The sequence below is a fragment of the Eptesicus fuscus genome, chromosome 3, assembly GCF_027574615.1.
Source record: "Eptesicus fuscus isolate TK198812 chromosome 3, DD_ASM_mEF_20220401, whole genome shotgun sequence".
NCBI classification, from domain to species: Eukaryota; Metazoa; Chordata; class Mammalia; order Chiroptera; family Vespertilionidae; genus Eptesicus; species Eptesicus fuscus.
The window spans coordinates 67,445,024-67,498,181 of record NC_072475.1 but is presented as its reverse complement, the minus strand read 5'-3'; the positions used below and the strand labels follow the sequence as shown (position 1 = coordinate 67,498,181).

At 41.2% G+C, this 53,158-nt stretch overlaps 1 protein-coding gene and 1 long non-coding RNA gene across 2 annotated transcripts; one reads left to right on the top strand and one right to left on the bottom strand.

Annotated features, from left to right (window-relative positions):
* Nucleotides 1-20,910: 20,910 nt before the first annotated feature.
* Nucleotides 20,911-52,802, top strand: TMPRSS7 (transmembrane serine protease 7). The gene is made up of 16 exons (XM_028153275.2): nucleotides 20,911-21,081; nucleotides 23,834-23,901; nucleotides 24,994-25,187; nucleotides 26,081-26,119; nucleotides 26,864-27,092; nucleotides 28,623-28,753; nucleotides 30,827-30,939; nucleotides 34,678-34,784; nucleotides 38,691-38,827; nucleotides 41,174-41,281; nucleotides 44,479-44,589; nucleotides 45,618-45,734; nucleotides 46,641-46,812; nucleotides 48,594-48,862; nucleotides 50,358-50,494; nucleotides 52,554-52,802. Exons 1-16 carry the CDS (start codon nucleotides 20,911-20,913, stop codon nucleotides 52,722-52,724), a joined length of 2,274 nt encoding a protein of 757 aa, XP_028009076.2. The 3' UTR covers nucleotides 52,725-52,802.
* Nucleotides 21,062-26,510, bottom strand: LOC129147966 (uncharacterized). Its single transcript, XR_008555175.1, has 3 exons — nucleotides 26,303-26,510; nucleotides 24,907-25,304; nucleotides 21,062-21,317 (listed from the first exon to the last, which is right to left on the bottom strand). It is a non-coding gene; the product is annotated as an uncharacterized LOC129147966 (long non-coding RNA).
* Nucleotides 52,803-53,158: the final 356 nt, after the last annotated feature.

The window sequence follows — 53,158 nt, the reverse complement described above, 5'->3', positions numbered from 1 at the left end:
AGGGCAGGGCTGCTGAGGAGGCAGAATCCTGGGTCCTCAGTCCTTCTTCAATCAAGGCACTGCTGATCTTACCTATTTTATACATTAAGACTCAGCAGAAGATTTTGAAAGACTTTCTGCTAATTCTCTCTTAGTGACTTGTTCTAAGGCATTATTAACTAATGTCTTAATATAGCATTCTTTTTTTCCCAATTATTTATTCAAAACTGTCCTATCCTAGTAATCAGCAAAAGCCATCTATGTGCTGAAGATATGAAAATGAATAGAAAACCATCCCTGTCAATCAGTCAGTCAACAGAGTTTATTGAGTCCTTAATATAGGTTGTCCCAAAAAACGTATACACACTAACAGCTGGTAACTCAATTGATGTTTCTTTCTTTTCAGATTTAACCGATTGGAATTGATAATTATTCAAAATGTGTATACATTTTTTGGGACACCCTGTATATTTAGGGAACTGTATTAGGTACTAGGGGAAACAAAGAAATACTCTTTTTTTAAAAAAATATATTTTTTATTGATTTTTACAGAGAGGAAGGGAGAGGGATAGAGAGTTAGAAACATCGATGAGAGAGAAACATCAATCAGCTGCCTCCTGCACACCCCCTACTGGGGATGTGCCCGCAACCAAGGTACATGCCCTTGACCGGAATCGAACCTGGGACCCTTCAGTCTGCAGGCCAACGCTCTATCCACTTAGCCAAACCGGTTAGGGCAAGAAATATTCTTAATTGAATGAATTTGTAGTTTATTTGAGTGAACAGAATATAACCTACCATTCCTTGTATCTTTAGTTGCTTATTTAAGTGTAGGGGCCAAAAGCGAGCAGAGTTCACCTGGACCCTCTGAAGGAAGTTCTCTGGCCTGCAATGGTCAGGGAATGCTTGATGGATGAGACTGAACTTAAGAACTGCTTTGTGCCATCCTGGAAATGCATTGTGAGTTTCTACCACTCGTCCAAATAGACTGAAAACACTGAAGAAGAGGCTTGGATTTTAAGACAACTTCTTCCTGGGTGGACTTGAACAAGGGCCATAGTGATTGGATCAATAAATACCTCTGCTCCCATGCTGGGCAGTCTTATCCCATCTTGGACCGCTAAGGAGCAGGGTTAAAAGTAAGGATCTTAAGGTCATGAAATTGGTTTGTTTTCAAATTACATTTTAAAAGGCCAAATTCAATCAGCTTAGTTAGAGCTCACCTTGATGTGAAAGGTACAAATTATTCCATGGGATGGTTGCAGGTCAAGAAATCCAGATCTCAGCTTCACACATCTGTCGCCTTAACCCAAGAGCCAAGGTCAAGGCTCCTGCCGATCACAGGAACAAAAGGGTTTGCTAATGGCTAGTGCCATCTGCAGGGTTGAACCAGGTTGCACTGTGAATGCATGGGCCATTCTTTGGTTCTCAAATATGGCAAACACAGAAAGATGATTTAAAAAAATGTGACTCCAGCCCTAACTGGTTTGGCTCAGTGGATAGAGTGTCGGCCTGAGGACTGAAAGGTCCCAGGTTTGATTCCGGGCAAGGGCATGTACCTTGGTTGCAGGCACATCCCCAGTAGGAGGTGTGCAGGAAGCAGCTGATCGATGTTTCTCTCTCCTTGATGTTTCTAACTCTCTATCCCTCTCTTTTTCTCTCTGTAAAAAAATCAATAAAATATGTTTATAAATAAATAAATAAATATAAATAAATAAATAAATAAATAAATATGACTCCAGTCAGAGCAGGCCAGAGTTCTCTACTTTCCATATCACCCTTCCCCCCAAACACTGGAACTAAAGCTGGGTCTTATGTCAATGGAAACACAAAGCTCACTGTTTTAAAAGGTCTTATTTTTTTATTTCCAGGCATGCTGCCATTTTAGGCATTTACAGAAAGCCCTAATGACATCATGCATAGATGGTAGCACTATTGTTGATAGTAAATGTAATTGCCAAAACTGCTAATTTTACCAGTCATTGAAATTGATATAATCCTGTTGACTATGAATCTTTCACAGTGACGATAACCATAAAGCACAAAGGTAAAATTTTAAATTATGATAGCATTATTGGCAGAAAAGAGCACATCATTCTTGCAAGTTGTTTTGTGTTCTTTGGACATTTTGAAGGCTAAATTTCATCACTTAAATAGGCCACGGTCAGCTTCTTGAATGATGTGGATTCAAGGCCATCTTTCACACGGCCTTGGTCTTGGTAATGTCCTCAGTTGTGCAGATAATGAATAAGCTTAAGGCCACTATGTATATCCCCTGAGTAAGATAAGATTCTCTGCTCCCAAGCATTGTTTAAGAACCACTTCAGCATTGACATGGACAACAAACAGTGTGGTGATTGCTCTGGTGAGGGAGAGGGGGTGGTGGTGGAGGAAGAGGGGTTGGTGGAGGAGGAAGCGGTATGGGGGGATAAGTGGTGAAGGAAAAAAAAAAGAACTACATCACATGGTAGGTGCCAGTCCTTGATAATTTATTTACCCATTTCAGCTTCATAAAATAATCTAATGGCTTATTACATCCAGAGCAAAGTCCTTAAAATAAACACACACACACACACACACACACACACACACACACACACACACACAGCGCAACCTTTTTCTTCTCTTAAATTATAGATCTACTTAGCATGCTATGTATTCTTTTTAATTACAAGCAGAGGTGATTGAGAGAGAATGAAGGCTGCATAGTCATTATTCAAACCCTGTGTGTCAGGGACACCACTGTGCCTTTAGAACTGGCTTGGGGGCCACTCAGCAGCATTCTTCTAGGCATCTGGCACTTAGTTTTTCTCTGTGTGATATTGACATGCTGTAAATTATAGAAATGGCAATTTTCACATCAAAACAGTCCTCCTTTGCCATCATGTGCACTCAGCAAACAATAGAAAGAGAATGGAATCTTTTTTAACATTTATACTTTCTGCAATACATGATTAAGTCAAAATTGCCTTGTATTGCCAGTGACTGCTATGACATAATCCATACTAGATGAGCATCTGAAACCATGCTCCTTGGAAGCTCACAGTGACTCAGACGTTGGTTTGTAGCTATGTTATTATCTTGCTACTGCTTTGTTAATAACATGGGTTTTTATGTTTAGCATGCTTAATTTATTAACTATCACTCTAGCTTCAGGGTATTTGTGTATTGGGTGGGCTAGATAGCTTTTTCATTTTATATTTCAAAACAGATTCCCCCCACCCCCGGATAAAACTTTGTAAAATATTCAGGCAATTCATGAAACCTGAAAGACCCTTTGTAATCCCACTGCCCACAGTTTAATGCCTATGATTGTAGAATCCTACAGTGCACGTGTAAAAGTCTACATCTCTATTATCCCTTGGCAGTAACCTAGGTTCTCTTTGCTACCACCTGTCCACCACTGAAGCTTCTTAGAAAGAGGAAGAGCAGCTATCTTATCCCAGGAGGATGTGACCCACAGGGATGCCTCCACAAAGTGAAAAGAGGAAACTGGTCCTTTCTACCTGAAAAGCTCTTCTACATGAAAAAGACTGATTTCTCCCCCAGAAAATTCATTGAATGGATGTGTCACATTTCATTTAATTAATCCTTTATTGTTGAATTTTAGAGTTTTCCAAATTTCACCATTAAAATTAATGCTCCGAAACATTCTTGTACATAATATATCTTTACAACAATTTTCTTAAGATAATTTCCTAAAGGCCAAACATCCATTTTTGAATAATAGACTCATATTACCACCCACAGCACCAGTTTACAATCTTACCTGCAAAGTTGAAGTGTGACCATTTCTTTACACTCACATCAATTTAAAAATACGTTTGTGAAGATTTTGAAGGACACCATCTGTATAGTAGGGCGATGGTGGGACTTGGTGTTCTTCCTGGGCAGCTGCAGAGGAATTTTATGATTGTTGAGTTCTTGCCCAAAATCTTAGAATTTTTCATTTCTGCCAAAGAGCACACTAAATCCATGAACTGTTCATGCTTGTTAGTGACTCTGCAAAGCACACAGGATTGGTGGACAAAAGGGTCAACTGGTAAAAATCATCACAAAATATGGGACCAAAACATAAATTATTAGTTCTGGAATTTAACTTGAATCTCTTAGACAAGACAACTACAGCAAAATGTGGTTAATTGATTTGCCACTTGGCTAAATAAAAAATTTGATGTGGCTATGAGCCTATTATATATTTTCAAAATAAATATGGCCCTGCGCTAAGAATGTAAAGCTATTTTGAAGGACAAGGACAAATCTCACTATGCCTCAAATGAATTTAGGGTAACTATTACCCTACTGACCTTTATTTTAATGAAACACACATAATGGCCTTCTATTGGCTAAAGTTAAGGATCCACTCTGGTTCCACATTCTTGGGTTAATAGTTCTTTGGGAGAGCATTGCATCAGTCTTAGGATGGGATGAGCGTGGCTCACATAGATTACAAAATGAGACACTCTGCCTGAGGAGAAATCTTGCTTCAGAACAATTGAAGGGAAAAATAATGACCTAAATTTCACTTGCAAGATAAGCACCTACTAAGTATCGGGTGCTATCTACATCTCCTCTAATGCTTATAACACTCCTGTGAAGTATTTACGAAGTGTTCCAGATGAGGAAAGTGAGGATCAAAGAATTGCCCAAGCTCGCACAGTTAGTAAGAGGGGGAACTGGAGTTTGAACTCTAAACATTACGATTCCAGAATTTTATGAATTCCACTATACAACACTGCCTTCTAGATCCTAAGCTCAGTATTAGGCTCTAGTGGTCGGCAAACTCATTAGTCAACAGAGCCAAATATCAACAGTACAACGATTGAAATTTCTTTTGAGAGCCAAATTTTTTTAAACTTAAACTTCTTCTAACGCCACTTCTTCAAAATAGACTCGCCCAGGCCATGGTATTTTGTGGAAGAGCCACACTCAAGGGGCCAAAGAGCCGCATGTGGCTCGTGAGCTGCAGTTTGCGGACCACGGCTCTAGGGGCTACCCTGGGGAAGAAGGGGTCCCTGCCCTCAAGGAGCACTTAATCTTTCCCCAGCAGGAGCTCACAGGGAAGAGCTGTCTAAAATTCAGGAAAACACAGACAGGACTGATTTTGTGGACGCAGCTCAAAAGATGTGTTTCATTCCTTTCTGAGTCCAGAGCACGTGTACATAAGTAGCCAATACTGTGTACGTAAGTAGCCAATACTTAAGGTAGTTGTTTTACATATAATTCCTGACCTGACTTATTCCTGCAAAACCGTGTCAATGTTGTGTCAATCTTTCTTTTAATTTGGAATCCTTTAAGTGGGCCCAGGATCTGGATAAAATGAGGGAGGCACTCTCCCTGAGCACAAAATTTAATTTTGAGAAGCAAGCCAATCTGCAATACTCTCTTCTGTAAAAGCAATAAGGATCGATAAACTAGGTCTTTAGCAATGCTGTATTCATTAATTCATAGAAATTAGTAGATGCTATTAATTGGTACTTAATTAGTACATTATCCACGATTTACTGAGCACTTGTTATATGCCAGGCCCCCTGAGGGGTTTGGTAAGGAACAAATTCCCTCAGCTGATGTGGACTTATCATAAGGGAAGTCAGGAACCAGAGCCCCCTACCTGCGCAGTCCTGCCTCAGGGCTCCAGATTACTGTGGAGAACAATGACCCTCACAGTCTGATACTAGCCCAGTGGGCAGATTCTATCCTTTGCTCGCTTGCTAAGACACTACAGCCAGCATTTTGTCAGTGAGGCTGAAGGGCCTGAATCTTGAGAAAGGGGATTTGACAGCTGTGAGTTGGTGCTATCAAGGACTTCTTCTAGTGACATTCAACTTGTGAAAGAAGTGCAAAAGTACCATTTAAGATAAAACTATTTCCAGTCCACTGGAGCAAATTGATGCACTGAATGATCACTTAGCAGAGACATCCACTCATATATCCTTTATGCTTGACGAGACAGTGAGACGATGGCAGCAAACACCCTCAGTAACCAGCTGCACTTAGCTTAGCCTGTTGGGGAAAGGCAATAAAATTCCACTGGAGGTCCCTGCATCCTGGCACTAGGCCCATGAGCATTCCCAACCATGGTTTAGAATTCTCCAATGAGATCAATAACAACATGACAACCAGGAGACCTGGCAAACACCCATCTCAGATACCCTAAGATTTTGGGGAAGCTTTGATCAAAGAGAGGTGCTGGTGGGAGTGAATAATAAATAAATTAGTTGCTAATGCTACATAAATCACACAAACATTGTATGTATTGCCTGGAACAAAACCTGAACCTACAGTTGGTTTGGAATTGAAAACAAAACAAAACAAAACAAAACAAAGAAACACAGGAAAATTAAAACCCTGCTTCAGCGCCATATAACTTCCCTCAAGTAGGGGAGGAAATGTTGGAGATCCAAACAACTCTTGAGAGAAAGGATCTAATTTAATTCTGAGATTTCTTTTTCCTTCTGGGGTGGAGAGGCTACAGAAGGGCAGAATTTTTGCTTTTATTTGGATGTTAGCTGTGCTCCCAAATGTTTGACCTTTAACAGAAATGACCAATATTGAGGCATTTCTTTAAAAAAAATGTTTTTATCAATTTTTTAGAAAGAGAAGAAGGGAAAGAGAGGGGAGAGAGGGAGAGAGAGAGAGAGAGAGAGAGAGAGAGAGAGAGAGAGAGAGAGAGAAAGAGAGAGAGAAAGAGAAACATCAATGATGAAAGAGAATCATTGATCAGCTGCCGCTTGCATGCTTGAAACCTGGGCATGTGTCCTGACTGGGAATCAAACCAGTGACCTCTTGGTTCATGGGTCAGTGTTCAACCACTGAGTCACACCAGCTAGGCTACTGAGGCATTTCTCCTTTGCCATTTGTAAATTACATCAAGGCCACTGGGATCTCTAATTGGGGCTGAGTTGGGATAATGAGCAAATAGTTGAATGGTATTTATGTCAGATTCCAGTAGCCCATGGAAAAGTTGTACAAGGTGCTAAACTCCAAAGAAGCTTGGAGCATGGAGCAGCATGACAGATGAAATGGGTAGAGAAGCTAACTCTGCAGAGAGGGCAAGACTGGACTCTGCTAAGAAGTGAGATGCTCTCCAGGACCATTTAAGCAATGGGGTGCGCATTTAAAATGTCTTAATTGCTCCTGTCCCTTTGTTTTCTCCTCCTCTTGTTTTTATTTCTGCTTTTTCTTCATGCCTCCCTATGCCAAGTTCATTTGATTTATCTGTTTTATTTTATTCTATCATTATTATTCTCAGTCTTCATTATTCAGTCATTTCCCCAATCCTACCCTTTCCAGCTGATTGATCTGATGTTTAGTTGGTTTTTAAAAGCATTCTTTTGTTATGAAGTGACCTTCGCATAATTTCTGAAGTCAATGCTTTTTAGTTCAGCAGGTTCATTCCTTCATCAAACATAGAGCTGACTCAGCTCCAACAGTGAGCCAGATGCCTTGCAAACTCAATATGTTTTCTGTGTGAGTGCTGGGCCTCTAGGGTTTCTTTGGTTAGGGATGTATTGTAGAATGATTTCTGATCTAGTTCACCCAAGTGCCCCTTAGCTCAACCATATGTTTATATTGAATTGTGCAGTCTTTTCACCAGGCACCTAAATAGGGAAAAGAGGTCTTTTTAATGTGTTCACTGAACCAGAAAGGCAAGAGGCATAAGCAATTACCGTCTTGTTTCCACATTTACTGGTCTAGTGCAGGACAATCTCTGACCAGTCGCCCTTGGTATTGACGTGTCTGACCACGGTGATGTACTAATGTCTCCTCCTGGACCATGATTCAGTCATACTGTGCCATCCTCACCGCTCTTCTCTATGGAGGAAAAAAGAGTCAGAAGAGTATAATGGGGTTCAGGATAACATCTAGCCAATATGGTTAGAATGCCAGCTGCAGCTGCCCCAGACTGTGACCAGGCTATAGAATCTCTGCAGTGCTCTTAGAAGCAAGTCTACTCTGTTGAAAGAAACAATTCTCTAATAGTCTCTCCCACTCCTATAGACCTTGCAGGGTGCTATGGACTTCACTATGTCCTCCAAAATATATGTTGATGTCCTAACTCCCACTACCTCAGAATATGACCTTATTTGGAAATAAGATCATTGCAAATATAATTGGTTAAGATGAGGTCATACCAGAGTGGGGTGGGCCTTTAATCCAATATGGCTGGTGTCCTTATAAGGAGAGAAAAGACAGGGACACATGAGTGGAGGATCCTATGTACAACTGAAGAGAGGTAGAGACTGAAGTGTGATAGCTTAAAGCCAAGGAGCTCCAAGCAGCACCAGCTACCTACCACCAGAAGCTAAGAAGAGGCAAGGCAGCATTCTTCCCTACAGATTTCACACATGGCTTTCTAGCCTCCAGAACTGTGAGACAATCAATTTCTGTCATTTTAAACCTCACACTTTGTGGTACTTTGTTATGGCAGCCTCAGGAAATGGATGTGCTATGTATGCCAAGAATGTAATGTCCTGATGGCTATCTCTGCTATTTTTTCTGAGGATGAGTTAATATCTCAGTCAATGGGCAGGCTTATTTATAGCTTGCTATAAAAATGGTAGATTCAGCATTCCTCAGCTATGACATAAACTGCAACGATCTGAACCATATTGTGTCACCCCTGTGGGACGTAAGGGAAATAGGGAGCCAATGAAAACACGCACACTCATGCTGTTTGCTGAGCCATCAGTCGTGTCTCCTACCACCATCCGTGGACCAGGCTAACGTATTAGCTTGTAAATAAGGTGACGCCAGTCCCAGATGCAACCAGTTCCTGAAGGGATGATCACCTTCAGCCCCTCAAGGCTATTACATCCAAGAGGCTAATACTGGAGGGACCTGGTCTTCAAGGCTTTTGGAGATAGGCTATACACATGACAAAACGAAATAACCAAGACAACATGAGAGATGTCGCAAAGTGATATTTGATTAATTATTATAACATTTAATTCTCATGTGCTGGCATGCATACTAATAAAAGCTGTGGGGGTGATCAGGCCAGCAGGGGAGAGTAGTTGGGGGCAATCAGGCCAGCAGAGGAGCAGTTAGGCGCCAATCAGGCCGGCAAGTGAGCAGTTAGGGGGCAATCAGGCAGGCAGGTGAGTGGTTAGGAGCCAGAGGAGATTGGAGAGGGTGCAGGTCGGGCTGAGGAACACCCCCCTCCCGCCCCCGCCCCGTGCACGAATCTTCATGCACCAGGCCCCTAGTATACAATAAAACTTTTAAGTTAAGGAAAAGAAGAGAGTGCTGCTGGCTGGGGTGGAAGAGCTTGCAGGAGAGCTGCAGATATGGTGGTGGCAGTGTTAGGGGCACACAGTTCCGAGGAGAGGGGTGCTAATATCGACCTCTGTGATTCTGTGGCATCCTCTTGTCACCTCTTTGAGAGCACTTCTTACAAAATATTGTCATCAGTAGTTTGCATGGCTGCTTCCTAGATTGAGAGCTTTTTAAAAGGTAGTGATATATTTAACTCATTTTTAAAAAATACTTGGCATTTGTCACATAGTAGGCATGCAATAAAAGTTGAGTAAATAGATGTATGGTTGAATACATGGATGAATAAAGGTCAAAAATGCATAATTTGAAAGAGCAAATTTAGTAGATATGACAGGAAGACACAGGAAGGTAGCCTGGTGTCACACGGAGGAAGATCTTGAATGTCAGGTGAGGGGGACTGAGCAAAAGGAGATTGGACTGTTCCTGTCAACGACGGAGGTGACATTAGAGTTATTTCAGGAAGATTTGGCCAGTGATCATATGCACCTGGGAGGGATGAGCCTAGAGGAGGATATTACAATAGTCCTAATCTAAGGGTTCTCTAAGATGCCCTCCTATCACTTCATTTTTTCAAAAAGACCCATGGGATGTGACCCAGAGGATTAGAAGGATGCTCCCTGTGAGTCAGCAGGGAAAGGGAAGTCATGATCACTGCCATGTCGTTTCATTGCAGGACACTGAGGGTGAGAGTGTTAAATGGCTGGCTGGCTTCCCAGGCTCCTGGGAATCCTTGTGATTCCTCAGAATTCATTCCCCCTCTGCAGAGAGCTGGGTGGTGACTGGAGATCAGATGACACCTCCGGTGGCCATTTATCATAATAGAGAGAAGTGGGTCCTAAGTAGCAGAAACAAACTTTATCAGTTACGGGAGAGCTGGCCTCTCCTCTGGTTAGACAAGGATGGAGGTGTCACCCCCACTGCTAACAGCCTTTCTATTCCAGGGGCTCAGAACCTTGCTCAGGTTGGATTGATGTCTGGGCCTTCCCTCTGGGCCTTCAGATGAACAGGCTTGCCTTTGGGACAGAAGGTTGAAATATTTAGAGTGTTTATGTGTTGAATTGATTTCTCGGATAAGTTATGCACTCCCAATGACCACTGCTGAATGCAATGGTGAAGCATTTCTCTTCCAATTCAGGTCACTGCACACTATCTGCTTGGCTGGCCAGCACGTAGACACCTGCCCTGCTTCCCTCAGCACAGGAGCCTTTGTTCCTGGAAAAGGAATAAAAACCTCTTCACTGTCTTTCAAACTGTTTATGATGGGAAGCACCGGCCCACATCTGACTGTTGTGACTATCTTTGTCATATGTTTTGGGATTGAAGGAGCTCTGTGCCAGAATGTTCATGTGAGAGAAAGCAACACATAGATGGATGCATGCTCACTTACCAAGACTTTATCTTGTACCTCAGCTTTTATTGCTGCTCAATACCAGTGGCTTATCTGGAATATTTGACTCCTGGAGGTGATAATCCCCCCAACCCTCCAGCACTTTATCAAGAAAAGTTTTGCCCTGGCCAGTGTGGCTCAGTTGATTGGAGTGTCGACCGTACACTGGAAGGTTGTGGGTTCGATTCCTAATCATGGCATATACCCAGTTGGAATACATATAGGAGACAACCAATTGATGCTTTTCTCTCACACTGATTTTTTTTCTCTCTCCCTTTCCCTTCCTCTCTTGCTCAAATCAATTAAAAAAAAAACTTAAAAAAGAAAAGTTTCAAACATATAGTTGAAAGAATTCCATAGTGTAAATGCATATACCCGCACCTAAAGTCTACTATTATTATTTACTACACATGCTTTATTATATACTAGAGGCCCAGTGCATGATTGAATTATGCACGTTTAAGGGGGGAGCTGGGTGCCTGAGCGGACAGGCACCCAGCTCCCACGCTTTTGCTTTTGATCGCTGGTGCACCAGGCCTTTCAGAAGCCTCCGGCGGGGCGGAGGCTTCTGAAAGGCCTGGTGCCTGAGGGGACAGGCACCCAGCCCCCCCTCCCCCCGCTTTTGATGGTCCGCGGTGGGACGTGAGCTTGCTGCCCCAGAGGCCCCTTCTGTGCCACAGCACAGCCATGGCGCAGACGCTGAGCTCGAGCCACCGCTGGCGATGCGAGCTCAGCGTCCTGCCAGCCCAATCAGCCACCCCGGCCACCCCTGAGTCCCGCCCCCCTGCGCCTCCTGGCCAATCGTGGACATAGCAAAGGTACGGTCAATTTGCATATTTGTCTATTATTAGGTAGGATTTGTCCATCTGGCATTAATAATTTTTTAATAACCCTTGTCTCTATACAATGAATACATTTTCAGTAATAATTATAAAATAAAATAAATTATAATAATGGCTAGAAAAACACAGTAAACAATTTACTCAACTTAGTATAACTACATTAATAAAAACAAATTAACAAAATAGATATTGCATACAAAATATTACATATAAAAATGTCACACCATACATTACAGTTCAAGCTTTGTATACATCTACATGACATTCATTACTTATTTTAAAATGCGTAATAAAGATATGCTTATTTGAAGCTTACATATATCATTAAAACTCAGTTGTAATAGCAACAATTGTTTAAAACTTATACCAGTTAGAGATTTTTTTCAGAGAGGAGTATTTTATCACTGGCATTATTTATAACTAGAGGCCTGATGCATGAAATTGGTGCAAGAGTAGGCCTTCCTTCCCCCAGCTGCTGGCACTGGCTTCCCTATGGCACCTGGGACCCAGGCTTCCCTCACAGCCCCAGCTTCATCCAGAAGGTCTGGATGAAGGATGTCCGGTCTAATTAGCATATTATGCTTTTATTATTATAGATTGCTGGAAAATAGTGCTAATAAAAAAAAGCCTGTAGCAGGTTTTATGATTGCAATTACGTATGTATTTATTTATTTATTAATCTTCACCTGAGAATATTTCTTTTTATAGAGTGTGGAAGGGAGGGGGAGAGACTGAGAGAGAGAGAGAGAAACATCACATTGATTGGTTGCCTCTTGCACATGCCAGGGACTGAGCCTGCAACCGAGGTATGTGCCCTTGGCCGGAATCGAACCCGAGACCCTTCAGTCCTCTGGCTGATGCTCTATCCACTGAGCCAAACAGGCTAAGGTTATGATTGAGTTTAAATTCTGTACGTATAGTGCAGCCTCCTAGGATTTGCTGCCCCTTCTCATTCTTGGCAATGTCAAAGAAAAACAGCAGGACACTAGCGAAAGGCAATAAAGACAGGTTTTACTCACTGCTATTGCAATACAGGAAAGAGACTTCATGATAGGACAGAGCTCAATTTCAAATACAGTTAAGATAACCTGTGATTTATAAACAGAGTGAGGGGCCAGTGGGTGGAAATTTACAAGGGGAGATCACGAGAGTAGGGGGATTCTTGATAAAAGCAGGCCAAGGATTTATACATCAACTTGGGGCATGAGGAACTTGATCAAATATCAAGATGGGAGATTCTTACTAAACTGACATCAGAATTCTTGCTACAACTGGGCTAGGCAGGTGGAGGACAAGGCCCAAGGATGAGGCCTATTCAAAAAGAGGGCTCAGAGGAGCCTGCCTAATGTTTGAACTTAAGGAGAGTCGGTGTCAGTGGCCACTGCCAGGGCCATATAGTTAACTTATATTGGTGAAATAAGCAGGTCTAGAAATAAGGAAAATATTGCAGAAAGAATGGGCAATTAAAGAGGACTTCATTTTCAAATATCCCAATCTTATAATTAGGAAGCCTAAAGCATTATTAGTCATTTCGCCAGTGCCATTAATAAACAAAAAAAAAGCCAGGAAGCGAATTTGTACAATGTGATATACTTTTTTTGCCACTCTGTTTTACTCACTAATCTTTCACCACTTGCAGCAGGCAGTTTCTCACTTGCTTTCTTAGGACCAGCCCTTTGGGTCTAGGTCAGCAGAGCAGTGTTTCCTCTTTAAAGGGCAATTGGTTAGCTCTGGCCAGTTGGTTGGAGTGTCCTCTCCTGGTCCAAAGGGACATGGATATGATTCCCAGTCAGGGTACATACCCAGGTTTCAAATTTGGTCCCACATTGATGTCTCTTCCTCTCCCTCCCTCCCCCTCTGTAAAATCAATAAAAACATATCCTTGGATAAAGATTAAAAGAAGGGGGGGGGGGCGGTGGCCAGTGTACTCAGTGATAGAACATCAACCATGAACCAAGAGGTCCCTGGTTTGATTCTCAGTCAGGTAACATGCCCAGATTTCTGGCTCAGTCCCCAGTAGGGGGCACGTAGGAGACAGCAGATCAATGATGTTTCTCTCATGGATGTTTCTATCACTCTATCCCTCTCCCTTCCTCTCTCTCTCAAATCAACAAAAACACTTTTTTTAAAAAAAGCGCAGTTGATTAGTTTTCCATTGACACCCAGTGCCCCAGGGAAGCATGTTCTTTCACAAGGACAAGATGTGTAATGCATGAGCAATCCTAGCCTTTTCCTTTCCTGCCTCCGAAGGAAAATTCTGACAATGCCCCTCACCATTTCCTTCCTCTCCTCAGCTTGAACCTAATTCAGGTTGACTTGGGGAAGAATGGGAGAGATGGGAACAGGAGACTTTTATCAGAAAGAGCCTGGGTTTACTGAGTATTGCCAGCGGAGGGGAAGAAAAAGGAAAACAAACAAACCTCTTAGATAGGTGTTTTCAGAGGGGAGCTGGAAAATTGAGAGCTAAATTGGAAAGTGAAGCTTCCAAAGCAAGAGCAATAGGATGTGGGGATTTATAAGAAGTGGAGCAGAAGGTTATAGATGAGATATTTTAATATTCTTTAGTAGAGGCTGGCAAAAATTTAAATGATTTGTAAATATTTGGGGGTTGTTGGACTGTATCCATGTGAGGCAACCTTGCCCGGAGGCTCAGTTCTGGGGGGGCTGACTCATATTAGAGTTACATGAAGAAAGCTTTAGTTTGGGGTGCAATGCTGACTGCTAGGTCCCTTTAACATTCACTATATAGCAATGAGGCAGCTTCAGTTTCTGAACTGGACCCGGTGAAGGTAAATTGATTCCTTTCCTCTGAAAGCTAGCTTGAATGCGGCGACCAGTTCTTCTCAAGAGAGAATGCAAGGGGCTGAAAACTGGCATTGAGACACCTTTGGATGTTCACATGTGGAACACTTAAAAATGGACAAAGAAAACAGCAATGTTTCATCCAAACCTGCTGATGTGAATGTAAGTACAGCGTGGGAAGCTTTCTCTGTTGCTTGAGTGCCACTTATTGTTGACCTTGTTAGTAAAATGAGACCATGCTGCTTTATAAAAATAAAGGGACTAAAAATGAAATACTTTATCCTCCTCTGGTACTTAATGGATTTTACAAATGTGGGCTTGTTTTGAAGTGCTATACTTGGCAATTGATTTGCAGCTGTTTTTCTAAAACTCCAGGGAAATTGTACTGATCTCTGCACAAATTCCATTTTAAAATTTAATCAGTGCTAACTGAGACTGCCTATAATGTGTTCCTGCACTCAAAGACCCAACCCTGGCCTTGTCAGTGCTACATGTACTAGCATTTCTGTGTGTTTTTCTTTTTCACTTCTTTGGGGGACTATTTGAAAATAGTTTGACATCATAATCAGCTCATGGAACGTTTTTCTCTTTAGAAACATCATCCTAAAGCCTGCAGGACATCACATGAAATGAGGTCTGGTCTAGTTCAATTTCACCAGCAGGAATATAAGCTACATTTCACTCCAGGGGTTGACAAGGGTGTTTGGCAAAAAAGAATGAGGGAGCCATGAATAATTCAGAATGTCCTTGGCCACATATTATCCCATGAATTGGTAGGATAAAAGACGGGAAGACAGGTGCTTTGAAGGGAAGAGTAAAGGAGTGTAACAGAATGAGAGAACTCTGAAGGGAGCCCAGAAGAGAGATTATTTCTTTGGAGTTGGTGTTCTAGATGGTTGCCTTTAAGAGAATGTGTGGTTAAAAGTCATTTCATCACTGGAGTTTAGTTACCCTGACATGTATAAATCTCTCCTTCAAAGAAGCTAAACTCTCACATACATTATTAAAGAATTCACAGGATCAAATGGCAGAGGGTAAAAGAGGAAAAAAAAAAAAAAGGAAGGGAAATAGTTAAATAATGTATTTTTTCCTCCAGCATGTAACACTTTGCACACAAATACAGTAAAACCAATAATCTTCTCTGAGTCCTCTATTTCATCTTTACTTTTAAATCGTCTGTGATTGGGAAATGGATCAGGGCAGCGGCTGGCATAAAAGTGCATATGTGTGCGACAATGGTGAAACCAGCACTTTGATCCTTTCCTACATACAGCCCTCCACAAACATCATCCTTCATGCCTTTCTCCTACCACTCAGTCCTGAAGCCACAATTAAGAAATCATTTCTCTAAGGAACTTATAGTCTTTTTTTAATCCTGTTTCAGCCCAGAAGAAACTGGTCATGGGAGAAAAGCTATATAATACAAACATTTAAACACAAACACATATCCCCACAGCTGTGTACACAGGAATTGACTCCTGACCTTTCAGTCCTCTGGTCTACACTCCATGAAATTCAGGCCTATCCTCTGCAGCATCATTATTCAAAAGGGGGAGCTGAGGAGAGGACCTGGGAACCATTTCACATAATGTCTATATTTTTCCTGATTTTAATTGTGCTATTCAAATGCAAGTCAATTTATTATGCTTATGTAAATCATTTGACTGACACACTTAAGAATTTTAGCACCAAGATTCTCTTTACTGAGTGATAGCATTTAAGCACTAGACCAAGCATGTCAAACTCAAAGGCTAACACAGGCCAAATAAACAAGATTTAACCCTTTGCACTCGCTTGCTTTTTTCTCGATTCCTTTATTCTACTCGGGATTTAATTTTTTAAATACCCCAGATTTTACAAAGCGCGGCAGTAGAATAAAAAACTGGAGTTTCTTTTCATACAAACTTATTTATTTGGATTTTTTTATATTTCAAATTATTGATACATTCAAAGAGTAATTTTAATCTCGACATCCGACTGTAAAAGGTTAAGTTTATGTGGGCTGCAAAATAACAAAAGCTTCAATTTTCATAGAAACATAGGCTTATTTCCATAGAGACATGCTGAATACAAAGGGCTGAAATAAATGAGTAATCATTAACATAAAATAATAGAACATTTTAATAAAAATTAATATTTTTTTCTTGAACATTAACTTACCAGACACTGAATAACTACACAAATTAATAAGCGTAATGCAAATAAACCTATTTTTCTTATTCTCCGAAAGCAAAATATTTCCTGTCATGCACACCAAACAAGTCAGTCCAAGACTAACGATGTGGCAATCAGCTGCTAAAATATTCGATGCTAGTATTAGTGGAGAGAAATGTTGCGCCTGTAAGGCGCATAAGACATCTAAGGAAAATGAGTGCAGCATGACTATAGTAATCAGTCATTTGCGAATGTTGTAGTTCTTTATTAATAACTAGAGGCCCGGTGCATGAAATTTGTGCATGGGTAGGGTCCCTGGCCAGAGATCAGGGCTGATCTATGAGGCGACTGGTGGGGGCCCCTGCTTGCACCCGCCTTTTGCGCAGCCTGCTTGCCGGCCCTGCCCCCCCACCCCTACCCCCAGCTGCCACTGGTCGGGGCCTGTGGGCTGGGGGCAGCTCCTGCATTGAGCGTCTGCCCCCTGGTGCACATCATAGTGACTGGTTGTTCCACTGGTTGTTCCATTGTTTGGTTGATTTGCAAATTAGGGTTTTATATAGATAGATTATGTATAACATGATATTGTAAAAATTAAGTTATGAAATTTTTATTAAAATGTTTCTTACATACCATTATATTGGCTGGGCTGCAAAAATATTCGTTGTGGGCTGCATGCAGCCTGTGGGCCACGAGTTTGACATGGTTGCTCTAGACTACTTCTAATGGATAATACATCGTTTTTTTTTAGATATCCAATATCTCAGTTCAGGTGGTCAGTGCCCCCGGGAAGCTGCCAGGGAGACCAGGGAGACCAGGGAGACCAGGGAGACGGCCACCAAGAAAACCCATCAACAAAGCCCAACTCAAGAAGCAGCCCAAGAAGAAAGCTCCCTTTTGGAATGTCCAGAATAAAATCATCCTCTTCACAGTGTTTTTATTCATCCTGGCAGTCATAGCCTGGACCCTTCTGTGGCTCTACATCAGTGAGTTACAATCTACTTGCCTTTCGAGTTAGGGCTTACCCAGTGAGCTCAGCAGGAGAAATGCAGGCCCAATCTGCCCCTGGGTGTTTCTGATAGATTTTTCTTATTTCTTAGACTAATAACCATTTCTGAAACTGTTGAGGTTTTTGGAGGAAGAAACCAGAATTGCTTTCCCCTTTCTTCTTTTCCTACTACTGCTCTCTTCCCACAGGTGAGCAAGAGGAGCAGAGATGGGGGATAGGATGAGAGCGGAGGAGGATGCTCAGGAGCGAATGTTGACTAGTTCAGAAATGTAATCCATTTAGTCCAATTTTAGCTTTAAAAATGAATGGAATGCTAAACTGTTTCATTTCCTCATTCCACCCACTGCCTGTTTCTAGGCAACCTGATATTCCAGCTCTCTGAGCTTCATTGTACTCATGCGCCTTTCTCTCCTCTGTTTTTATGTTTTTGTCGATCTGATTGATTGGGCAGGAGTCATAACTAAGTTCTTCCTTAGAGAATACTAACCTAATGCAGCGCAGCAACTGTATAGCCTTTGTTGACTTATGCTCAACTTCCCACTCTATACATCTTAATATATTTAATACAAGATATGTGTTCTATCAAGGATATTAAAATGTGGTTGGAAAGCAAGATTTGTAGGAAAAGAATTAATGAATATTATCTTGAACAGTTCAGGCCACTTATAATTTGTGTGGCATAATGCAAAACATCAGGCATGCCACGATACATCTCTACCTTCAAAAAGCTCACATATAGATTTTGTACTTTCAAAAAACAGTTCAGTGCTGAAAGGGAGGGTGAGTTTATTTTTGTTTTGTTTAATCAATCACTTTATAATCATAGAAGAGAGCCAGCCAACCTGCCCAAGGATAGAATTCAGAGAAAGCTTCAAGAACTGGTTTCTGAAAATTCATTTGACACATCTTGGAGTACCCACAATGAGCTGGGCTCTGTGATGGGCTTGGAGACAGAGTGGAAGACAGGAAGAATCTCTGTCTTTACATACTAGGGCGAGAAGTCAAGTCAATGGGCAATTAAGTCAAACACAAAAGACATACAACCCCAACCCAGAACAAACCAACTTCTTTCCCATCAGTTCTCTTCTGGCCCTCAACTGATACTTTTCATTGCTCTAGCACTTTTGTAGGAAGTTTTGGAAGATCATTGTGTAGAAGTAGTTTGTTGGCTGAGTTAAAGTCAGAGAAGATCCTTTCAGGAAGACAGACCAGTAGGAGCAAAGGGAAAATGGTATGGATAGCGAGAACTGTTCAACAAATAACAGGTTAGTTTCGATACATGAAATTTGGGTGTGGCGAATGGCCTTGAGAAATGAAGTGGACAGCTCATCAGGAGACCCACCAGGGTCTTGTGTGTTGGGCTGTGCTAAAGAATTTGGTCATTGTAATCATTTCAAGGCCTGATTGATCTCCCTTACATTGTTGTTATGCTTCCTCTTGAGTACTTACTGATGCCAGAGGATGTGTGAACTTCTAGATAGAAGTCACAGCTCTCATTCAAATTTTAAAAAGTCTGCAAGGGGGAAAAAAGTCAAAGAATCACTTACCTGATAAAATCAGCAAAAAAACCCCACACAAACCTTTGTTTTATATGAGAGGCCTAGTGAGGCAAATTGATCATTCCAAAGTCACTTAACTTGAAAGAACAAATCTAAGACAGAAGCTCAGGCCTCCTGCCGCCTACTCTGTGCCCCTCTCCCCTCCCCACTGCCTCACTACACTGTTTGGAACTAGTGGGACCCTGGGTTGGCTACTCAAGAGAGGCTGCTTCTTATCACTCAGCCAAGTTGTACCTTCTTTTTAAAAAATTAAATTTAATGGAGAAACACATGTTAATAACATTATAAGTTTCAGATGTACAATTCTATATCATCTCCATATCCCATCAAGTGTACCATCCAAGGTCTAGCCCCCTTCCATCACCATATAATTGACCCTCTTGACTCTTTTCAACCTTCTTCCACACCCTTCTCCTCTGGTAACTACCATACTGTTCTCTGTCTATGAGTTTGCTTGTCTGTTCATTTGTTGTTTTGTTTGTTTTATGTCCCACATATGAGTAAAATCATATGGTTCTTGTTCTTTTTTTCACCTAACTTATTTCAGTTCACATAATATTCATGCACCATCCTACCTAATAAAATGGTAATATGTAAATTACCATCACTCCGCTACGCCCACGATTGGGCCAGCGGGAGGCGCAGGGGACGGGACTTGGGGTGGCCGGGGTAGCCGATTGGGCCAGTGGGACGCTGAGCTCACGTCTGCGCCATGGCTGTGCTGCGGCACAGAAGGGGCCTCTGGGGCAGCGAGCTCACGTCCCGCCGCGGACCATCAAAAGCGGGGGAGCGGGGTGCCTGTCTGCTCTGGCACCAGCAGACAGGCACCCGGCTCCCCCGTGATCGAAAGTGAAAGCGTGTAGGGGACCCTACACGTGCATGATTCAATCATGCACTGGGCCTCTAGTCTTTTTAATAACTGTCAGTTATTAAGCATTTCCTTGTGCTCTTCCTCTAGCCCCCTTCTTCTTTCCCTTCCTCCCCACACATATTTATTGAGCTTCAAAGCTAAGCCAGGCACTGGCTACTCTATATTAGGGCTTGAGAAACAAAAAGAAGGTCCCGTTCCTCTAGAAGAACAGCCATCCAGACTGGAGTTATGATGCCGTGGGGCTGGTCCCACAGGAAAGAGATTACCACTGCCACGAGGGTCTGGGGGCTGGTGCCACATAGCAGGAAGTCCTTGGTAAGAACAAAAAGAAAAGGCAGAAAGAAAGCCCTCATTTCCCCCAAGCCATTCTCAAACAACAGCAGTGTCTTTCCCTGTTGTCTGAAGACAACTCAGACACAGTTGTGTCTTTGCCTGTTTCTGGGCAGGCCCGATGCCCAAAGCCATGGACCTCACAGGCAAAGCATTTGAGCAAAAGTGATCTGACACTGGGATGAGGACCACAGTGGCTTATCAGAAGGATGAGTTCTCCCTGCACCGCACAGAACTGAGGACAGGCCTGCACCCTGGGCATCAGCCAAAGTCAGACAGAGGACGAGAGGTCAGGGGCTCAGTGAAGGACCACTGGGGGGCCCTCCCCTCTTCTCCCTCTACGCTCACTGCTCCTCAAAGCTTGACTGTATACATTTCTTACCTCCTGACCTTCTACAGACTTGGGATCCATAAACATTGTACATATTCTCTTTGGCCCCTTAGTGACTCTATGACATGTAGACTGTCTAAGAGGTATATCTTTGTCTTTTTAATGTTTTCCTTAAGTACTTGTCAGAAGCTGATAGAGAGAAGAGAGTATCCTAAGGGACATGGTGATTTACTGCTGATGGAAGAGATGTTATTAACTACATTTAGAACTCCCCAAGCTGCGAACCAGTAGAATACATAGTTGCCTAAAATAAAATAATTTTAGGAACCTGGTACTGGCATAGATCAGACAATGACTCATTACCACACACATGGGAAAGCCCCCTACCTGCCTTTTCTCTTGTCTTACAGGCAAGACAGAAAGCAAAGATGCTTTTTACTTTGTTGGAATGTTTCGCATCACCAACATTGAGTTTCTTCCTGAATACCGACAGAAGGAGTCCAGGGAGTTTCTGTCAGTGACACGGACTGTACAACAAGTGGTGAGGAGGTGATGGGGTGGTGGTGAGAGGCCGGGCAGGGTGGGGTCAGGGGGTGAAAGGTGGGGTGGAACCTGGTCACAGTGTACGGGGTAGGCAGAAGTGGTCAGGAAACATGGGATTTAGCTCATGTCGGCTGTAAGATAGAATTGCTTATTTGATAGAATTGCTTCTTTCTTTCTTTCTTTCTTTCTTTCTTTCTTTCTTTCTTTCTTTCTTTCTTTCTTTCTTTCTTTCTGCTGAAAGTAAAAGAAATGGCTCTATGAGCTTCAGTTTCAGTTCTTCTCATCTGTGAAATAAAGAGATTGGACCAGGTGATCTGGTCCATGCACTGACATCTCTTCACTTAAAAAGAACATTCTCATTAAAGAACTAAGACATATTTATTATAAAAATTTAGAAATGTCTAAAACTATAAAAGAGGTATAAAGTAAGTATCTAAAAGTGTAAAGTATAACTTTAAAAAGTATAAATAAAATATGTAAAGTGTAAAACCCATAAAAGTATAAAACGAACTTTAAAATCTTATTTAACATCACCAAAGATAGAGCCCTGTTTTATTCTGGACCACACAGACATAGGAGATAGCTCAATATTGAGGTGTTAGTAGATATTCAGTCTTGTAATCTGATATTTAACTTTTACCATTAGATTGTATTTTTCTAGGCAAGTAAGTGTTCTTTAAAAAATAAGTTTCAACCCTAGCCAGTTTTGCTCAGTGGATAGAGCATCTGCCTATGGACTGAAGGGTCCTGAGTTCAATTCTTGTCAAGGGCACATGCCTGGGCAGCCGATCAATGATTCTCTCATCATTGATGTTTCTATCTCTCTCTCTCTCTCTCTCTCTCCCTTCCTCTCTGAAATCAATAAAGAGATATATTTTTTAAAAGAACAAAAAGAAACTAAGTTTTAATACTACAAAGTTAGAAAATTCCTTTTTATTGCATATTTAAGTTGTTTCCAGCTTTTGCTACTATTGATAATGTTACAATAAATTATTTTCATTACTTGTCTGTATCTCTGATTACTTCCTTGGGTGATTTTCTAAAATTATTACTGGTCAAATAGAAAAATATTGATTCATCAATCTTGGTATGTAGTATTAACTAGAAAGTTTCTGCGAAATTGTGTCTGCATATTAATGGCAAGGGTGGCCTGCACAGTGGTGACTCCACTACACTTTGGTGTAGACTGAGGAAGAGCTGCGAGAGAGAGCAAGCAAAGGCACAGTGGCTCTTATTTATTGAGGGCTTTCTATATACTGGGTATGTTGCTAAACACTTAATATATTTTTATTGATTTCAGAGAGGAATGGAGAGAGAAAGATAGAAACATCAATGATGAGAGAGAATCATTGATTGGCTGCCTCCTGCATGCCCCACACTGGGGATAGAGCGTGCAACCTGGGCATGTGCCCTTGACTAGAAATCAACCATGACCTCAGGTTCATAGGTTGACGCTCAACCATTGAGCCACACCAGCCAGGCTAACTCCTTTATTTTTAATATTTATCAATTATTCTTCAAATTATCCCAAAGAGGTAGGCATTTTGACAACCACTTTACAGATTGAAAGAGAAAAAAAGAAAGGAAGGAAAGAAGGAAGGAGAAAAGGAGAGGTGGGAGAAAAACACAATGGAGGCTCAGCAGGTATAGGTAACGTGTTCTGTGTTGCATAGTGAATTTAAACTCCACAGCTCATATTTCCCCCCACTATGCTATATTATTTCTAACGTGATTTCCCAGCCCCCTCCTCCTTCTGGGCAATTAGGTGGGTAATTGTTGCTACTTCGTAGAAAGAGGAATTCAAGAGAAGATTTGACAAATGAGTCAGTTTGGTTTTAGAAATGCTAAGTAGGGAGAAAAAAGATAAACTGATTGAAATGGCTCTCTTTTGAGATCCAGTTAATGGAGTTTTAAAAGGGCTGGGTGTTTCCCTAGACTAGAGACTGGTGAGCTGGGAAAGGGGTGGTTGTTTTGGTTGTGGGCACCACTCGCCCCCTAGTGGCTAATATAACAATGTGTCCTTAAGAATTTAATTTTTCAATGCCATTTATTAATAGAAAAGAGGTTGGGTCAAGCACTTTTAAAATGTGCTTAAAGGCATTTGCTTTATTAATTGTGGAGAAAATTAACTTTAGACTAGGCAGAACACAGAAGTTAAGATTGATTAAGGTGAATAAAGACAGAAATAAATGAAGGTAACAAATTATTATTCAGAGAAAGCAGAATGAAAGTTAAAAAAATCCAAGACGCTACAGGAAGTAAAAATGTATTTGAATTCAAGGAATAGCCCTGGCCTGTATGTTCAGTGGTTAGAGCATCAGCCTGCACACCAAAGGGTCTTGGGTTCGATTCCCAGTCAAGAGCATGTACCTGGGTTGCAGATTTTATCCCTGGCTTGGTTGGAGCACATGCCCGAGGCAACCAATCGATGTGTCTCTCTCATACCAATGTTTCTCTCCCCCCTCTCTCTCTACCTTCCCACCCTGCCTCCCTTCTACTCTCTCTAAGAAAAAATAAATGGAAAAAATCCTCTGGTGAGGATTTAACTACCCTTCTCCCCACCCCCCCCCCCCCCCCCCCCCCCCCCCAAAAAAAAAAGAAAGAAAATGAATTCAAGGAATAATGTCTGGGTTTGGAGTTAGAGGCCTTAATTTGAGTCTTGTTTATCTCCTTGATAGCTAATCAGAGCTTGGTACTGTGAGAGGAGGCCAGAGTGAAAGACTTCAGACACCTCGGTTTTTCTTTTTCAGGTAAACCTGGTTTACACAACATCTGCCTTCTCCAAATTCTACAAGCAGTCTGTCATTGCAGATGTCAGGTATTGTGTGTCCCTTGCTTTGGGATTTCTGTGTTCACTGCTATAAATTCCTCTCAAAGCCCTGAAAAGGCCAAGATATCACCATTCTCTAGCAACTTCTTAGGGGCGATTGTGGATTAATTCCCTTTTAGCACAATAGTGACCCAATTCTTTGCTATGCTCTCATGCTGTGAGTTTTTCTTTTTATCTACCAAAGCCTGCCCTCTCCCCATAGCTGGGATCCAGGACCCCTGTACTAATGCCACTGGGCAGAATGGCCATTCACATAGCTGCTAGATTGGGTCGGGGTAAAAATAAAACACAGACCAGTATTTCTCAAAGTATGTTCAGTAAAAACTGATCACTAGAGGTCTTCTGAGAAAAAAAAAAAGTATTCCATGATCAAATAATTTTTAGGAAAAATCATGTGCCCTGTACCTTAGCCCACCTTCCCCCACCCCCAATACATCTGCAGAGATTCACAATCCACTTTGGTATTAAAGTCTTAGAATAAAGCAATTTGTTTACTTTCCTTCACTTTTATTACCCAAATTATTTACTACAGAACATTATCTTGTTGGTTTTCATAAATCATGATAATATTCATGCAGTTAGCAGTGCCTGCTCCAGGGTCAGACTGAAACCAAAATGGGGTGGATTCCTGGTTGTGCTACTTACTAGCTGTGTGGTTTTGAGTTGTAGTTGGTCTTGATTTTCTCATCTGTAAAATTGGAACAGTAATCGACCTTTCTGATACAATTAAATGGGATAAAGCAGATTTAGCACTGTGTATGGACACCAGGAGGTATCAAAAATGATAACTTGCAGTGAATACTGATTGACAGCCACAGAAATAGTGTGTTCTCCATGGAGGTGCCACTATCCACTGATGGTTCTAGATCTGAACCCAACACAAGCACACACACACCCCATGATGCTTTCCCTCTCCAGTCCCTATAATAGGAGGCGATGAATCCCTAAAGGAGGAAGTTATGTTCAGTTGAAAGCTGTGCTCACAGGCCTTACCTTGAAATTGCCAGCTGGGCCACTGGCTTCCTACAAAAGTCTCCTTCCCAAGAGGTATCTCTGAACATCTTTCTCCGTTCTCTACAGCAGTAACAACAAAGGTGGCCTCCTGGTCCACTTCTGGATTGTGTTTGTCATGCCACACGCCAAGGGCCATATCTTCTGTGAGGACTGTGTGGCCGCCATCCTGAAGGACTCCATCCAGACGAGCATCATAAACCGGACCTCTGTGGGAAGCTTGCAGGGTCTGGCGGTGGACATGGACTCCGTGGTACTAAATGGTGATTGTTGGCTAATTCTCCTTTAAGCAGTCCTTCCTGCAGCGCTCCTGATGCGGTCATTATTGCAGTCACCGTTCGGCAGTCCCAGGGGAACAGGATTAGTGGAAGATAGGGGAGCTGTGTTGATAAAGGAAGATACTAAATGTTACATACATTGATTGGGCAATTGAACTGGGGACAAAATACATATGACATTGAATTTATTAAAGTGCACCCCTCCCTATATTTAGTCTGGTTTATTCAAACTAAGGCTCCAAGGCACAAAGTCCTGCAGAAGGAAAATTTTTCTGAGCTTTGTCTTGTCTCTTTCCTCCTCCAGACAGGAGTACTGCCCAGTGCTCCAAACAGCCTGCCCCATCGCCTTGTCAAATGTAAATTCCATCATTTGTCTCGACAGTATAATGGTTTAATTTTTGCATAATACAAAATTTATGCAGCGTTCTCTTTTGATTTCAATCATATGTATGCTAGGCAGATAGTAGGAAGCTGATACATATTTGTTAAATGAATGAAAATTCTGTAACACATATACTATTTCAGATATAATTAATATGACTAATTATTATCATATTTATTGTTTCCTTTTTACCTTTAAAAATCTTTAAAGCTTTTTACTATGGATAACTTCAAGCATACAGAGGGAAAGAGAATAGAAAAATTAACTCTAGTATACCCTTTACTCAGTTTCAAAAACCATCATCTGTCCTATTTGATCTCTAAATACCTAAACAATCTCCCCTCCCCTCACTGGATTATTTTAAAACAAATCCCAGATATGTTGGATTGCTTTTAAAGGACTGAAAATACTTTTTTTCTAGGCAAAATTCTAACAGGATGAAATGACGAGACTGACGGTCTTTTTTCTATGTGCGTTTGTTTGTTTTTCAATGCAGCCGGGCTTCGGTCAGATTACTCTTCCACCATAGGACCTGGTAAATTATGTCATGTGGCTTCTTCCCCTACTCTATCCTCCACCCGCCACTGCCTCCAAATCGGTATCTTTTGGGCTGTAGTTTTCCTTTTCAATTGATGGTATGTGTTAGTGCTCTCTCAGTCACAAGTGACAGAAATATACTCAAACTGGTTTAAGCGTAAAAGAAATTTGATTGACTCACACGAATGGGGCTCCCCTGGGGTGGGGGGTGGGGCTTCAGGTACAGTTGGGCGAGGTTCTAAGACAACATATCATCAGGACTCTGCATCTCTGCTTTCCTCTGTTGAGGCCCCATCAAGCGTATTTGTCCAATGTGGTGGCATACATGGCCACCTGCAGATCCGGGCTTGTAGTTGGTCAGTTTAGTAACCATGGTGGGAAATAAACCCACATAGATTTCCTGATAGTCCCTGCAGAAGTGCTGGGACTGGGTCTCAATGTCTCCGGTTGGCTGACATGCCCACTCCTGACCCCGCTTATCGGACTCTCTGATTGGCCAGTCAGAGTCACGTGCCCACCTCTGCACCTAGGGGTGAGGTTAACCCCAACCAAACCTTATAGACCTGAGGAGGAGAGTGTCTCAAAGTGAAATCCAGGTGCTGTGATCAGGAGAGAGGGGAGTGGCCTTCAGACTGGCAGAGGCAGCAGATGGCCTCCACGTGACCTCTTCTGCTCTTTACTGTTCTAACAAGATTTCTAGAAAAGTCATTCCTAAAACAAAACAAGAGCGCTGTCTCCACAGACAAAGGCTGCTCTCAGTACTTGTATGCAGATCACCTGTCTCTTCGCTACCCTCTGGAGATCTCTGCAACCTCCGGGAGGCTCATGTGCCACTTCAAGCTGGTGGCCATCGTGGGCTACCTGATTCGCCTGTCCATAGAGTCCGTCCAGATCGAAGCCGACAACTGCGTCACCGACTCCCTGACCATTTACGACTCCCTCTTGCCAATCCGGAGCACCGTCTTGTACAGGTATCAGGCAGGCCCTCTGGTTGTGGGTGAAAAGGTGTGTTTTGTGTGTGTGTGTGTGTGTGTGTGTGTGTGTTTACAATGTCTCCCTTTTGTAGCATCTGGGTTCCCCTTGGGTTTTTTGTGAGCCACTTCTGCACATACTCAGGTCAATGATTGACCCATGCTCTGTATTAGCCTACCAGATACAAGGTTTTTGTTTTTGTTTTTGTAATATAGGAGAGTTTTTTTTTTTTGTAGTATAAGAGAGTCGAAATCAGTACAGCAGGACCTTCAGCCAATATTTCTGAAATCTAACAGATTTTTTAAAAAATTTACTTTTGCCGAAACCGGTTTGGCTCAGTGGATAGAGCGTCGGCCTGCGGACTGAAAGGTCCCAGGTTCGATTCCGGTCAAGGGCATGTACCTTGGTTGCGGGCACATCCCCAGTAGGGGGTGTGCAGGAGGCAGCTGATCGATGTTTCTCTCTCATCGATGTTTCTAACTCTCTATCCCTCTCCCTTCCTCTCTGTAAAAAATCAATAAAATATATTAAAAAAAAAAAAATTTTACTTTTATTGAAATCATAGTGAAGTACACTGTTTCAATAAAGTGTGAGAATAAATATTCTGTGACGATTGTATAACATCAATAAAACAATTAACTGTTGTTCCTTATTTTAAAATAATACAATGTTCATTGTGAAAGTGAGGTCAGAGAAAACAATATCAACTATTTCACAAGCCCATTACCCAGGACAAATATCTGTTGTATTTTTGCATAAAGCGTTTCATTTACACCTATATATGTCCTAATAATTTTTTACTTTATGAGTGCTTAGTATTTTGTTAACCTAATGTCAGTTGGCCTTTAGTCAGAATTATTATTTCTGATTCACTGTGCTAAAAATGTACATGGATTATTTTACTTTTAATAGTATTAACATATCTATGCAACAGTGTTTTCTGTATGTATTTATTTATTTGTATTTCTGTGACGCATGTGTATGTCAAAAGTCCATACAGTATATAGAGATATGCAGTGAATGGTAAAATTATCGCTGGCTCTCACTCCTCAATCATAGTTGTTGAGTTTTTTTCATCCTTCCAGACATATTTAGTTAATTTCTTATTTAAGCCTCACCAAAATGTTATGAGGAGTATACTATTATTATCACTTCCCTTCGTAGTAGGGAACGTGGCATTTATGAAGACTTGGTACTTGATTGCCCAGAGTTTTTCATCCAGTGGAGTGATCGACCTGAGTTTGGAACCCAGTTTTGTTAGCCACTAAGTACCCCTTTCTACCTTGTTTGCCCCCAAGGAGGGTCCAGTGATGGCCACCCAGGGGAATTCTTTGGCAGTTTTCTGTTCCTGTATCAGCTCCTTTCCATGTGTGGTGCCCTGTAGCCACTAGTTGATGAGGACCTGGCTGGTGGAGTTTGATGAACAAGAACTGTGTGGCTGGCCCAGAAAATGTGTGGAACTAGTGTTGGATGTAGGCCCACTCCTCAATAACCTGCTGTTCATGAATTGTTTTGTTATCTGGTTTCAGAATGTGTGAACCCACAAGAACATTAATGTCATTTGTTTCTACAAATAATCTCATGTTGGTGACGTTTAAATCTCCTCAGATACGGAGGCTATCAGGAATCCGGGCATATTTCGAAGTCATTCCAGAACAAAGTAAGCTTTCCGCCCCCCCAAAAAGTCACCTGTAGAAATAATTGTTATGATACTCCTGTCTGATCTCTCCTGAGGCTGTATTATAGCACTAGTTGTGTAGGTCAGGGACCCTGACTCAGGGTCCAGTCAGAAGAGAAATAGCATATCCGTTATTCTAGTAGAGAAAATTTAATTTAAAGAACTGGTAACTCAAGAGGCAAAATGAAAACTGAGTTTTCTTTGTATCATGTAGAAAGCAACACATAAGAAGCAACTGGAGGAATAGAGCTTGGAGGAGGGATTTGTGAAATGAAACTCTGAGGAAGCTTTGCTGCTCAGCTGGTGCTGGTGTTTCTGAGTTCAGAGGCAGATACTCATGGCCCTGGAACCCAGACCTCTAAGGAGGGGTGGGGAGAGGGTGCCAGGCAGTGGAGGCTGGTATCTTTGGGGGAAATTCAATAAAGTGGACGGTGGAGAAACTACTAACAGGATTCAACTCTGTACAGGAACGAAGTGTTATCTGTGGGGGTGAAGAAGTGTCCTTGGGGTGACCCTCCCAGGAATAACAGGCAGGAAATCTGATTCTTCCTCCTCCATCCTTCTAGTTTCCAGTTGGCACCCCCATTGGCAGAGCCTATCAGGAAGCCAGGTAGTAAAGAAAGGAAATGGTTTGCAGAGTCCCAGCCTGGCACTGCAGAACAGAGAAGGGTCAGTTTGGAGCTGGTAGGCAAGTAACTAGCACACTAGTCCGTCTTTGTGATGTCTCATTTATAGTCATTCATGTGAATGCCATTCTAGAAAGTGCCTGTGAAGCAAAAACCTTGAGGATTTAATGGGTTTTACTAGGCAACAGTGAGCAAAAATGATCCCCCTCATTCTTCTCTTTTGGACTTGGGGTAATGAAGCAAAGCAAAACAAAAATAAACTCTAGTCTCTTTGTGACACGTGTGGCAACTGATCGGATCTTGCAGGTCATGTCTTGGTAACTTTTAAAAATAATTTATCTTTATTGTTCAAAGCATTACAGATGTCCCCCCTCTTCTCCTTGGTAACTTCTTTATGAGCATCAATAAAGCCAAAGGGATCAGAATGGGAGATAAGGGCGAGGAGGGAAGAGGATTTGGCTTATGTAGATAGTGATAGCTGTAGTTTCATCTACAGTTTGAGGCACTGGCTTATTTTCGTAGTTTTTCTGCTTCAAATTATTACAAAACCAAATGTAAAATGGATTTATTGGACTAGATATTTGAGATATTATCGGGTAGAAAATTATCTCTAACTTCAAAGCTTAAAAATGTGATTATCTCAGAAACATTGTAATGGACTTTGTTCACTCAACAAATAGTTATTGAGCATCTTTATATGCCAGGAATGGCTGTAGGTGTTAGGGAAATAGCAGTAAACAAAATAGAGGTAAATCAATACTCTTAAGAAGCTTACATTCTAGCAGAAGGGTTACCATATCAGCAAGAATAAACATTTAGATTGTCTTAAACAGAGCATGTTATGTAAACTGGGTATATTTCAACAACAAAGATGCACTTAGTTGAACAAAAGAAGTTCAGAAGCTTTTAAAAATTTATAGAAACTGTATGTTTTTAAAGTATATTTTTATTGATTTCAGAGAGAAAGGGGGGAGAGAGAGAGAGAGAGAGAGAGAGAGAGAGAGAGAGAGAGAGAGACATTGATTGGATGCATCCTGCATGCTCCCCACTGGGGATGGAGCCTGCAACTCTAGCATGTGCGTGGACCATGCCTGATTGGGAATCGAACCATGACCTCCTGGTTCATAGGTCGATGCTCAACCACTAAACCATGCTGGCCAGGCTAAGCTGTGTTTTTTAGAAAGTAATAGCATCCTGTAAATGTGTAACCAAAATACATTATTTGGAAACAAATATAGAATTTGAACAAATAGTTTAGCTATACCTATGTAGTGTACTATTTCTTTTGTTAAAATTTAGTTTAAATTCATATATACATGCTTATTGATTAAGAAACTGAGCATTTATAGTGAAAGAAATATATGTAGTGTCTCTCCCATAATGTCACAACTGCAAGTCATTGTGTGTTACTGGATTTTTTTTTTTTCAGAGTGTGAAAACACAGTGTTGGTCAAAGAAATCACTGGCTTTGAAGGGAAAATTTCAAGTCCATATTACCCAAGCTACTATCCTCCGAAATGCAAGTGTACCTGGAAATTTCAGGTAGCCTCGTTTTACCACTATCTTAAAAAATATTGTTATCCTACTTTTAGTAGCAATTTATCTTTGAATTAAATTACCTCTATTATAAAATTTAATTACAAAAAAGTATTAGTTAATTTTATAACATGTAAACATTTTTGAAATATATTATCTAGAACATGAAAGTTTTTGCAACCTCAACCCTCTGCCTACAAATTAACTGCCCTTTGCAGCCTGGGGATTATTTTCCCATTTATTGTTTTGTCTATTTGTATTAAAAATGCAAAGACATTATTCTGGGATCAAAGAATTTACTATTTTATTATGACAGAGCTCATTGTTAATTTTTAATTACTTCACCATCCGAATAATAATAGGAATAATAAATAAATAATAAATTGGATTAGGCAATATATATTTCAGTTGTATAAACAAACCATATAAATTTATAGAATATGTACATCTCCTATTGGTGCTAGACAGGGTGTTCCTGCCTTTTTTTTTTTTTTTTTTTTTTTAATCTTAGTCTGTAAACTATTTTTCTTTCTCCAACTGTAGTTTCATGTGGAGGGAGATAGGGCAAGATGTCATCTTTGGTCTTTCAGTATCCTAATATATAAAAAGCCAGGGGCCATCACGACTGAAACAACCAGATGGATGACTGAACACAGGCTGCATGGGGCGACAAGGCTGGCAGGAGGGTTAGTGAGGGATGACCAAACAACTGAACAGCAGGCTGAGTGGGGTGACCAGGCTGGCAGGGGGGCAACCAGCTGGCAGGGGGGCAGGCAGTAAGGGATGACCAGGCCAGTGGGAAGGGGGCAGTTAGGGGTGACCAGGCCAGTGTGGGGGGGGGGCATTTGGTGGCAGCCAGGTTGGCAGGGAGGGCAGTTAGGGGCAATCAGGCCTGCAGGCAGGTAAGCAGTTAGGAGCCAGAGGTCCGGATTGTAAGAGGGATGTCCGACTGGCAGTCAGACATTCCCTGAGGAGTCCCAGGTTGGAGAGGGTGCAGGCTGGGCTGAGGGGACCTCACCCCCCCCCCAAGTACATGAATTTCATGCACTGGACCTCTAGTATATGTATAAAATCATTATAGTGTGACATAGCAATTAGATGTAAGCAGCAAGCAATATACAGTTTGCATTCATTCAATATGTCATTACTAAATGCCAACTACATTTTAGACAGTATGCTAAACACTGGGATCTATAAAACTACACACACACACACACACACACACACACTCACAAAAACTCTGCTGTCATGGAGTTTATCATACAGTAGGGAAAATAGGCAACAAATGGGCAATTGAAATACGTATATAGTATGTTATATGGATGTACAGTGTTATGGAGAACATTAAAGCATGGAAAGGGGCTCTGTAGCTGAGAGAGTGGTTGTTAGATAGGGGAGGAAGTCAAGAATTAGTTATCTTAAGTGAGATTGTCAGGGTAAACCTCACTGACAAGGGAACATTTTCACAGAAATCAAATCTGAAAGCATGCGGGAATTAACCTCGTGTATACCTAGGCAAAGAGTGTTACAGGCAAAGGGAACAGCTGAGGCAAAGGCCCTGAGGCAGGAGCATGCTGGCTGCATATTATTTATGCAAATCAGTTAAATATTTTATACTAATATTTATTAAATTTATAATTTAATAATATTTATAAAATGTATAATTTTATCATACCTAAATCTGTACTTAGTGGTAATGCCCTGATGGCATGCATCCTTAAATTATTTTTATTGTTATCTCAAACATTTACAAAATAATTAAAACATTAAGGTGCTGGACTCTTGCTCACTGCCAGAGTCTTAAGGTCTCAGGGCTGCAGAATCTTAGAGCCTCAGATGACTATCAAGTCTGAAGGTTGGGGAGAGAGTGAGAGGAAGAGAAGATGAAAGGAGGGGATGGGAAAGGAAGAGGGAAAGACAGAGAAGGACAAATATCTTATGATCTTACTTATGTGCAGAATCTAAAAAAAAACCACACCTGAACTCACAGATATAGACAAGAGATCAGTGGTTGCTAGAGGTGGGAGTTCGGCAAAATGGGTAGAGATGGTCAAAATACACAAACTTCCAGTTATAAAATAAATAACTCATAGGCATGTAATGTATAGCATGAGTATAGGTAAAAATAATATAGTTAACTATACTGTATTGTATATTTGCAAGTTGCTAAGAGAATAGACCTTAAAAGTTCTTAATAGAATAAAATAATTTTAACTGTATGGTGATGGATTTTTGACTAGACTTACTGTGGTCAGCATTTGCAATATAAGCAAATGTCAAATCATTCTGTTGTACACCTGAAACTCATATAATGTTTATGTCAATATATCTAAATACAACAAAAAAAAGATAGCGACTAGGATTGAATCACAAAGAATTACTACTAACTTAATTGTACAATATGTTGTTTCAAAAGACAAAATGAATAAAAAGTGATTTAATAAAGCTGAAAATAAATGATGAGCAATATTATACTAGGCAAATGTAAACAGAAAGAAAGCATGGAACACAACCTTAGTGCCAGCCCATGATGATATCAGGCCAACAACCTTCAGTGAGAAAAGGAAGGCAATCTATAATTACAAAGAGGGCGGTCCACAGTGAAGATATAATTATGACAATTGTTTATACACCAAAGGACATAGCATTAATACTTATGGATCAAAACCTATAGGGCATATGAAGAGGAAGAACCAATGCTTAAATAAGAGATGTTAATTTCTTTCTCTTGGTTCATAACAGATAGTGGGAGATAATAAATTAGATTAAGAAGGGTATTATACCATAGAAATAATAAGGATATTACACACACAAACACACGTGCACAGAGAGAGAGAGAAATTACCTTCTTTTAAAAATGATCTTGGAGCATTCATAAATTTGATCACAACAATCCTTAATAAATTAAAAAGTATAGGCAATAAATAATTTTTTATCTAATTAAGATAGAATTAGAGAACCTGAAAATGGATAAACCAAAATTCTACTCCTTGCAAATGAAAGAAGTCTCTAATAATTCTTGGTTCAAATGAAAATTAAAACTAAAATTGTGGAATATCAGGCATAATGTATATGGTATGCATGTCACAAAATGCCATAAAAGGTCAGTTTTGTGTGTGTATGTGTGTGTGTGTGTGTGTGTGTGTGTGCATGCATACACACTCATATGTACTTGTACTATACAGGCAGCTCCCTCTCTTGTGTAGTCTCTTCTGTGAAGATCTAGGGGTGACGCAGTAACTGCCTTTAGGAATAATCAGGTTTCATGTGAAGAGGATGCTGACTCACTTCTCCTTTATCTAAAGAGCCTGAATAGTGTTTTACATAAACTATGTCATTTTTATCAGTGAAAGAGGACAAAGTCTACACTCATTAATAAGTGGGTGTTTTCAAGATAAGCTCCTTTAGTAGGAGGAAACTGAAACCTACACATGATCTAATGTCACTTAGCTCACTCAAGCTGGGACCTAATAGCGGCTCCCTGAGCACCGGCTGCCCACTTTCCTCTCCATCATGTTCTCTTCCTCATCTGAGTTTGCTCAGAGTTAGTGGTCTACCCCACCACAGGTCACAGGTCACAAAGAATAAAATGCCCTTAAAACAGCAAGCCGAGGAAATGGGTTCTGAGTAAGAAAATCTTAGCCTGAAATATGCCCTTTAATTGAATAATGTTTTTTTTTTTTTTTGTGTGTGTGTGTTGTGGTGTGTGTGTGTGTGTGTTTTACCTATGCTTGTTTTTCACAGACTCCCGTATCAACTCTTGGCCTAGCACTGAAATTCCATAACTATTCAATAACCAAGAAGAGTGTGAAAGGCTGTGACCACGGATGGTGGGAAATTAATGAGCACATGTAAGTGGTTTCCATGTGTGAAGAATCCGATGAAAAGCCCTGCTCAGAGGTTCAAAGCCTTGGTTTTCTTGTCCCCAAAGAGTTTACACTTTACTATTTACTGATAGGGAAACTGAGGAATACAGGAGTTCATACTTACGCAAGGCCACTCAGCTCATAAGTGATTAAGACAGGATTCAAATCCATGCTTTATGGCTCCCGAGTCCTTGCTCTATGCTGCTGGGCTGTGGATGTGCACACTACACTTTACAAAAATAGTTTGGCAGATAAAGTCTTTCAAACTATGGAGTCATGGAGAAAAATAATTAATATGAGTCCTGGTGGTATAAAAGTTAGAAACCATTAGCCAATTCTGTGCAGTACAAGAGGCCCAATTGGCCTGGTTACATCCTGAGTCTGGGACATGGGTTGAGGTTGATCAGAGAAAGGCTGAGAGAAATCTAGGTGCCTGGGCTTCCCAAACCAACATAGTAGGTCCTCATTCTCATCCTTAGTTTGTCCTTTCCTTGTTGTTATTATTTATTTGCTCCTAAAGTTATAATAGGTCTTGTATTTTAAACTGTAGGATGCCCTGTCTTGGCAGCAGAATGGCTTCTCTGTTTACTTTGAGATAAGAATCCTTTTGAAGTTAGCCTAAGGGATTTTCCTTGCTAGTTCTTTGTTCATCGTTACTCCATGAATGAAACCTTCCCTTTTTAAAAAAAAATATATTTATTTTTACTGATTTTTAGAGAGAGGAAGGGAGAGGGAGAAAGAGAAACACTGACATGAGAGTGGAACATTGATCAGCTGCCTCCTGCACACCCCCTACTGGGGACCAAGCTAGCAAAGCAGGCATGTGCCCTGAGCAGGAATTGAACCAGAAATCGTTGGGTGTATGGGAAGACATCCAACCAATGAGCCACAACAACCAGGGCAAAACCTTTCCTTTCATAAGGATTTTCCTGAACAACCATTTTCATCTTCTTGAGACTCTTAGATTTCTTGCTAAATAGTCATTGGTCCTGTCATCATTGGAACAGGTTCTACCTGATTTAAAGCATTCTTGGCTCCATTATTAAGATGTGCTTTGTATTCCTTTGGGAGTGTCTTTGAATCGAGGGTCTATTATATCACAAGCAGAAGACCTGGGTTTAAATTCCAGTCCTGTCTTTTAGTAGCTACATTAACTAGGACACGTTATTTAACCTCTTTGACCTTCAGTTTATAAAATGAGGTAATAATTCCTAGTTAATAAGGTGTTTTTTGGGGTAAACATTCAATGAAATAATGCATATTACACACCAAAAAAATTAGCTATTTTTATGATTCATAAGATTGCGTTTGAAATGACATTGAATGGACAAATACTACAGAATGTGCCTCAAGGCTTTAAGGATACTGCATTTTAGTATTCTAATTGATGTCTATAAAACAAACCCTTATATATTTCTTGTAAAGTTGTATGCCTAAAATAGAGCCGTTTTGAAAATGAGATACTCCCCCAACCAAGTAGCAATTTCTACCACCCCAATTTCCATATGTGTGGAATCCAATGGAAGGCCTCACCCAGAGGAAAGGTTGGCCTAACCCAAATATGTTGCTGTTAAAGTATGAAGAGAGACTCCTTCCAAACATTACTAGGAAAGCCTTCTGCCCTAAATACTTTCCCTGAAGGGCCAGCTCTTCACTTTGTGCTGTGGGCTGGCTAAGATCCTACCAGATTATCTTGATGCAGCTGAACCCTGGGATTCAAAATGCCAGCTCTTCCCATTATCAGTGCTTTTCATCTCAAAAGGAAAGGCTCTAATTAAACCAATTTCTGATGGCTCGCTGAGGGTAGCCTAGGGGTGTTGGATTTGTCATGGGAAGGAGGAAAAGGTAATTCTGACACCAGAAAGCCTACAGATGTTGAGTTGAGAGAGCATGGGAAAGGGTGTGTATGCTCAGGGCAGCTTGAATGCAGGAGATGAACCCTGGGGAAATGGAAGGCCTTCCTACAAAAAGCAAAGTTCCTGAGGGGAAGGCTGTTGGTGTGCTAAAAGTGCCAGGGTTTAATATCAGGCAGAGTTGTGTCCAAATCCTGCTTCTACTTGCTTGCCATATGATCTTGAAAGCATTACTTCACCTCCTTACGTCTCAGTTTTCATACCCATTATATGCCTGTATATGTAAACTCAGTTTTGCTGAGTTGCTCCAATCTTTTATTTTTTAAAAAAACTTTTCTTTCATTAGCCACTGACATGACCCATTACTGACTGTTCCTCTCTAAACTTCACCCCAAGCATGGATTCAAAGATACTTTTCCTCCTGACTTCTGAGTATTTGAGTGAGGCTCATCTTTGCAAGATAAGCCTAGTATATGTTAATAGAGAACATGTATAAAATCACTATAAGACACGGATAACAATCATCATGTATTCAGAACACAGTTTGTATTCTTTTTAAAAAATTTAATTCTTAAATTACAGTTAACATTCAATATTATGCTGTATTAGTTTCAGGTGTACACCATAGTGGTTGGACAATCATATATTTTACCAAGTGTTCCCCCTGATATTTCAAGTACCCACCTGGCAGCACACAGGGTTATTACAATATTACTGACTATATTCCCTATGCTGTACTTTCCATCCTTTCGATTATTTTGTAACTATCAATTTGTACTTCTTAATTCCTTCAACTTTTTCACCTAGTCCCCCAACCTCCACCCTTCCTCTCTGATAACCATCAATCTATTGTCTGTATCTATGAATCTATTTCTATTTAGGTTGTTCATTTATTTTGTTCTTTAGATTCCACGTATAAGTTTGTACTCTAATCCCAAGATGATCAACGAGAATAGCCTCTGGCCTCAAAAGCTTCACTTGGCTTTCAGATGCTTCTCGGACACTGGCTTCCACTTGGCCAGGTGGCCACCGGCAGCCCTTATCTCTTCCTCTTATCACAGGAGCTGGTTTGTTAGTCCATCAAGTCCTGAATGTCAGCCAATTGCAAAAGTTTCTTTCTGAAATGCACATGAATGCTTTCCTCCTTCAAATGTTGAAATCATAGGTTAACTCCCTGCCCCTCCCACTAAATACCTGTGTCTGATCCTGGAACTTACATGCTTCCCGAGTGCTTTGGGGACCTGGAGTGATTGACAGCCACAGATTCTGGTGGAGGATATTCCCCCTCAAGCCTCGTGTCTTCTGTTTCCTTTTGAGACCCTGCAGGTTTCGCCCTGGGAAGAGCCTTACCTACACAGGGCAGAGGCCTAACTTATCATGGGCCCCTGTGTAATAAGACTTCATGTTTCACTAACCACAGTGCTCGTGTAATAGGAATCACTAACGGGAAGGACATGGTCTATTAGGTGATGACAAGTAAGAAAAATTGAGATAGACAAATATTGTAGATAGACATTACTCCTTTGAAATTTTGCCAGGGACAAGCTCTGAAGTGTGCATCTGATTTCAATTTAGTTTGAAACAATATTGTTCTCTTTTGCTTTAAGTGTTGCTGGGGTTCTTTGTATATTTTCAATCTGAGCTCATATATTCCACTCTGCTCTATTGAGAGGTTTGTAGACAGAAGCAGGCAATATTTCGCAGTGATTTACACAACAAAATGAGTGGGGACCAGGAGAATGAAACCCATATTTCTTCTGAGTGTTGGCGAGGAAAGCAAGGGGCGAGGTAACAGACAGGCAATAGTCCTGCTCTTGTTTTATTTAGCAGAGGAGAACATCTAGGGAGCAGACGTTACTCAATCGCAGACACTTAGCTTAGAAAAGATAATTATCAGCTCCGCCCTAAGAAATGCTTATTAAAAAAAGAAAAGAAATGCTAATGAAGCCCAAGTGACTAAAGCATGAATGAATTCATGGTCAATAGGAATGCAATCGAAAGACCTCAGACCCTGTGTCTTCCATTCTTGTCTCCTCAGGTACTGTGGCTCCTACATGGATCACCAGACCATTTTCCGAGTGCCCAGCCCCCTTGTTCACATTCAGCTTCAGTGCAGTTCCAGGCTCTCGGACAAGCCACTTCTGGTGGAATATGGCAGTTACAACATCAGTCAACGTAAGCCTGGGATCGGCTCCTTAGAAAACCTTAAGAAATTGGTAAAAAAGGAGGCTAATACTTAATAACTCTAAACTTGGAGAATTTAAAGGAATGAAAACTGCTTTATTTCTGCTGTTTTCTATTACATTTTTATTTTTATAATAAATACGACATAAATAAATATATGTATTTAACAAAGATATATAATGTAAACTATATAATACATAATACACAAAATTACATATTTAGGACTGCTATAGTTTAATTTATGAACAAATAATACAATTGTTTATTATTGATTTATAAAAATATTTGTAAAATAACATCTCACATTACTCCTAAAGTATAGTCGAAGCCCATTTCTTTATTTGCCTTTGGTAGCCAAAATTCTTTGTAAATACGATGTGTACACCAACATTTGGTGGGTTGGAGAACAACAGTTGTGATTCTGTTTGGCCTCATCTACAGGGAGAGCTGGTTGGTCAAGGAGCGCTCAGCTACCAGTGCTCAGAATGTCAAGCTTCAAAGAACCGCTGGAACAGTGACCAGGAAGCGGTCAATAGACAAAGCAATGTTTGAGGAAAGTCGTTAGAGCTGGAGGGAGTAGATACTGACTTTCTCAGGAAATTCTTAACGTGTTAAAAGAGGGAAAGGCAGGGTTAACCACTTAGGACTCCCTGAGGATGAGACGTGAGAGAAGGCTCCTATAGAGCATGTCTTTTTGTTGTTGTTGTTGTTGTTGTTAATGCCTTATTTCTGGATTTAGAATAGTCCACTTCTAAATATGGGAATATTAGCATTTTCAGCAAGGAAGCAGGTACATAGTAAGCCATCTTCTTTTCCAGGAACTCATCCTCTCCACTGTGCGCCATTGAGATAGTGGGGTTCTGACCATATACTCTCCCCAACTCCTCTGCACAGAGAGTGTCTTAGTCTATTCAGGCTGCTGTAACAAAATACTGCAGACCAGGCAGCTTGTAAGGAACAGAAATTTATTTCTCACAGTTCTTGGGACTGGAAGTCTAAGATGAAGGTGTTAGTCTGGTTAAGCGAGGGTCCTTTTCTGCATCACAGATTTCTCCTTGTATCCTCTCATGGTGGAAAGGGTTAGAGAACTCTGTGGGGCCTCATTTATAAGAGCACTAATCCCATTCTTGCCCTCATGACCTAATCACCTCCAAGGGCACCACCTCCTAATACCATCATATTGGGCATTAGTATTTTAACGTATGAATTTTGGGAGGGTGCACAAATATTCATACCATAGCAAGGGAGGAAGGATTTATTATCCTATATAATAAAAGCCTAATATGCTAAGTGTCCAGTCTCCTAGTCATCCATTCAACCAATCAAAGTGTAATATGCTAATGACATGCTAAGGCTGCTCAACTGCTTGCTATGATGTGCACTGACCACCAGGGGGCAGACACTCTGACTGATAGGTTAGCTTGCTGCTGGGATCCAGCTGATTGGGACTGAGTGAGACAGGTCGGACATGCCCTGGAGCCCTCTCATGGTCCCTCCCTGGCTGGCCAACCTCCTGCGTCCCTCCCCGGTCCTGATCATGCACTGGTGGGGTCCCTCGGTCTGGCCTGTACCCTCTTGCAATCCAGGACCCCTCAGGGGATGTCAAAGAGCGGGTTTTGGCCTGATCCCGCAGGCCAGGCCAAGGGACCTCACTCGTGCACAAATTTGTGCACCGGGGCTCTAGTTTCTATCATATGTAGCTATAAGCCAGGATTCACGAATCAAGACCAGGAATGGAATCTTTAACTTGCAGTCTGATTGAAGTGAAAAAAATTATGGACTGGGGAGGAGGCAGGAGTCCTGAGTTTCGAGGCCAGTCACTAATTACTCTAGGTCCAACTTCCTAAGATCTGTGGTTACTCATATATTCTGAGACAGAGATTAATTGAAAATATAACTAAAGACTCCTCAGAAGAATGCATCTGATCATAGAGGATTCAGACCCCAGAGTCCATTCATATCTCCCTGGGGTGTCTAAAACTGCACACTAAGAATGCTGGGCTCTCTCAGGTACTCTGCAGCTTTCACTTCAACCTTTGAGTCTTGCCAGAGAGCTTAGGCAAGAATGGAGGCAGTAGAAGTTTGACTGTACATGTGACCTGGCTGCAACGTTGACTCTGTTTTGGTGAATTTATTTGCTTTCTTTGCTCTCCTAAATTCTGCTTTTTTTGTTTTTCTATTATCACCTATAACTTAGATTTGATGAAGAACTTATGTAATTACTACTATTACATTGTCAACTCCTTAATCTCTTATCACTTCATATTTCGCTATTAATGTGCTCCAGTGACTTCTAGGGACCCTCACAATATTTTCTATTTTTTAAATTTTCTGCAGCCTGTCCTGTTGGATCTTTTAGATGCTCCTCTGGCCTGTGTGTCCCTCAGGCCCAGCGGTGTGATGGAGTTAATGACTGCTTTGATGAAAGTGATGAACTTTTCTGTGGTGGGTAATCAAACTTCTATTATGACTTTCTTATGAATAAACAACTTGTCAGGGCCATATCCTGGGTCTGTGCAACTGCTACCTATTGCTGCATAACAAACAACCCCCAAACTCAGGGATTTACAACAGTCACTCATTCTGGTTGTCTGGGATGTGACTGATCTAGGCTGGGCTCATTGGGTGGCTCTGCTTCAAGCACTGGGTCCTCCTGAGTTTGGTTCTTTGCAGGCTGGGGTCAGGTTTACTCATCATGGCTCTTTTCCTCATTGATCTAGGGTGCTAGCCAGGGCAGTGACAGAAGCAAAGAAGGGGTCAGCAAAATCACATGGCCCCTCTTAAATTGTGGGCTTGGAATTGGCACACCATCCCTTGTGTCATATTCTATCCGTTAAAGCAAGTCAGGTAGCTATGGCCATAGTCAAGGGACAGGGAGATTTATTCTGCACAGTGTGGGGTCATGGCAAGGGTAGGGGTGCATAACATACCACAGAAAGTGGTGATCTGTGGCTAATAATTTAGTCAACCACAATCTTAAATATAACAATTCCATGTTATTTATTTATTTATTAAAACAATCCTATTTAAATTTTTTTTTAATTTATCTTTATTGTTGAAAGTAATACAGATGTACCCTCCCCCCCCCATTGACCCCTTCTAGCCTACCCCTGCCCCCCACCCCAGGCCTGCATCACACTATTGTCTGTGACCATGGGTTATGCATATATGCATACAAGTTCTTTGGTTGATCTCTTCTCACCCACCCACACACCCCCACCTTCCCTCTGAGATTCTTCCATGCTCTATGTCTCTGGATCTATTTTGTTCATCCGTTTTTTGTTGTTGTTGTTGTTCATTAGATTCCACATATGAGTGAGATCATGTAATTCTTTGTCTTACAGAGAAATACTTATCTTTCTCTGACTGACTTATTTAGCTTAGCATAATACTCTCCAGGTCCCTCCATGCTGTCTCAAAGGGTAAGAGATCCTTCCTTTTTACTGCTGCATAGTATTCCATGGTGTAAATGTACCACAGCTTTTTTATCCACTCACCTACTGATGGGCACTTGGGCTGTTTCCAGATCTTAGCTGTTGTAAATCATGCTACTATGAACATAGCGGTGTATATATATTCTTTCTGATTGGTGTTTCGGGTTTCTTGGGATATATTACTAGAAGTGGGATCATTGGGCCAAATGGTAGTTCCATATTGCAGCCATTATGGAAAATAGTATGCAGTTTCCTCAAAAAATTAAATATGGAACAATCCTATATTAAAGCACAGTTCTTTCAGCTAGAGAGAATCTGCAGTGAAGTATGGAGCACAGGAGTTGTGAATGAAAGAACTGTTATTCTTTTTTACTAATATAATTTGCATCAGTATTACATTGGTGATAACTAAAGGATGGGGTATTGGATATTCCTATTTTGGGCAGAGAATATCCGGTGGTTTTCCATTACTCTTTGCACGTCATTTCTGAATCTGTCTTCAGTTTCAGGGAGCAATATGGGGATGAAAATTCATCAGATCATATGATACTATTAGTAACACTTTCTCCTGAGGATCCAGAGTTTAATTCAAATAATTGCGATGGTGAAGCTATTGAATCTTATTTATATTCTTGGAGAAATATTGTAGTTAATATAACTAATTGTGGTAAATTGTATTCATAAAAAAAAAAACCAAACCTTTGACTCTAAACTCCTTTTTTTTAATTGACAAAACAGAAAAAAACTTTTAAAAAATCTATATTTTGTTGATTTTTTACAGAGAGGAAGGGAGAGGGATAGAGAGTTAGAAACATGGATCAGCTGCCTCCTGCACACCCCCCACTGGGGATGTGCCAACAACCAAGGTACATGCCCTTGACCAGAATCCAACCCGGGACCCTTCAGTTCACAGGCTGACACTCTATTCACTGAGCCAAACCGTTAGCGCCAGAATAAAACTTTTTAAACTTATAGTGCATTGACCTTTTGAATGTATGAGGTCTTCTATTTACTAAGAAAACTGATCATTATAGCAATTGAGATTGCTTTTGTTTTTAATTATTATTATTCCTTGCTCAAAACAAAGTAATTATTGTTACTTTAGAATCAGGACTTTTTTTGTGTGTGTGTGATCATTGTTTCTATCATGCCATTTTGAGAGCTATTTCCTAGGAGTCAACTAGCTACTCTTGGAGACTTAAGGAACTGCGTTAGAGCAGCAGTGTCCTCTCCTGCCCCTCACAAGAGGTACCTCTGAAAAAAATAGAATCAGATAACAAAAATGATAACTTGCACAGAACCAGAAATGTCCAAGAAATCATACCGCCTAAGAATGCCTGCTAATACACTGTGCCTGTCACTTGTATAAGAGCAATTTTTGAAAATACTCCAAAAGATTGTGATCAATTTACACTGGTGTTTTCTAATTCAGGATATGGATCTCCCAAGATAAACTAATTTTAAAGAGAGTTTTCCTTACATACAGACTACAAGTCTGTTGTCCTCTAAGATTTCACATTCGTAATTCATTCAGCAAACCTTTTCTTTTTAATTCCTCACCTGAGGATATGTTTCTATTAATTTTAGAGAGAGAAAAAAAAAACATGGATATGAGAGAGAAACATTGATTGGTTGCCTCCCAAATGTGCCCCGATGGAATCAAACCTGCAAACTGGGTGTGTGTCCTGACTAGGAATCACACCCACAACCTTTAGGTGTAAGAGCAACACTCCAACCAACTGAGCCCCCGGTCAGGGCTCATTCAACAAGCCTTTGATGCGCACCTACTATTTGGACAGAGGCTTGAGTTACAGAGAAGAATAAGACAAAATCCCCAATCTCAGGACCCTCCCACTTTGTTTAGGAAGGCAGATAAGTTCAATTTAAATAATACCTTATGCTTTTTTTTTCTTAAAATAAAAATCTTATGATGCATTTAATTGTAATTAAATAAACAATCCACCAGAGTTCAACACATTTACACAAAAGCAAAAAATCAGATCTGACAAACTCAAAGTGCTAGGAATTACACCAAAGTTTAAACATTTGCTTTTCTCCCTGAATATGTCTATTTTGAGGAAAACACACTTTTCATTGTATTTAAGTCATCTTAATCCTTTGCACCTGCCTGTAGAGGGGCACTGCTCACCATCAGAGAGTCCAGCTGATGTCCCAGGCTCAGGATTGTTCTGTCTGTTCTCATTCTAGTGACTCTTAAACCTGCCTGCAACTCCAGCTCCTTCAGGCAGCCGGGCCCTCTGGTCTGCGATGGCTTCAGGGACTGTGAGGACGGCCAGGACGAGCAGAACTGCACTCAGAGTAAGGGTTCTGGCACTCTGCTCTTCTCCCTATGAAATGCACATATATATTGTAATCCTCACCCAAGGGTATTTTTCCATTGATTTTTAGAGAGTGAAATAGAGGTGGGGAGAGAGAGAAATCAATGTGAGAGAGATATATTGACTGGTTGCCTCCCCTATGCACCCCAACCAGGGCCAGGGATTGAGCCTGCAACCGAGGTACATGCCCTTGACCAGGACTCAAACCTGGGACCCTTCAGTCCCCAGGCCCATGCTCTAATCACTGAGAAACCCAGCCAGGGCTATAAAATTCTTTTAAATCAGAATCTAAACACCTCTGTTGGATTAGGACAATCTACTTATCAATTTATCTCTTTTCCCAGGACTTTCTCAGTTTTCATACTGAAAATCTCATGTCCCGGGAATCCTCTCAGTCTCAGACAGAATGGGATTGCTGGTCACTAACTGGGGTGGAGTGTTATGTGTGAATACTGGAAGATTTTCATTCCTTACTTGCTTTTAATGCTGCTCCAGACTGAAGGACACTGAGGACCCGATACAGGGAACTTGCTAGAAACCATGCCCCTGCAGAGACACACACGCTGTGAACAAATGTGCTGTAATTCACAGTCTGTCCATTCTCTCCCCCACCCCCACTGCCCTAATGGTATAAAAAGACTGAGTATGGTGATGATTTTTGCTCCAACATTTTCTTGGAGAACAAGATAATAGCAGAGAGGTCATGACCTAAAGTCAATGATACGGCCACCTGCTTTGCAGCTCTTCTGCCGTGGAAGAAAGGTGAGGCCCTTGGATTGATTCTCAGCAGGTGTGCCGGCCACCTGCCTGCCTTCCAATGGCTCTGCTGAGGTGAAGGGGCAGGTTAACGAGGGACCTTGCTTCATTTCCCTCTGCTGTGTTTCCCAGAGCAGCAAATACCCAACCTGTGCTTAAGCCATCGTTTTCGGAGTTCAGTGTCATTTACTCAGATCTGTTTTTGGCTACAAAAAAACAAACAAAACCCTGTCTTCTTTTGTTCATTTTTAGGCATTCCATGCAACAACAGAACTTTTAAGTGTGGCAATGATATCTGCTTTAGGAAACAAAATGCAAAGTGTGATGGGACTGTGGATTGTCCAGATGGAAGCGATGAAGAAGGCTGCAGTGAGTAGCTAGACTTCAGGTTTCCTCTTCAGTTTTTCATTTCATCCCCTTCTTGATGTAATTCCCCGGGCAGAGGTTGCCTCGGGCCCAGAGAAGAATATTGGTAAACTGAATATGAAATAATTCCTCAGTTTTAAAAACACTAGAATAGATTCCATCTTCTTTCTTGATAACAAGCACTAATGTACCAGATGTTTATAAGGAGAACTTCACTTTCTAATAACTCTAATCAAGGGACAAGTTCTTAAAAAACTTATGAGAAAGAAGTGCATACTGGCACACAGTGGATGACTTTGCTAATTATGCTTTACATTAGATCAATTTTAAGCGCTGGTTCTTGCTTTACCTATGGTTTGAAAACTAACCTGCCATATGGTATTGTTACTTGTGTGGCCTCTATTGGCTATGTGGCAACATGTTAACTCTATGACCTTATCAATACTGTTTACACTGGAAAAGAATTGCTCTGATAACCAGTTTTTCTTATTAGGTTTTCATTAGTCTTGGACTTTCAAATTGTTTCCCAAATGCTTTTCTCAAATCAGCACAACTTCAAAGACAGTCTCAATTCTGTTGCATTTGGAACGAAATCTTTTCCTTTTTACTAACAACCTAAGCCCCACAGCAGCTGTTCCTATCAGTGCAGCTGCTACAAACAGCCCCCCCCCCCCCGCCCACACACACACCTCACATTATTGTACAAGACTGTGCCAGTCTGCTTTCAGGAGGGAGGGAGTGGTTTGTTGGTGCTGGTTTCAGAAAGACCCACATATTGCCTCCTATCTAGATAAGCAGATTTCAATTGCTTACCTGGTTAATCAGTCACAAACTCTGCACTAAACCGGACTTCATTCCAATTTGTTTCCAAGTCTGCCTTTAAATCACATGACCCTTCCTTTCCCAAAGGCTGCAGTGGGAGTTCCTCCACCCTCCACCGCATCATCGGGGGCACCGACACCCTGGAAGGGGGGTGGCCCTGGCAAGTGAGCCTCCATTTCATTGGATCTGCCTACTGTGGAGCCTCGGTCATCTCCAGGGAGTGGCTTCTCTCTGCAGCCCACTGTTTCCATGGAAACAGGTAGGGCATCTCAATCTGTACTGTAAAGTGGCACATTCAGACTACAGACGATGCATGTGCCTTGATGTTGTGGGAGCTTCCTGTTGGTGGTGTTCACTCATAATTGGTACTTTGTGGGTTTTTTTTTTGTGTGTTTTTTTTTTTTTACACCAATTGTGTGCCAAACATTTCTTCTAGGAATTATTGATACTTAGAAAAAAGAACAACACAAGTGAACATCAAGAATGAATAGGATTTCACTAAACTGAAGAACTAGGATAGGACTTTCAAGCCAGAGACAGGGTTGAGTGGTATACGAGCGTTTATTCCAATAACAACGGCAGTATGGGAGAGCAGCAGGTCATCCACAAAAATCTGCTCTGCAGCGCCCCCCCTCCCCCCCAAACCAGCTGCTTATATAGGGTAGGACAAAATTTACATGGGGAAGTAGGGATTACAGGCATGGGAAGGAGGCAATGCTTGCTGGGGCAGGACTCCATTGTTTGGGCAACTTGTTGTTAATCTTTCCATGATAATAGGCTGTTCTTGAATGAGAATGGACCGCATTCCAGGGTTGGCTGCCAGGTCCAAGGTTGACTGGAGTAGCAGGAGCATACAACTCCCAGCCGGGTTAAAATGTCCTTTCTTTAATCAGAACAAGACAATCACAAGGTTAACAGAACATGATTAATATTTCTTATAACTATAGCTAGTCCCCAATATTCTATTTTTGCCCCTAACAAAAGAAAAGCTTAGAAAATAACTTCACTTAAAATGTAACCTTATTTGGAACCTACTGGATCTTAGATACAAAAATATTATTACCTTCTTATTCAAAAAATTTTAAGTGGATGGAATATTTCAACAAAGTTATACAATTAGAGTGTTTGCTTCTCCCAGAAATTACAGGATTCTTGTTAATGACTAAAATGGCTTTTATGTGACCATTAGTCTTTAATGCTATGAAACTGCTCCAAGTTATATGTTAGCCTTAATACCCTTCTAAGTCCCCAGTACCAACGATGAGATGTCAGCTAAGCAAATTAGGGGCCACACTCTTTGAGTTCTGTCCTTATTTTTTCTTCTAAAGCTTCCACATTCTCTTCACCCCACCAGAGTAAGCCCACTGCACTGGTGGAGATGAAAACCTCGCATAGAGACAACAAGACCCTTCTTGATTTTGTGGGAGGCCTCGGGGATTAGAATTAGAGTTCTGGAAGGACCAAGAGGGAGTGGGGCCCCTAGGAATGGTCATGCCTGAGCAGTTAGAGCAGTGATCTTTAAAGCTTCCAGTAGTTTGCAAACAATAATTTCATCAAATCCCTGCTTATAGCACTTTGAGTTCTAATCTATCTTGTTATTTATATCATTGGAATTTGGCAAAAGGATTCCCAGACCACTGTCTTACTGGCCCTGGCTGCCTCCATCAAAGACTATTGTTAGTATCATTAGGAAGAATATAACATTCATTCTAGTCACTAATGTTCTTACCTGTGTGTGGATTATGAAATACCAGTGGCAAGAAAATTTCCAACATTTCCTTAGGATGTCGCTGGAGGAATTTTCTGGTACATAGCTATCATTCACCACCCTCACTGCACCTTACTCTATCTCTGGTTTGAATATAGAGACCAGAGAGTCTCAGAGAAGTTGTGCTTCTTGCCATGTCTGTGGACAGAGAGCCAGCGACTGACAGAGAATGAACGTCAGACCTCCCTTTGCTCATCTCTCTGTGGAATACTTGTTTCACCATGTCTGGTTCATTAAGCCACTGACTTCGTGCCTGGTTCCTTTTCTACCAGGCTATCAGACCCCACGCCATGGACTGCTCACCTGGGGATGTATGTGCAGGGGAATGCCAAGTTTGTCTCCCCAGTAAGAAGAATTGTGGTCCACGAGTACTATAACAGCCAGACCTTCGACTATGATATTGCCTTGCTACAGCTCAGTGTCGCCTGGCCTGAGACCCTGAAACAGCTCATTCAGCCAATATGCATCCCTCCGGCTGGCCAGAAAGTGCGCAGTGGGGAAAAGTGCTGGGTAACCGGCTGGGGGCGAAGGCACGAAGCAGGTGTGTGAATGGGTGAACGGCCACGCTCTTCCCTCCAGATAAGAATAACTTGTGCTGATCTAGTGCTTAGGGGTTCATAGAGGGGGTTTTTGTAGATGGCCTCCTTTGAGCCTCCTAATAACTCTGAGAGGTGGAATGGAGGAAGGTATTATTATTCCTGTTTTATGATGCTTTCCATGTATCCCCAAAAGAAACAAGTGCAAGGCAGGATTGAATAGCCTTTCAGACTCTGAGGGGTTTGCAAAGTTTTCCACTGAAAATAGGAATAAATTCCTCCTTCTTTCTAGGTTCCCTTTTCATCCAAAGAAGTGATTCATCTTCATAAAGGAGAAAGAAAGAACACCTCCTCCCCGCCACCACCCCCCCTCCCCCAACACACACACACACACACTACTGTGTTAGCTTCTAAACAGCTGTTTGGAGGATTATACAAGTATGTCTTGCCCAAGGACACCTGGTTGAGATGTTGAGAGTGAGGGCTGAAATCCAGTCTGCCCTTAGCTCTCCAGACTGCACGTTCAGGCCCAGGGATGACTTTTTACATTTCCTCTACCCAGGAGGGTCATAGTTTTCATTACTCACAAAGGTGTGAGTGTATGATAGGGTAGCCATACATCTGACCTGCCAAGGTTTGTCATGGTCTAGGAGTCATGGTCGGTTCTAAATATATAGTGAAGAGAAAAGTCCATAACTTAAGGTGAACATCTCTCTAAGGATTAGTGCTAATACTTTCCCTTGAGCTCCCAACCACCTCAGATTCCCTTGTGGGCGTTTTCAAGGGTTTAGGTCTAGGACATTCTCTAAAGATTCACTGGGCAGCTTCTCAAGGACTCACTGCCTTCATTTACTTATTGAAGGTATGATGTTCACCACCAGTTTGGGCCTGCTAAGGTCTCAGTAGACTCAATGGGGAAGTGGGCTAACTGCTTGAACACGGATAACCTCTCAGGACTTTAATGACATTACCCTAAAGCACAAGAGGAAAGAGTCTGTCTACTCAACCAACTTATCAGGAGACATTTTCTGCACAAGCATGAGTGTGTATGTGTATTTTTTCTGAGTCATCTTAGCCAGATAGGTTAAAAAGGAAGTGAAAAGGCTATATCCAAATGTTATGTTTTTACGGTTCCTAGGAAACTCCCATATATCAGTTATGCTGTTCCACTTGGCTAGTAAGTGTTGGTAAGAACGGTTGCTGACTCTCAGTCCTACTGAAAGCAGGAGGACACGGTGAAGGAGTATGGCACAGTAGCTCAGGTGAGCGAGTCAGACCTTGGGTTTGAATCCCGCTCTGTTACTTGCTAGTTGTGTGCCATTGGGCAAGTCCTTTAACCTCCTAAGCCTCCCAGTCTTCATTAGGAAAGTGGGGATCATAATAGAATGTATCTAAAAATTGTTATTGAACATGAAAGGAGTTAATGTGAGTACATTGTTTAATAAAAACCTGATTAAGTGTAGTCATTTCCGTGATTTCTGCCTCCAATGTGTTTTTCAGACAATAAAGGCTCCCCTGTTTTGCAACAAGCAGAGGTAGAGCTCATTGACCAAACCCTCTGTGTTTCCACCTATGGGATCATTACTTCGCGGATGCTCTGTGCGGGCGTCATGTCCGGCAAGAGAGATGCTTGCAGAGTAAGTCATCTTACCGTTCCCTTGCTTAACATGGTATACTTTCCATAAATGCTTTCACATTTGGTCTACACAACACTGGGAAATACATAACTAGGGCTGGTGCTTCACTTAATTCAGATGTTAACTATAATCCAATGGTCTAATATCACAGAAAGATGATTCAATAATTGGGTCTATAAAACTCAGTTTTCTAGTCCCCATGTAGTTTCCTTCAACATTAAGAGAATGAGGTCAGCATTTGGCATTCTCCCATGATTTTTCTTAAAACCAAAAACTACAAAACAAAGCGCACACACACACACACACACACACACACACACACACACACACACTATTAGAATTGCTACTGATTTCCTTAGCAGCAACCATTGACCTTCTGAAAACAAGGGTTTTATTCACTTACTCCTTTGACACAGGTTGTGGGAAACGAAAGAGGAGTGGGAGAGGTGACAGAGGACATTTGTATGCCTCTGTCACTTCTTGACAGTGGTAAGGTTGGAGGTAACTTTTGGGGGACAATGCTCTGAGCCTCAGATTCTAATCTCTGCAGTTATCTAAATGATTTCCAAAAAGTGAACAGGTGATTTAGAGGATGAGGAAGACAATGGGACTTGTTCCTACATCTTTCCACAACCTTAGCCACCATGCCATAAAGACTCATCGTAATAGTGATTTCTATCTTCTGAGCTCCTATTTTGTGGCAAGCCCTATGCTAGGTCCTTGATATAGAATAATTCAAATAAAGCTTTTATTCTCATTTTACAGACGAGGAAACTGGGCCAAAGAGAGGGTAAATAAATTACCCAAGATCACACAGCTAGTCAGGAAATACCTGGCTTGGGATTTGAACCCTTATTTCTCTAATGCTAAAACTATTGTATTCTGGGTGCTTACTGCAGCTAGTCAATTATATTGTCCTGTTCCACCTAACCACCAGGGTTTACAGATGTGGCAACAATTTAAAAAAATTTCTGACTCAACTAGTTAGAATTTACCTAAATCAGGTTTAGAATTATGGGAATGGGATACAGGAACACATTTGAACTACTTTTTTATCTTTGCCTCTGAGTAAGTTATAGTTTTTCTTATTCTCCAAAATGAGAAAATAAATATCTAGATATTATAATTTAAACTAGAGGCCTGTTGCATGAAAATTCATGCACTGGTGGGGTGGGGGGTCCCTCAGCCTGGCCTGCCCCCTCTCACAGTCCGGGAACCCTCAGGGGATGTCCTAAGCCACAGTCTGGCCTCCCTCTGCGGGAGGCGACCTGGCAGATCAGGGGAAGGTGCCACTCCCATCACCCAGCTGCTGCTGCCACTGCTGGCCCTCACAGCCACCACACCTGCCGGCCCTCAGCTCTTGTAGCTGCTGCGGCTTTGTCTGGAAGGGCGTCTAGTCTATCCGGTACATCTAGTCTATCCGGTCTAATTAGCATATTACCCTTTTATTAGTATAGATGATGAATATTGTAGGAATTATTTTAAACTTTGTATTATTTCAGTCTTTGCTTTATGGAGTTGAGATATCAGAAGGGACCCTCAAGTGAGGGTGATTTGTTTATGACAGCTGCCAGCCAGTGATCCATAGGGTTACCCCATTGGACCTGGCTAACTAAACAGCGTCTCTTCTACTTTCTTCCTTGGAACTATGAGCCAACCACTGAAGGTACATGGTCTAGAGGTAGAGGTTAACCTTCCAAGGTAACCATGCCTCATAAGGTTATTGTGAAGATTAAATAACCCAAAACAGAGCTTAGCACATAGCTCACATTACATGTTAGCTATTATTAGTATCATTATTACTATTGAGGTTTGTTGTTTGTTTGGAGGTTTATGAGAGTTGTTTCCCCTGCAAGAATATTCTAATGTTACTTCTGGCTTAAGAATCAAATTTCTTGTGATGAACACAGAATTTTGATTATAAGGAAAGTCCAAACTGCATAATAATTAGTACAGCAAAAACCTGTCAGAATGGGAGTGTTGAATACAGTCCATTAGATACATTAATGACAAAATTAATGGCAAGTGTACTTCATGCTCACATTATCTTCTTGTGTAGGGAGATTCGGGTGGACCTTTGTCTTGTCGAAGAAAAAGTGATGGAAAATGGATTTTGACTGGCATTGTTAGCTGGGGACATGGATGCGGAAGACCAAATTTTCCTGGTGTTTACACGAGGGTGTCAAACTTTGTTTCCTGGATTCATAAATACGTACCTTCTCTTTTGTAATAGTACAAGTTGGATTTTGACTGTAATTTATGTGATATGTTATTTTAAAAAGAATGGAGAAATTATAAATAAAATAAGACAACCAATTTTTTTCTTGAGCAAGCTTCACATTGCATACATTCGTTATTTGTTAAAAAGCAGAGAGATGTATTTTATTCTCTAGTAAATTGCCTCAAGTATATAGTTATATTCATTCTCAAGCATCAAAGGACCATTGATTCAGACATGGAAGAAATATTAGATAATGTTATCAGTTAAGCCTCTAAAATAAGATATGAAATGGGGGAGATAATGCATTTTTTATGTGCCTATTAAAGGTACAGCTATTTATAAGGTTTTAGGCAAAGAAACTTGCCTGATACTTAGTGCTCTAATGAATTTAAATACACAAAAAAATGTCTCCTTTGCAGATGCTAATGTTTTGGTGATGTCAC

What these genes read in the sequence shown, in the direction of transcription:
- TMPRSS7 (XM_028153275.2), top strand. Translation starts at nt 20,911, where the DNA reads ATGGGAAAGCCCCCTACCTGCCTTTTCTCTTGTCTTACAGGCAAGACA. An exon ending in CTCTTCCACCATAGGACCTG is followed by an intron (nt 26,120 to 26,863) that starts GTAAATTATGTC and finishes CTGTCTCCACAG; the next exon opens with ACAAAGGCTGCTCTCAGTAC. An exon ending in CGAAGTCATTCCAGAACAAA is followed by an intron (nt 28,754 to 30,826) that starts GTAAGCTTTCCG and finishes TTTTTTTTTCAG; the next exon opens with AGTGTGAAAACACAGTGTTG.